Source organism: Chelonoidis abingdonii, chromosome 6 (assembly GCF_003597395.2).
Source record: "Chelonoidis abingdonii isolate Lonesome George chromosome 6, CheloAbing_2.0, whole genome shotgun sequence".
NCBI lineage: Eukaryota > Metazoa > Chordata > Testudines > Testudinidae > Chelonoidis > Chelonoidis abingdonii.
Genome location: NC_133774.1, coordinates 136,501,255 through 136,573,343, shown reverse-complemented (window position 1 = coordinate 136,573,343; position 72,089 = coordinate 136,501,255).

Sequence of the window (72,089 nt, the reverse complement as noted above, 5' to 3'; positions counted from 1 at the left end):
CAAGGGGCAGTTAGGGGCAGGGGTCACAGGAGGGGGCAATCAGGGGACAAGGACCAGTGGCGCTTAGATAGGGGGTGGGTCCTGGGGGACAGTAGGGGCAGGGGTCCGGAGGGAGGGACAGGGGACAAGGACCAGCAGCGCTAGATAGGGGTGGGGTCTGGGGGGGCAGTTAGGGGCAGGGGTCCCAGGAGGGGCATCAGGGACAAGGACCAGTGCGCTTAGATAGGGGGTGGGCCAGGGGCAGTTGGGGCAGGGGTCCCAGGAGGGCAATCAGGGACAAGGACCAGTGCGGCTTAGATGAGGGGGGAGGGTCCGGGGGGCAGTTAGGGCAGGGTCCCGAGAGGGGCAATCAGGGGACAGGAACAGCAGCCCGCTTAGATAGGGGTGGGCCCAAGGGGCAGTTAGGGGCAGGGGTCCCAGAAGGGGGCAATCAGGGGACAAGGACCAGTGCCTTAGATAGGGGTGGGGTCCAAGGGACAGTTAGGGCAGGGGTCCCAGGAGGGGATGATCAGGGGACAGGGACCAGCAGCGCTTAGATAGGGGGTGGGGTCCTGGGGGCAGTTAGGGGCAGGGGTCCGGGAGGGGCAATCAGGGGACAAGGACAGTGGGCTTAGACAGGGTGGGGTCCTGGGGGGCAGTTAGGGCAGGGGTCCCGGAGGGGGCAATCAGGGACAAGGACCAGCAGCGCTTAGATAGGGGGTGGGTCCTGGGGGCAGTTAGGGGCAGGGGTCCGGAAGGGGCAATCAGGGGACAAGGACAGGCGCTAGATAGGGGTGGTGTCCTGGGGGAGTTAGGGCAGGGGTCCCAGGGGGGCAATCAGGGGACAAGGACACAGCCGCTTAGATAGGAGTACGGTCCTGGGGGCAGTTAGGGCAGGGTCCTGGAGGGAGCAATCAGGGAACAAGGACTAGTGGCTCTAGATAGATGTGGGGTCCCAAGAGGCAGGGGTCCCGGAGGGGCAATCAGGGGACAAGGACCAGCGCGTTAGATAGGGGGTGGGTCCTGGGGGCAGTTAGGGCAGGGTCCCGGGAGGCGGGCAATCAGGGGCAAGGACCAGCGCGCTTAGATAGGAGGGTGGGTCCTGGGGGCAGTTAGGGGCAGGGGTCCCGGGAGGGGGCAATCAGGGGACAAGGACCAGTGGCGCTTAGATGAGGGAGTGGGTCCCAAGGGACAGTTAGGGGCAGGGGTCCAGGAGGGGATGATCAGGGGACAGGGACCAGCAGCGCTTAGATAGGGGTGGGGTCTGGGGGGAGTAGGGCAGGTCCGGGGGGGCATCAGGGGCAGGACGTGGTGCTAAAGGGGTGGGTCTGGGACAGTTAGGGCAGGGGTCCCGGGAGGGGCAATCAGGGGACAAGGACAGCAGCGCTTAGATATGGAGTACGGTCCTGGGGGGGCAGTTAGGGGCAGGGGTCCCTGGAGGGGCAATCAGGGACAAGGACTCAGTGGCTTAGATAGATGAGTGGGGGTCCAGAGAGGCAGGGGTCCAGGAGGGCAATCAGGGGACAAGGAGACCAGCGGCGCTTAGATAGGAGGGTGGGGTCCTGGGGGCAGTTAGGGCAGGGGTCCCGGGAGGGGGCAATCAGGGACAAGGACCAGCAGCGCTTAGATAGGGTGGGGTCCTGGGGGGCATTAGGGGCGGGGTCCTAGGAGGGGAGCAATCAGGAGGACAAGAAGGACCTCAGTGGCCTTAGATAAGGTGGGGTGGTGTTCCCAAGGATGTAGGGGCAGGGGTCCCAGGAGGGGCAATCAGGGACAAGGATCCAGGGCGCTTAGATATGGGGGTGGGTCCGCTGGGGGCAGTTTAGGGGCAGGGATTGGTCCGAGGAGGGGGCAATCAGGGGACAAGACCATCAGCGCTTAGCATAGGGGGTGGGGTTCCTGTGCAGGGCAGTAGGGGCAGGGTCCCGGAGGGTGCAATTCAGGGCGGACAAGGACCAGTGGCGCTTAGATAGGGCGAGTGGGTCCAAGGACAGTTAGGGCAGGGGTCCCAGATGAGGGATGATCAGGGGACAGGGACCACAAGCGACGCTTAGATAGGGGGTGGGTCCGTAGGGCGGCAGTTAGGGGCAGGCGTCCCGGGGAGGGTCAATCAGGGGACAAGGACCAGTGGTGCTTAAACAGGTGGGTGGGGTCCTCGGGGGCAGTTAGGCGGGCAGGGGTCCGGGGGAGGGGGCAATCAGAGGACAAGGACCAGCAGCGCTTCGATAATGGGAGTACGGTCCTTGGGGGCAAGTTAGGGGAGGGGTCCGCTGGAGGAGCAATACAGGGGACAAGGGGACTAGTGGCTCTTAATAGAGGTGGGGTCCCAAGAGCAGGGCGTCCCAGGAGGGGCAATTCCCAGGGGGGACAAAGGAAAACCCCAAGCGGAGGGCGCTGGTTTCTTAGACCCCAGGGGGGTTGGGTCCGGGGGGCAGTAGGGGCAAGGGTCCTGGGAGGGGGGTGATTCAGGGAGCAGGGGGTTGATGGTGGGGTGTACTGGGGGGGCATCCGGAGGGAGTTGGATGGTGGCAGGGCGGGGGCTGCCCCCCTCCCCATGGAGTGTCCTGTTTTTTTGAATGTTAAAACATGGTCTCCCTGCCATTCACAGCACTCACAGCACTGCTGCTGCATGCGGTCCCCCTCCTTCCTTTCCAGTTGGTAGTGGCCACGGGAGTGCTGGGAAATGTAGTTCTTTCCCTGCTCCAGGGCTGGCTCTATAGGCAGGGAGCTAACCAAGGAACTACAGTTCCCAGGGCCCCCTGGTGGCTCTCAGTTCCCATGCTGGACCCCTGCTGCCTCTGCAAATGGGCTGCCCCAAGCAGGGGCTTGCTTTGCTGGTGCCTAGAGCCCCCCTGATTCTCGGTTTAGTGCAGCTCCCCAAACAGCTCTAACTTATGCCAGGATGGGCGCTGGAGCAAAGCCAAGCAGAGAATCAGAATGATCCCAGTGTCCACCCACCTCTGCTGCCCTGAGCAGATTTTGGCCACAGCAGAAAATATGGCCTGTTGATTTCAGTGGGGTTACTCCTGAATTACACCAGTGTGAGATCAGAATCAGGGAGGGGGCAATATACTTTTTCTTTCATGTGTGCTCACAATGATGCCTCCTTCCTCAGTTGCACAACACACCCACAAGATACATGGCATTATAACTGGTCACCAATTTTTTTTCCTCACCTGCAAAAAAAATTTGTTGAAAAAATATTTTTGGCCAATGTTTTTCTTCAAAAATTTTGGTGTTTTGATCAGAAAGCCCAAACTTAAAAGCTGGTTTTCAAAAACCAAAAAGTTCTGTTGGGGAGGAGGGTTGTATTTTCAGTGAAAACCTGAAAATTTCTGAGAAAAAAATTATTTTTTGGTGAAAATTTCCATTTCATGTTAATGCCATTTTTAAACCAGTTCTACAGGGCATTCCTTATAAATACAGTGCATGACTTCCAACATGTCCTTGTTTATGCACACAACCCACACTGTTCTGGTGTTAACTAACAGCTCGCATCAACATCATTCTTAGAAGCTATGCACTGAAGCCAAATATTGATCTCACTGACACAAGTTGGAACCAGCAGTAACTTCATTGAATTCAGTGAGATTATTATGGGTTTACACTGGTGTAAGTGGGATCAGAATCTGGTTCTTGCCTTTCCAGTTTTTGTCATACCTCCAGGGAGACCAAACCCAGGGGAAAATTGGTAGGAGAAAGGGGGGGAGTTGGCTATGTGAGAGAATTAGTGGATATTTGAGAAAAGGAAAGGGAAAAGTGCCTCCATACCCTGCTTCCCAATAAAAGGAAGTTCTTCACACAGCGCACAGTCAACTTGTGGAACTCCTTACCTGAGGAGGTTGTGAAGGCTAGGACTATAACAGCGTTTAAAAGAGAACTGGATAAACTCAAGGAGGTTAAGTCCATTAATGGCTATTAGCCAGGATGGGTAAGGAATGGTGTCCCTAGCCTCTGTTCGCCAGAGGATAGAGATGGATGGCAGGAGAGAGATCACTTGATCATTACTTGTTAGTTTCATTCCTCTGGGGCACCTGGCATTGGCCACTGTTGGTAGACAGATACTGGGCTAGATGGACCTTTGGTCTGACCTGGTACGGCCGTTCTTATGTTCTTATGTTGAAAATTACATTTATTTAAGGAAAAGAAGCCACCAAATAAGAGCATTTTCAAGTCAGTTTTCCTTTCAGACATCCTTTTTTAAATCAGAGTAATGTGACAATGTAGGGCTAGATCCTCAGCTAATGTAAGCAGGCTTAACTCCATTGAAATCAAGCTTTTCCCCCATTACAAGAAGAATGTTCACAATATTAACCAGCTCCCTCTCTTCCTTTCCTTCACCCCAAAAGCCTCCCAGCAAAAAACAAAAACAGAGAAAACCTACTCAAAGCAAAGTTTCTATGGCCAGAAAAGGAAGAAGAGACCAGGACTGCACTAGAGACCTCAGTACTGACGTCAGTCCTGACAACATATTGTATGTAAAGGTGCTCAGATACTATGATGATGAGTGACAGCATGAAACAGTAGGAAGGAGTTAAGCAAACTTAACCATGGAAGGTTCTATCTGGTGTTGGATATGAAGTCATGCAAATCATGGAGGTCTCCCTTGATTAAAGGGAACATTTTCTTTAGTGTCTGTTCCCTTTCACGTTGGCCCGCATCACCCCATTCCCATGGAAATAACCTAAGGGAAGAGCCCAGCAGGGAGAAAAATTCTGAGGATCCCCTTGCCGAGTTTTCCCTGAATCATCCCATCAGGAGCTTGGATGTCTATTTTCTTCCTGGAGCTAGCACCATTTCTGTCCCCAAATCTTGAGCTTCCCCTAGGATCTGTGCATAAGCCGGGGAGAGAGACGTGGGAGGGGTCGATCTTCAGGACATCAGAGCTATCCATGCAGATGCTATATGACTCTGTGCTGGTTCTGAGGTCCTCTGCCCTCCTTCCTTGCCAACTACCCAACTCTTGACTTAACAGGCAGATTTTACATTGCATTCTATTGCAATGACATTTCCCCCAAAGATCTATTTAAGTGGCATTCCTGAGCACAGAAGGTGGGCACAGTAAAGATGGGAGAGGTACAGCATTTCAGAGTAGAAATATTTTGGGCTTTGATTTTTTTGCCAAAACCTCAGAATTTCCCATTGAAAATTTAGATGGAAATATTTTTTCTCATTTTTGTCAAAATTTTCTGGGGAAGGGGGAACAAGATTATATTCTGATCATGTCTTGTTCTAAACAGAATCTCTACAGTGCAGCAGATGGAGAAATAAATAAATAAAGTAGCTGGAGAGATTAGATTACATATGATTTCCCTCCAAAGGATTTCTGATTAATTTTTTTTTAAATTACATTTTCTGTGGAAAATTTTGACTTTTCATCCTTCCACCAAAAAATGTTGAGCCAAAAAGTTTCCAGCAAAAGTTTTGAACAAAATCTAGATTTTTTTTTTTGCAGAAAGCTGACATTTTTACAAAAAATGCCATTTAGTCAAAAATCCAATTTTCCAGAAAAAATCAGTTTTGACAGAAATTTTTTGACTGGGCCTATTAGGGATGATATTGTTTGTCCACTGTTAAAAGAAACTGACTGAGATTCCTTATGTTGCCATATAACAGTCTATGGCCATAATTAACCTTTTGTGGGCCCGGTGCCAAATATATTTATTGGCCCCCATGGAGGCAGTGGAGCCTGGTGTGGGGAGGTCAGTCTCCCGAGTAGGGGCTGGCAGTGGGGCATGGCATGGCAGGGGTGGCCCCGCTTCACCCAGCCCAGTGCAAGGGGACTATTTGCAAACCAGCAGTTGCCAGCCGCACAGTGGCCTGCCCAGATCTATGCTGCCAGCATGTCCCTTCCCCTTGGGGAGAGGCTCATGCAACACAGCCCCTTCATCCAACATGCTCCCTACTCTCTATGGCCAGAGCCCCCCCAGACCCACTATGCCCAGTGCCCCCCCAGACCCACCCACAAATGCTCAACACCACCCCTGCCCACAGCCCCACCACAACTGCCAAGCACCCCCACAGACCCCCCACTCTCTAGTGCCCCAACGCACACAGATCTTCCCCACCCCACCCTCAGAGCCCACCACCCCCCATACTCCCTACAGACTGACTCCCCCAAGCCCTGCCTCCTGGCCACACTCACCAGCCCTGCTGGGAGGCGACTGTATCTGCTGGGCTGAGCCAGCAGCACAGCCAGGACTGGTCCCAGGGCCGTGAATTGCTCTGGCCCATTGGGAGTGGTGTGATCAGCCAGGCCAGGACCTGCCCCAGCTGGGTTCCCTCAAGACGCACTTGCCTGGAGAGGCCCTGTCAAGCTCCCCCACACCATCACCCCACCTCTGCACTTGGCTGAGGCTGACCAGGCCTCGCATCAGTCCCAGGTGGCTCAGCTCCAGGCAGACAGGTGAGTCCCCACAGGCCTGGAGCTGGAGGTGCACTGGGGTCCTGCCACAGGGCAGAGAAGAGCAGGGGCTGGGACCAGGGGGTGCAGAGGAGTCCTCAGCCAGCTAGCAGGCAGGCTGAGAGGAACAAGTGATGGATGGGAGCAGCCAGTGGGGTCTCGGGGCGCACTGGAAGCGGAGCAGGCAGGGACTCCTTCTGAGCACGGGCCCAGCTCCATGGAGCCACTGGAGCCATTGTAAACCTGGTTTAAGGAGATTAAGGGAAGTTGCACTTCCCACAGGTGGGGCATTTTGAATTTCCCTTCATCCTGAGGTTACAACTGAACCCGTTAGAGTCTTATATTTTATTTGAACTATTCTCTTCTATCTCAAAGTTGCCACCTTCCAGTCAGTTTGCTACTGAAACCATATGAAACCTGACATTACTCCAGGTTTCAAGGTAAAGATATTAATCGGGGGGAGGGATAGCTCAGTGGTTTGAGCATTGGCCTGCTAAATGCAGGATTGTGAACTCAACCCTTGAGAGAGTCATTTAGGGATCTGGGACAAAAATCTGTCTGGAGATTGGTCCTGCTTTGAGCAGGGGGTTGGACTAGATGACCTCCTGAGGTCTCTTCCAACCCTGACATTCTATGATTTCACTAACTTCAATGAGACTGCTCTGAATTTTGGGTTTGTAACAAAAGCCTGAGTAGCAGCATTTGGTGTGCCCTCGTGTTCCATTGCGAACCTCTCACACAGCTCTAGCTGGGCTATGAGATGGGGAAATCAGATTTTCAGAACAGCTTGACTCCCATTCAGCGGAGGCTCCAAATGCATGCCTGGGTCGGCAAGCCGTGGGGGCACCCTGCTGGTCCCTGCGAGGGCGGCAGTCAGGCTGCCTGCGGGAGGTCCATCGTTCCCACGGATTCGGTGGCAGTTCAGCAGTGGGTACGCCAAAGCCACGGGACTGGGGACCTCCCACAGGCGCACCACCCAAGGCAGCCTGCCTGCCATGCTTGGGACAGCAAAAAAGCTAGAGCTGCCCCTGCTCCCCTTTACAGCATTGCTGCTGATACCTAGCATTCAAAAATCATGAGGTTAAAAATATATGTAGATAAATTTGGTGTCCTTTTGATTTGCTTTCTTGTTTTTTAGCTGTTAGAAGTTATCACATAGGGGGATGGCTATTGGATGGAGTCCTGTGGTATGGACTCTCCACTCCCTGGTCTCTCTGTGAGGTGGCAATTGCTGTTTAGTTTCTGGCCTTAGCCATCTGTGGTTGGTGGGGGTGTGTGTGTGAAAGGATATGGCACATTACAAGTGCATAGATGTACAAAGTATGTTAGACTATGATATACCTATGCAGTATTGCCACCCCTAGAATTCAAAAATCATGGGTTAGGCCACCAAGAAATCATGAGATCTGCTTAAAAATCATGAGATTTTAAGCATAATTTGAGTTCTGTTTATTTGACTTCTGGGTTTTGAACCTTTAGGTTCATGTTTTCAAGGTTTTCTTCATGATCACGAGGCTGAGAAATGTACTTTTTATTTTAAATGGAAGAGATTCTGTTGTATTCAAATGACACCAGGAAGTGGGTCTTTAAGAAAAATATCAAGTACCATGACACACAATAAAGTTGTGAAAGCTCACCACGCATATCTATTGTATGGGTCCCATTGTTGTTTTGTTTAACTGGCAGACACAGGAGAAACAAATATTTACTAATAGGGGAAAAAAGGATTTACTGTAATAGAAGTACGCATAGCAATGCAGAAAGAAAGTGCTCTGCGTTTCCTTAATGGTCACAAAATGAATGTGTAGATTTCAAAATAAAATAAAATGAACCTTCACTTAGTTATAACTGATTGATCGTGCCCCTTTGACCTTTTTTGGAGATGTCTGTGTATTTTGGGGGAAGGAAAGGGGCTGAGGAATATGCACTGACTCAAAACCAGACAAGATAGCAGTTATAATTACAATTATGCATATGTTTTTTTATGAACTCACATCAAAAGCTCATAAAGCCCCTAATTTGGGGCTTATGCTCCTCGAGGTTGCTAAGGCTGAGTGTTCTGCACATTTAAAAGTATCCATTGTACATGAGATAATGTCTATGTTTTGGAATACTTGTTTTGTCCTTTGATGCAAAATTATTTCATAATATCTCTCTCTAGTGCAGTCCCTGGAAACCTATTTTTTAATTTGTAAATTAAAAAAATTGCATACGTGTAAAGGATTTGGAGTTTTAATTTTTAAACTACGTTCTAATTGTTTCATTGCAAATTTCACTCAGGCTGACTTGCACTTGAAGTTGGTTGTTGCTGCTGTGGCTTTTTTAGAACTATTATGTATTTCATTGATGAAAAAATAGCATGGAGAAAAGGCATAAAAGCAGCACAAATTGAAGCCTGTGTTACATGAGGTTTACTTTGAAAACTCCTTTAATGTGATTGGGTAAAATCTGGATTAAGTTCTTTGGAGATATTGTTTGAAATATGCTGTAAATATTTCAGCTTGTTTTTTCTTGCATGACTTCAGTGTTTTTCTGCCTATAGACACCGTCTCAAATCATGGACATTCTAAATTCCTAACATCAGAAAATATTGATGGGTGCTGAGAATTCTCCTCTTGAGAACTCTGGAGGCAGGAGGTGAGCCATGGCTGCTGCTTACCCTGCAAAATTCGTTCAGTTATCTGTTACCTTTGAGAGTCACAATCTTGTCCCGGTTTCCTCCTTGCTCCATGGAGAAAGTGAGCATCATCACAAGTCCTTTTGTTGGTTCATATTACTCCTAACTCTGCTGGCTCCAGTGTAGTGTTGTGGGTTTGGGGGGACTAAGACTCCAGCCATGTGTCACCAATGTTTGCTCCCTCCCTACCCACACCAGAAGGGGAGTAGCAGCCCAGTAGTGAAATAGAAACAACTTAAACCTTTTAAATTTTTTTTTTGTAATTTCCCCTAGTTGATGCTGTTGACTCATTTTTAATATTACCAGTTGACCTTGATAAAAATCTGACAGAAGCAGCAAGGTAAATGATTTATGGTCTTTAAAAGCAAAATGTTTGGCTTTCCACAAGTGAAATAAACAAAATTACTAGAAGTCAGTGTTCCAAGAGACTGTTTGCAGTAGTAAAGCTTCATCCATGTGAGTAACAAAATCAGAATCAGATCCTTTGGGTTTGATCATGCTCCCAATTCAAGTCAATTGGGAGACTCCCAGTTGTAAATTACACCAATGTAATAGAGAGGGAACTATTTTATTCTGCCATGCATTAACCTTATATGAGGCTAAATTGTGCTTTCAGGCCTCAGTCCAATTAAGCGTGTGCTTAAATCCTTATCTATTCATGAAAGCAGTTGTTTGTGCTTAAATTTAAGCAGGAGCTTAAATCCTATTAAATTCAATGGAATTTAATCGCCTGCTTAAAGCGACATATATGCTCAAGGTTTTTCCTGAACATGGAATGTTTTTTTGACATAAGGCATTGGTTACAACAGTATAAATCCTAAGAAACTACACTGACCTCACTGGAGTTATTTGAATTGTTGTTTGCAGTGTTGTAGCCATATTGGTACCAGGTATGAGAGACAAGGTGGGTGAAGTGATATCTTTTATTGACCAACTTCTGTTAGTGAAAGAGACGAGCTTCCAAGCTCCACAGAACTCTTCTTCTTTCGCTAACAGAAGTTGGTCCAGTAAGAGATATCACCTCAACCCTCCTCTCTTTTATTTGAATTACAGCACTAACTGAGGGCAGAGTTCAGCCCATCAAAATGCAGGCTTACTACAGATAACATGCATTTAACATGTGTGATACAGCATGGCCAGAGGGCAGCAGGAGAGTGTTAGCAGGCAGCCTTATTCCCTGCAAGGGGAAGAAGGTTTGCTATAGATTAACTAGAGCACCTGTAGCCAATTAGAGCACCTGAAACCAATTAGAGCACCAGCAGCCAGTCATGTGATAAAAACCCCCTGCTTCAGCCAGACAGTGTGGGAGTTGGAGCAGCAAGGTTTGGTTGGAGCAGAGAGAAGAGAAGAGAAGAGAAGAGAAGAGAAGAGAAGAGAAGAGAAGAGAAGAGAAGAGAAGAGAGTTTGGAGGAGTGCTGCTGTGGGCTGAGAAATCCCACACCTGGGAGGGTAAGGGGCACCTGGCTTGTGTAGAAGGAGGGCAAGAAGCCCCTTCACAAGCTGAAGGGCAGGAGAGGGAACTAACCCAGGGGAAGGAACCCTCCTAGTTCAAGTGGTTCACCACAAACCTCAGGGCCCCTAGGTTGGGACCTGGAGAAGAGGGCAGGCCCAGGTCTGTCCCTCCCTCCCCACTCCCCTCCTCAAGGACACTAGTGGGGTAATTAAAATACTGGTTCAGAGGCAAGCAATGGTGCCCTGAACCTTCCCCAAAGAAGAGAAAGCGTGAGACCCAGCATAATAGGACTGGCAATTTGCCATGCATGCTATTATTTAATATTGTAATGAAACAATTTGTGTACAATCACATGTTGTATTTTCAAGTAATATCTGGCTACTAAATTTCAAAGCAAATTATCAGCCTGACTCTCTTCTAAGGCATTGGCTATTTGGTTCACTGCTAGGAGCCTGGTTTGCTTTTCAGAATGAAGTATGCTAATGGGAAATGCATTGAAGTCTTAGTTATTTTTAGGCAGAGCACTGATATTATTAAAATCAGATCACACTTTTCTAATGGCTTGTAGACAGCCATTTTGCTGAAACTGAAAACAGAACCCTCCCAGAACCCATAAAGATTAAACACATATTTTTATACCATGTCAGATTTTAGACAACAGACAGATGATTTAATTGCCTCCTTTAATCCTCTCTTAAAACAACCATCAACAACAGCATAAAGCCCTCAGCACTGATTTCCATTAATGGTTTTTTTTCATGGGTTTGGATAGTGGTACTGTGTTGCTGAGCCCTACATCCTGTAGTAAAGAGAAGGAAAACTGGGATGTGGGTGGTCCCCTCCGCATGCAGGTCTGGCAGAGAGTGATTTGGCCCTAAGCAGGGAAATTAAGGTTCCTGACGTAGGAGCATTTAGTAAAGGTGACAAGCCACCTTAACCTGAGTAAGTGGAGGCAGATTCTCAGCTGGGTATATTCTGGTAGCTCCACTGAAATCAACCGAACTATGATAATTTACCCCATCCAGTGGAATTAATGGAGCTATGACAGTTTACCCTAGCTGTGACTCTGACCACCTGATTTCCCTGGGAGCTGATACATGGTCAGCACTTATGAAAAACAGGTTTCTTTTGTAGGTGACTAAATATGAACATAGGAGCCTAACTTTAGGCTCCTTTTTAAAAATAAAAAAATAGAAAAATCTTGGCTTAGAAATGTGGTTGTTCTTTGTTTTTTTTACCCAAAAGTTTGGATTCTTCTCCAAAGCTCATCTGAACTATCTAGACTTTAGGGGTGAAATCCTGGCTCTGATGAAGTCAATGTCAAATCTTTCATTGAGCTCAACAGGAATGGGATTTTCACTGAGGGGACTACAGACGTGGGATAGGAGTCTTACAAGAACAGTATTTTAAAGTCAATGTTTCCCATGGTGTTTTGACACCCATGCTTCTGGTCCAAGCCAGACGTTGGAAATACAGAGGTGGGCAAAATGTAAATAATGAATTAAAGTAAGGAAACTTTCACTAACCTTACTCTAGGTTCTCTGAGTTGTGGGCAAAGTCTCAAGGTTTATGGAAGTCTTATTGTAATCCACACTGATTCACACATCCCTAGCCAGCAGAACTCCAAAGCTTAAATCCCCTCCACCCGCCACTCAAAACACTCTCCCATTCTGCATAAAGCTATGATACCCTTAATCACACTGAGAAGAAATTTATTCTGCAAGTAGTCCTATTGACTTCATTGTGGAAGGCAGTATTTAACACAGGGTTTCTCAAACTGGGGGTTGGGACCTCTCTGGGGGTCGTGTGGTTATTACATGGGGGGGTCACAAGCTATCAGCCTCTATCCCAAACCCTGTTTTGCTGCCAGCATTAATAGTGTTAAATATATAAGAACGGCCATACTGGGTCAGACCAAAGGTCCATCTAGCCCAGCATCTTGTCTACCGACAGTAGCCAATGTCAGGTGCCTCAGAGGGAGTGAACCTGACAGGTAATGGTTACGTGATCTCTCTTCTGCTGTCCATCTCCACCCTCTGACAAACAAACAGAGTCTAGGGACACCATTCCTTACCGATCGTGGCTAATAGCCATTAATGGACTTAACCTCCATGAATTTATCCAGTTCTCTTTTAAACGCTGTTATAGTCCCAGCCTTCACAACCTCCTCAGGTAAGGAGTTCCACAAGTGACTGTGTGCTGCGTGAAGAACTTCCTTTTATTTGTTTTAAACGCTGACTGCCAACATCAACATTTATGCACATCTTCATTGTGACCTCTAGTATCTTGTATTAAATGGAATATAAGATTAAATAACTTTTCTTATCGCACTTTCCCCACTATTTACACTCATGATTATTATATACCACTATCAATATCCCCCCTTTAGTCATCCATCTTTACCAAGCTGAAGAGTTACCTCATTAAATTCTCAATCCTCATATGGACCCAACCTTCAAAACCGCCTAAGCAATTTTAGTTGCCCTTACTCTGAAAACCTTTTCCTAGTCGAGAATAATCTTTTGAGGTGAGGAGAACCACATCTAAGTACAAGTAATACAAGGAAGGGATCGGAGGGAAAACCGACGGGAAAGGAAAAAAGAAAAGAAAAGAAGATGAATGTGGCCCAAGTACAATGGATTAATAATAAGTAGGGTGCAATAAATATATTAGTCAGTCATATCTCATCCTTATTTATCGAATTACCTAACATCCTGTTTGCACTTTATTTGAACCGCCTCTGCACACTACATAAGACATCTTCAGAGAAACTATCCATGGATACTTCCAAAGATACTTTTTCCCCCTGAATTATCAGTTGTAGCTAAATTATAGCCCACCAATCTATATTGTATGTATATGTAGGGGTTATTTTTTTCCATGTGCGATTACTGATTACATATTATCCACACTAAATGCATTTCATTTTGTGCCCAAGTCCATTAGATATTTGTGAGATCTTTTGAATGATCTCACAGTCCTGCTTTGTCTTAACTATTCTTGATATTATTTAGTGTCATCTGTAAACCTATCCACTGACCCCAATATGCGTCACATTACTTTTAATTTTTACAATCCTTCTCTATCGTCTCTCACTCCAGATCATACTTAATAGGAAATACAGTTAATAAAGGAATTAAGGATTTCCGAAGACTGACAAACAAACAACCCCGGATGACCACAACACTAAGTTACACCAAAATAGAATATGACAACTCACAATCTCAACTACTAGAAGAAATTTACCATTAATCCTCCTTTGTTCCAAGGTCTTATATAACCAAACACAGATATCTCAGAACCATTGAAAGAACCTTTCCTTTTATACCCATGACAACTAATTACATAAGAACTGGTGAGGGACATTTGTCAAAGCTATTCTGGAAATATCTAAGTAAAATACGTCGCACCAGATCCCCCTTATCCACATGTTTTTTGTAACCCCTTTACAAAGACAATCATAATGTATAGATCAGTAAGAACTATGAAATTTCCATTTACAGAAAACCATGTTGACAATTTGCCCAACAATTTTTATAATGTTCATTACTGTGTCAACAGTTTTTAAATCCTTACTATGTTTGACTAATTGCCCGTACTGAGGTTAGACTACGCTTCTGTAATTTGCCCAGGATCACCTCTAAGAGCTTCCTTATTTAAAAATATTGGCAATAAACATAGGTTTCATTCCAGGGTCGCATGGGTACAGAAGCCGATTTAAAGGACAGGTTACAAACCCTAGTTAATAGTTCCTCAATTTCACATTTGAGTTCTTTCAGAACTCTTGAGTGAATGCCATCTGGTCCTGGTGACTTGTTAATGTTAAGTTTATCAATGAATTCCAAAACCTCCTCTAGTGACACTTCAGTCTGTGACAGTTCCTCAGATTTGTCACCTACAAAAACTGGCTCAGGTTTGGGAATCTCCCTAACATCCTCAGCCGTGAAGACTGAAACAAAGAATTGGTTTAGTTTCTCTGCAATGACTTTACCGTCTTTAAGCGCTCCTTTTTTATCTCTATCATTGAGGGGCCCCATTGATTGTTTAGCAGGCTTCCTGCTTCTGATGTACTTAAAAAATGAATATAAAAGAGTGTTTTTAATTTATAAGGGAAGTTGCACTCAGAGGCTTGCTATATGAAAGGGGTCACCAGAAAAAAGTTTGAGAACCACTGATTTAACATGAGAAAGGATATCACAATCTGGTCCATAGTGATGTTACATATACTTTACAAGATTTAAGGAGGGGCAGAGTAAAGATATGGTAAGAACCAGCTTCTTAAGGATTAGGAACAACGTAACCTCACTATTGCATACTCTGTGTTTTGCCATTTTTCTTAGTTTATAGTTACCCCTTTGGAAATGTTTTATGAATTTGGACATTTTCAAGACGTTATTACGCCCTGTTGAGTTATTAGCACCTCCTTGAGAACTTTATGACTTCATCCATTCAGAATTTCTTGCCATGGCAACAAAACTTTAGTATAACAATACTGCTAAAATGCAGTGTACTTGTTTCCTCTGTATATCTTAGGGAAAGACATTAAGTAGGGGGAATCATGTTGCCTTTATTGTAAATTATTTCACAATTGTTTCCTTTGAATCTCTAGACCTGCTCTGTTTTCAATAAACTTTGCAAGAAATTTAACATTTCAAAAAGGCAATAATTAAGTGCATTGTATATGCATGAATCATAATGAAAGGGGATTAGATAACATTAAATGCTCATATAAAGGTACTTGACATTTTAGAGTTGGTAGTTGTTTCCTAGTATAAAGAAATGTTTGGATGAAGTAGTGCTGCTGGATCTGAAAGGTTCTTGACTGGGAATTACATGTATTAAAATTACATCTATGTAAGCTGGCAATGAAGCTGTGTCTACTTACACCAATTGACAATCTGGCCTTTTGGTTACAGATCTGCACTTGTTAAAGTTGCTTGTACCTACTGCATACCTAAATACTGTCAGACACAATAACTTACTATGTTTTTGTAGAGCACCTGCCCTAATGGGACCTTGATGTCATTGGCCTCTAGGTGATAGTGCAATATATAAATATTAAATCTATTCATTATTAGTAATAATTATTATTTTAATACACTTTGTAGACTTTGAAACACTAAATAATAAAGTTATTTCATAATCCTCATGAATGTCTGAGTATAGCTTCTTTTTGTTCTATTAGTCACAATAGTTTTTTTTTTTACAAATTCCTTCATTATTTAGTGAATGGCTTATATGAGCATTCCAACTCACAAGTTGCTCACTACAAAGTCTTGCCGACAAAACAGGGAATGTGTACACACTACAAAGCTACGTTTGTCCGCTAACCTCTCAAGGAGAGGCATAAAGCCTTTTGCGGCAAAGTTAAAGCGACAAAGCATAAGTGCAGACACTGCTGTTTGTTTTGTTGACAGAACTGGCTTTCAACAGTGTGACGCATGACCAGAAAGGGTTAAGCATCCTGCAGGATAAATGACTCAGATTCAATCCTTGAAAACATATGGGTAGATAATATTTGTGTTTTTGTGTATTTACATATATATTCATAGAGGTCAGCAGTGTAATCAAACAGTCCCTGTCTATGCTGTATTCTGTTAATTCAGAGATCAAAAGGATATTTTAACATTTAAATGAACTGTAAAAATAAGATATCAGTGTATTTCTCTCTCTCTCTGAAATGCATAGCGAATCATTTGCAAATGGTGGGAAAACAGGCAAATTGCCTTATATTAATCTGTGTGGATAATTACCGGTGATGCTTAGGAAATGGGTCCACTTCAAAGTCACTATTGTTTGCCAAAGGACTCCAAGCTGTCACAAGAAGGCCTGAAACTGTGTAAAAATGTTTGGGTCCCAATCCTTTTTATCTCAGATCTGCTTGAGGCTTTATGCAGGAGAAGCCTAAGCCATAAGGACTGAGATCCCAGTCCTGACTGGATTGCCTTGAATATAAACATTGGACTATAACCTGTGGACTAAATCTGAAAGAACTCTTTGCAACTACAAAGCTCACCATCTCTGCTATGAACCTGAATTTCAAGAATTGTCCTCATGTCTGTTTGTATACTGATCTTTTAACCAGTGCTCTCTCTTTTCTTTTTAAATAATTTTAGTTTAGTTAATAAGAACTAGCTGTAAGCGTATATTTGGGTAAGATCTGGAATATTCATTAACCTGGGAAGTATTGTGTCCAGTTCTTTGGGTTTGGTAGAACTTTTTTATATGATTAAGATGTTCAGGAATCCTCATCATATTTGACTTGGGTGTTTGGGTGGAGGCCTGAGGTTGGGTTACTTTAAGGGAACTGTGTTGTTGGCTTCTGGGTAACCAGTAAGGTATTATAAGAGCTGTTTGGTGCTGGTTTGGTAAATCTAAGTATTGGAATATCCACCAGTTTGAAGGATTGTCTGCCCCATTCTTTGCAGTTCACCCTAATTGAGTGACCTGAGTTGACTCCCCTGGGACTCCAGTCACAGCCAGTGTCCCACAATGCCTGCCATGACCACTCTGCACACTGTTTTGATCTCTGCTGCCCTGCAGGCATGTTCCCCTCCCCTTTCCAAACTCCGGGAACTATAGACAGCTGAGCTGAGCGTGCTGCTACTTTGGAGAACAAAAAGCAAATAATTGGAATGCTCCTGTTCTGCCCTGCACTAAGAACACAGAGGTAGGCAGACTGCTGCTGCAGGGAGCGGCGGTGGGGAGTGTGAAGGGGAGAGCGGGAGGGACTGCTGTGCTGCTTTGACATTCCTCAGCATGGAGAGCACACAGATGCTGGTCAAGATGCTGCTCCCTGGGAGAACTTGGAGGGAATCACAGAAACATAGGCAGGCAGGCAGAGCGGGCTGCTTTGGGAAAGACTGCTGTGCCTAGCAGACACACCACTCTCCTCTCCCTCATCCTACACACTTCAGTTGAAAAAGCAGCTGGCAATCTACTAGGATGCCCCTGGAATGATGGGATTGAGAAACCTTCATCATGTGATGCTGTACCTGCCCCATGAGGCATTGCAAACCCTTCCCAAAGCACCCTTCAGCCAGTTGCATAGTGGGATAGTTACCACAATGCACTGCTCTTAGAGTTGCCAACTTTCTACTCACACAAAACTGAACACCCTAGCAGAAGTCCCAATAATCTGTCCCTTTCTGTTGATTTCATGCATTTGGGAATGTGTCTAATATGTGGGATGTAAATTACAGCTAGCTGAGAATTTTTTGACATTGTTTCTTCACCCCCCCCAAAATCGTCAAAACTGAAACTGTTCCCAGAACAGAGTTAATTTCAATGAATCTCCTAACTAGAAATCTTTGGGGGGAAAATGTTTTGAAATTGCTAAAACATCTCATTTCAAAATGTTCAAATCAGAATGTTTGGATGTTTTTAGTCAAAATGATTTTTTGTTTTGAAATGTTAGTAAATTTAGGTTTTAAAAAAAGGGTTAAAAGGTGGAAAAGGTCAAAAGTGAAACACAACTTTTTTGAAATTATTGATACAAAACATTTTGATTAAGCAAAACCAGTTTATTTTCCAGATATTCAGTTCATGAGCATTTTTGAGATTAAGTTTTCATCCCTGTTCCGGATGTGATTTTTTTTTTTCTGGATCTCAATTTTTTTCCTGTTTTAAGAAAACCATTTTCTGTTCGTCCCTAATGCTATACTACATCGGATTGGTATGATAGGATATTGGAAATGAATTGCTGTTTCTCCATTTCTTTTCTGAAGTTTGATTTCCTCAGAACCTTTTCCCTATACTATGTATAAACAAGCATTGTGGTTATTCCTGTTAAGCAATAATCAAACCTTTGAAACAAGATGCTAGGAAAAAAGCTATAGTGGATAGGTGGGACCATCCAGGAAATAATGTCTGAATTTCACATATTTCATAATCTAAGCAGATGGTGGTAAAAACTATTTCTGTTGTAAGCCAAGTTTTGCCAGCGCAGGAAACCAGACACACACCAGCCTGCTATATTTCTGCTATACTCAATAGTTGCACAGTTCTGTTTGCAGAATCCACTTACATCCATTGTCAATGGAAATAAATATGCTTTTACAATTCTCAGAACTCTGCAGATGCTGTTTACGTGCATACTTCACACCACTTCTAACCCAATGAATATGGACTAATTCACTATTAAGTGCCACATCTGGAACTTTCAACTGAGGGCACAGGGAAGGAATGAGCAAGGAGCACCTACCTTGTACAGCTCATGCAATGGCCTCTCACAATTGAAAGAGAATTTGGTTTTGCCAGCAGGTGGATAAAATGATATGGGCCTGTAAAAAAATCCAACCCCCTCTAAAAACTCTGTGAAATGGTTTTACTGTATTATATACAGTATGCATAATGTCACAGCATGATTTAAAAGGTTTCTCAGCCTCATTCTGAAATGACTACATGACTCACCGGTCATGTAATCATCCCAAATTGATGGTAATAAAACCTTTGTAACAATGCACAACACCATTGCCATTATAATGTGTATGGGGAGAGTGGGGGTGGAATACAACACTGTTTACTTACAGTGAGAAGTAATCTAGTCCAGTCCCCTGCACTCATGGCAGGATTAAATATTATCTAGACCATCCCTGACAGGGGTTTGTCTAACCTGCTCTTAAAAATCCCCCATGACCGAGATTCTACAACCTCCCTAGGCAATTTATTTCAGTGCTTAACCATTCTGACAGTTAGGAAGTGTTTCCTAATGTCCAACCTAAACCACCCTTGCTGCAATTTAAGCTCATTGCTTCTTGTCCTATCCTCAAAGGTTAAGAAGAACAATTTTTTTCCCTCCTCCTTGTAACAACCTTTTATGTACTTGAAAACTGTTATCATGTCCCCTCTCAGTCTTCTCTTCTCCAGACTAAACAAACCCAATTTTTTGATCTTCCCTCCATAGGTCATCAGTCTTTCTTAGAACCTTAGATATTTGTGTGGCTCTTCTCTGGACGTTCTCCAGTTTCGTCCACAATCTTTTCCTGAAAATGGCAGCACCCAGAAACTGGCACACAATACCCCAGCTGAAGGCCTAATCATGTGCGGAAGTAGAGCGGAAGAATTACTTCTTGTGTCTTGCCTTACAACACTCCGCTAATAAATTCCCGAAAATGATGTTCTTAACTTTCTGCACCGCATTACACACTGTTAACACTCAATATTAACTTGTCATCGCCACATGACCCCCAGATCCCTTCCACAGTTACTCCTTCCTAGCGAGTCATTTCCATTTTAGGTATGTGTGCAACGTTGATCCTATCCTAAGTGGAACTTTGCATTTGCCATTATTTGATTTCATATTATTTACTTCAGAATTATCATCTCAGCTCCACTGAAATTTGATCTGATGGATGGACTGTGCCCTATTTTGTTGGGCAGATACATAGACAGATACCTATTTAACACAGAGGCGAGATATGGGATACTAAAAGTCTGTGAATAAGAGTTCACAAGCTTCTGCACAGTATCCATGCCAATTTCAGGTAAAACATTTTTCAGTTGTGCTTCTTTTTTTGGTAGAGAAGAAGACACGAGTATCTGAGTCTCATTTATGCTAAAGATCCCTTTATACCTTTGGCCCTGTGAAAGGATGGGTGACCTGAGTATAAAGGTGCCTTAGTGTAATAAGCAGCAGACCCTCAAGTTGCTCACTTGAAGAAAACCACCCCTTTAAAAAAAAAATCTGTTGTACATTTCTCAGACTGGATTTCCCTCCATATGGTAGAATGACTCTCATTTACTAGTGGATTTACCTGAGGGTGGGCAATCAGACGTCTGACTTTCAAATCTTAATACATACTTGTTCACTAGCAGGCAAGATCATCGAGATCTATGCCAATGTTGAAAACACACGTGCAGTTTCATCCATAATGAGCCTTTGTCAAGACATCATTCTAAATACCAAGGGGTACTGCAACCTTTCAGAAGTGGTGTGCCGAATCTTCGTTTATTCACTCTAATTTAAGGTTTTGCATGCCAATAATACATTTTAACATTTTTAGAAGGTCTCTTTCTATAAGTCTATAATATATAACTAAACTATGGTTGTATGTAAAGTAAATAAGGTTTCAGAATGTTTAAGGAGCTTCTTTTAAAATTAAATTAAAATGCAGAGCCCCCTGGACTGGTGGCCAGGACCCGGACAATGTGAGTGCCACTGAAAATCAGCTCGTGTGCTGCCTTTGGCACCTGTGCCATAGGTTGCCTACCCCTGTTCTATACTTTACTGGCAAATACTCTGATATCCAAATGGTACATTTGTGACCTTACATGCACCAAATGCACTTTTAAAAAAATGGTATATGAAGTATTTTCTATCTTCCTTGTGAACCTGTTTTAGTTCCACACACTGGACCAGAGCATGAACTCCTTCCTCATACAGGCAAGCAGCTAGAAAGAAAGGATGGTGGTCCAGTAGTTAGGACACCAGTCTAAGTTTTGTGAGCAAGTCCCTATTCTGCCACAGACTTCCTGTGTGACCCTGGGCCTTTTACATAACCTCTCTGTGCCTCAGATCTCCATGTGTACAATAGGGATCATAGTCCGGCCCTGCCTCACAAGGGTATTGTGAAGATAAATATTTTAAAGACTGTGACGCTTTCAGTGATCTTCTGACGAGAAACACTCTATAAGAGCTAGGTGTGATTATATTACGTGAGTACATCTATTGATGTTATCGGGATTCCTCCTGAGAGTCACTGCTCAGTAATTGCTGTTGGTGTCTTTGTTATGTCCCTGAGAAATGGCAAGAATGCCTATGTCAACAATTTATTTCACAAAGGAAAAGGGGTCTGGAGACAAGAGCACGAAACTAGTATAAGTAAGTACAACAGTAATTGTGTTTGATGGGCGAGGTTCTGTTGCCATTCTCCCCACTGAAATATCAGCTAGTATCATGTTACATGCAACTTCTTCAGCAACAAACATTCCACCATCTTTAATTTTCACTCACATCTACTCGGGCCAAGGAGTCTGTAATATTTCCCTCCAACACCACTAACCTAGATTGATTTGCCTAAATTAATACATTTAATAATTTTTAAAAATATCTTTGCCATCAGACCCAACTGTCAAATGAGAGCTTTGATAAGATGCAGTACCTTGCAAAGGAAATATCAGGAGAGAACTGAAAAATATTTGTACTTCTTTTTTTGTGGATGCTTTTTCTCTGCCTTTTCCCATCTGCATACATACTGCTTTCCATTACTTTGATATGATCCTATTTAGAACTATTCTAGAAGACAGAAAACTTGATCTCAGTACTGAAATTTCAACCCGCCAGAATCAGATTGGCCTTCTGTTTTACCCTTTCAGGACATTAATGATGCACTATATAGGGAATACTTGACGCATTCAGATATGTCCTGAACATTCATCCATCAGAATAGATATTCCATAAAAAATCATAGCAGCCAAGAAGTTGTTTAGATTCTTACAGGCTGTCTTACATACTGTGGTGTAGCTAACCAATTGGAGAAAGCACAATGACTTGCAGCCTGCTTTGGGACGTGTGTCATTGCTGCCACCTTTTCAAGTCACAGTCAAGGGATTTGTTCCTCAGTAGAGTGGTCTTTGAGCAAGGACTTGTACACTGTAGAGAGACTCTATATGGTGGTGTCAAGGACAGGGATCATTCCTCACATCCTAAGAGAAATTTCAGCGTGTGACTCCTACTGATTCATTTGCAGCAAATTTATTTCGATGTTAGATGCATTCGCCTAAATGCAGGGCTCAGAAAAAGCTTCAATCCCAACAAAAGAGAAACTGATTTATGAATTTGTCAGCAAACTAATCTCATCCCTGAACAAAAGCAGGACTGTTCAAGCAGGAAAGTGTCACAAATTGCAAATGGGTCAGAGGAAGAAGTAGACTAGTTCTTGTGCCTCTTTGCCTAAGGGGTTGGCAGCAAATTCTGCTGCTGTGCCTGCAGTGCCATGGCAGGGAAATCCTATTTACAAAGCACAGCAGTTATCTCCAAGACAAGCCAAACATGTGTTCCATTTAAATCAGGGCACAGTTAAAGATTTTTATTTCATTCCTGATGCAAATAATAATTTTAAAAAATAGGCTCCCAATTCAACCCATTGCTATAGAAGGCAGATTATCTCATGAAGTCCATTCCAGTTTTGGAATATGGAGTCCAAGGTCACATCAGCAGGTCATTGTGATGTGCAGCTGCTCAGGCTCACTGCAGTTTGGACACAGCTTTCACCACCAAGATATTAATCTCCTCTATCAGTATAGCTTAGACTCTCAGTACCAGTATACCAATGTTAGCAGGTCTTAGACCACACAGTGCTTCTTGCTACTATATGGCCAGAACAGGCCTATTTCCAGATCTCACATACTTACAAACTTAAGACCTGGATCGCTCAAAGGTATTTGTTATTTCAATGCACATATTTACAAGAATCACCTTGATTCTAAATTTAAGGACTTTCTTCAGAAAATGATTTTCTTGAAGGGATTACCACATCTTCTGAAAATTTAACTGGCCTTATAGATTTAAATACTAGTCTTTTTAAAATAGAAAAATGACAGAGTAGTACTCCTGACCCTTCAATAGGAAGGAAATCCAGTGGAATGTCACCCATTCAACCCTTGTGCTGAAGTATTTATTACCACTTCTGTAATGCTTTATTAGTGGGGCTTCAGAGTAAAGGCTGAAAAAGGTCAATGTCAAAAATAATGCCACATATTCTGTGGGCTAATTTTGTTGCTGAAAAATGGCATTTGAAACAGAAGTGTGCATTCAACAGGCTAACGTCTCTGCTTTCCTCAAACACCCAAAAGTTCCATTCTCAGATGCAGTTTATGGAAGACTTTAGAAACAGTTTAGGAAACACTACTTTTTATCACCTAATAATGCCCTCTGGGTCGGAAACTAACACCAGGAGCAATTGTGGTACATGAGAGAGATTTTGCTTGCTCAGGAGCATTTGTGATGCAGTGAAAAGAAAATCTTTGACTAAGCAATGACTAATGTTTCAATGATTCTATTCTTTGTTAAAATGTTATTTGTAATCAAGAGATCCACCACTGAGTTGGCCAGGAATTTTAATGAAGATCCTGGTATTTGTCAAAGTATCCACTGCTTCATCACAGATCCTATTCTTCAAAGAAGTGTCCAGTTGTCTCAATTGTTCCACTCCTGAACTGGCTGAACAATTTTACAAAGACCAGGATCTCTGAAATTGTAGCCCCTGTTCTCACAAAGACCAGGTTCTCTGTGTATTTAAGAAGAGGAGCTCTTAAGACATTTTCAGAATGAATAGGAACCTCAATACAGGAGCTATTCCTTAATTGAACATCTGCCTCAATGCATCGCCAATGCTCCTGAACTAGCAAAATCCATTCCCAGCTCACTATGCCAGCTGTCAGTTTTGGAGGCAGGAAACATATCAAGGAGTAACCAGTGTTGTATCCTTCTGCAAAACTGTTTAGAAAGATTTCCATGTTAGAGCTGATAGGGACATTTTCAATAAAATGGTTCTTTGTCAAAATAAGCTGTTTTGTTGAAGCCAAAATGTTTTGTGGAATTATTCTGACAGGTTTTTGACAGGAAGAATTCTGAGGTCTAGAGTGGACTCTAGTTAGAGAGAGACCCACATAAAAAATCTGAACTTTTTTATCTGAAAACAGATGTTTTGATACAATTCCATTTCATGACAACATTCTAAAGACTTTGTCTTTCTTCCATTGAAGAACAAAGAGAAATTTCAAAAGTTGCCATGAAATGGAATTGTCGTTGTCCAAGCTGTTCCAGTCTACATATCACATCAGAGAACAGAAATAGCCAATGTAAATTCTGTTCTTTGTTGACCAACTGCAGCACATAAACAATTCAATTATGATGAATAACCCTGATATCAGTGTTTGTTTTTGTTAATTGACAAAATAATTAATAATCTCTAGGACACCCCAAGACTCTCACTATTAGCATTTTATTGTTATTTTCCACTGTTTGTAGTCCTTACGCTATAAGGCTTAAAAACTCATGAGATGCACATTGTAATTTTTAAGGCCAATTTTTAATTGATTATAACTTAGAAACTCATTTATAGAATTACTTAAAAATCCACAGAAAACTTAAGCTTTACTCTGACATTAGGTGCTTAAAATTTGGGATGGATGCACTATTTTTCATACAAAAAACACAGGTTGAACTCTCACTTCCTGTGGAAAATTCTGATTTTGTATAAACTGCATTTTCCATTGGACAGTCATTGTGATTGAAAATTCCAACCAGCTTGGGGTTGGTGCCATTTTGTCGTCCACTGATTGGATTTAGAGTTTTGTGAATATGCACTGGGAACTGTGTCTGGTGCACAATTGTTATACTCAGCTAAGTATTAGTTGTGCTTTATTAAATATAACTTAGAGAATGACGCCTCCAGTTCCCAGATCTATTATTATTTTAGTTTAGCTCATGGTTACTATTGTACAGTCTTGATTCCAGTGCAATCTTTCCAGACTGGGTCTGAGATTGTTCAACTCAAGAGTTGATCGGTTTCACATGTGGTATATCTTGAGAGAGATCCATGCTCTACCTCCAAGAGGCACAGCACAGCCCAGGTAGCTTTAAAGCACCGTTTTGCCCTCCCAAACCTGGGCTGCTCTGTGGTTTCCAGTATAACTTACACAGCCTTTGGGGTCTATCTCAGTGGCAGCAGCCTCCCAAGGCTTCCCTATGCTTAGAATCTCCACTGTGCTGCATGCTGTGACCCCTCCCCTAAACACACCCTTCTTGTTCCCATACACCACAGCTTGTGAGGGTGTCCAGGGGTAGCTTTGTAGCTGTCTCTGTGGGTCCTGTGACAGAGCTGATATGGGGCATTTCAAATCCCCTTATGCCTCTCTAGTGTAAAAGGACTGGAGCAGAACAGAGGATTTCACCCCTTGTATTTTGTAGAGCTACACAAAAATGTTTTTCCCCATTTGAGCCTAACATGGACAGTATTTCTTTGCTGAAATTATCGTAGGGCTGAATCCAGTGGAGACAGATGGTTTGGAAAGCAATTTTAAAGGGGCAAAACTGAGGCAATCCCTTTACCTCTCCCACCACTAAATTGAGTGTTTACTTCTTGGCATATGAATGGTCAGTTGCGTTAGAGGTGTTACCATGTCAGCTAAAGGTCACACACTGCCCACAGCTTTTCATTTCTGCTCATCCAAGAAAACCATAAGCAAGAAATGGCTAATATCTTCATTTTAATGTTTTTAAATTGGTGATTAATTGCAAATGAATCAACTTAATGCAGTATTAAAAATGAATGAGCTGCGTTGCAGAGATAGGTTCTGACAATGTTAAGTAACGTTTGGACAACCTTTCTTTAAAATCATATGGCCAATGAATTGGACTGCACTGATATCCAACAAGAATTCTGAGCAGATCCTTTAAATGGAACATTTCAAGGGACATCACTTATTTTAGTCCAGTTTTCCTCTAATACAAACACATTTGGTCTGCCCTCATTTTTCTGCTTGAAGATAATTTACATAAGAAAAAATCATGGACTGGAAGTTAGAGAGAGAGTTATTTACACTAAAGGGGTGACTCACACTGCATTTTAAGTTGGTGGCACGAATAGCTTTGTTTTGTGACCCTCACTTTGGATCATTGTTACATCAGGTTCCATATTTGAGCCTTGGCAGTTTGGGAGGTGTGAGTGTGAGAAAGCGGCTGGTTTCAGTGAATGATGAAAAAGGTTCAATTTTAAAAAAAACTAAACAAAACTGTCAATGTATGAGGAAAGCTATTTGTCACGTGACAGAGGGATTATACTTCATTCCTTATTGCTACAAATATGCATTAATTGCTGTATTTAAATGCTATGTTCAAGAAAGTCAATACTTCCCTCGTGTGAAAGTATCCTAGATAGCTGGGAGCAGTTTCTGTTGACAGTCTGGATGTGGCAAAGCTTGCCTTGTTACACATCCAAGTGTTGGAGGCTAATTTTATGAGTAACTTTTGGGTTCCAGTAGTAACACTTTGTATCTTTGACATTTTTTACCTGAATCAAAATAAACCTTTAATCTCTGTTGGAGGAAGGACTGGGGAAGATGTTATTAATTAAGATATATCATCCAGTTTTTCCAGTATAGGAGAACGTGGCAAGTTCTTGCTTAGGGCAACTAGGAAACACCATCTAATATTTTGTCCCAAATATCATTCCTTTTACGGGGAATACAAACATTCCATCAGAGTGTCAACTGGCTACAGGTGCAGCTGAAAAGAACGATGTTACACAAGGTGGGGTTTTTTTGGGGGTGGGGGACCCTCATTTCAAAACTCATAACTGGATCAATCAAATCTCATTGCCCCCAACTCACGTCTGGACTGTAATCAGTTTCAGAGGGACAACCTAGCCTCCCACTATCTAGTCAATATTTAGGTCTTCCTTTTCCTTAGCTCATAGGCCAAGATTCTGTGGCTGCACTTCTTAAAAATGTCTCCTCTACAAGTAACTAATTGCTATTACACAAATACTTAGTTATGTAGCCCTTAGTACAAACAAATGACTGGATGTCCTGCAGCAAATTCCAGCTTTTGGTAAATAATCACATGCCTAAAAATGATGTATTGAGCCACAAGTTCTCAGCTTGATGGTGGCAAGCTTCAGAGGGGTCAGAACTGGGTTTTATGGATTTGAACTATCCTCCCTTAGTTAATGGCTAAACGGGAGGGGATGTTGTGATGCTGGCAGACCAGCTCATGCCAAGGTCTCTAGCCCTCACTGAACACTGACAAATGCATAGCCGGAAACGAGGCTGGCTCCTCTGTGTGTTAATATTAAAATAGATATTAGAATTCTAAGAATGTGTTTAGACTTGATGGAACGCTCATGGTATACTGTGTGTATTAATTCTACCTATAATATCTGTAGCCCATGTTATAAGGTAATGTCTAAATGTTTGCTAAGAGTGTAAATCCCCCCCAGTCAGGGGAGAAGCATTGCCAAGTGTGAGATACTAGTTCACCATGAGAAACGTTTTCTTCTGCCCAATAAAGCAAGGTCTACAGATATCAGACAAGCCGTTGTGGACAAAACCCTTCGTTGATTGCTTCTCCCACCCCCTGAAAAGGGTGTGGGCACAAGTCCCTGTCTCATCACAGCTTGAATGCTGGGGGAAGGGAATAAAAGTGCCCACTAAGGAGAACTTGGGATCTTTGTGCTGTCTGGACTCTGAAGGGCAAAGATTCCTAAACATAAGCAAGAGATCCCCATGCTGCTTGGCTTGGGTTAGCCCCAAAGGACATAAAAGCGTACTTGTTTTAGAAGCTTTTACTACCTTTTAGCTCAGTGGTATGTGTGTATGTTTATCTGTTATTACATTGTAAATAACTATTTCTTTTCCCTTTTTCTTTTAAAGTTAATAAATCTTTAGTTAGTTTGTTACAGGATTGGCTATGAGCATTGTCTTTGGTTTCAGATCTGAGTACAACTGACCTGGGGTAAGTGACTAGTCCTTTAGGACTGGGAGTAACCTGAATATTGTCGTGATTTCTGCTGTAAGGGACCATCTATCACAGAGTCAAGCTTGCCTGGGTGTCAAATAGATCAGAATGCCCAAGGGGACTGTCTGTGACTCCATATCAAGGCTGTATAGTGTGTGAGGAGTTTACACTTGTTAATTCTTTAGTGAAATCTAAGTATAGAACTCACAACCAGTGTGGGGTTTCTACTTGCCTTCTTAAAAGTCTGCCCTGAGGTTGGGAGTCTTGCTTGTGCACCACTCCAGAAGGCATGACAGGTGTCTCAAGCATTTTTCAGATGTAACATGGGGTCACTCCATGCCATAGACGAAGAACCACTGAGTTGTCTCTAACTACACATATTTTAGACTTGAAGTGAATATGGGAAAGATTCTGTCACTCTTAACAACAGGGTGTACTACTTTCCACTCCGAGTCATCATTAGAGTTGTGTGGAGGGCAGCAGGTGCATTTCATGAAGGATTTCAAAATCTGGCTTTGTTCCCAATTAAAACAAAACCTCCAAATTTTGAAATTCTTCATAGGAAAATTCTGATTTTTCCCTTTTATTTTGAGTCAATCAAAATGTTTCATTTTGATTTTGACTTTTACTTTTATTTTTAATTATATAATAATTTGTTTAAAAAATTACAACTAAAAGTCAGTTCAAAATGAAAAATTGAAATGTTCTGAAAATGTCAAGATGGGTTGTTTCAACATCATTGGAACTCCCCCCCCAGTTTTCTTCTAAAATGAAATTCTGACACAATTTCCCTGAGTTTGTGAAGCATTTGGATTTCAACAGAACAACATATTCCAATAACATATGTGTCACGGACTCACAGATCGTGCCCACACTTGGCCCTGTGCGGTCCGTGGGAGGTGCCCCTTTCAGTGAGACAGCCCTTCTTGGGGGTCCACTCTCTCTCGGGGTCAGGCCCCTCCACCTCCTGGAGCTGCACCTCTCTGAGCCTTAGCACGTCTGTCTCTGCCGTGGGCCCCCTCCGGGAGTCCACGCACTCTGGACCCCCTGGGCCTCTTCACCCCCAAAGGGGCTGATGCAACCCTGTTCTCTAGACCAGAGTGACTCTCAGCCAGCATAAAACAGGAGGGTTTATTGAGAGTTGAACACAGCACAGGAAACTCTCAGGGCCTCAGGCCTGGCCTCTCACAGTAACAGCACATCCCAGTCTCCCTGCATCCAGGTGGGCTCTGCCTGCTTCCCCTCGCCAGCCCGAGCCCCCCTGCTTCCCAGCTGGGTCTCTGATATCCCCGGCCTCAAGCCCCGCCTCAGTCCATTGTCTTCTCTCCAGGTAAACAGGGTCGTAAACAGGAAGGCCTGAGTCCCCTTTCCTCGCAGCTCTCCTCTGGCTGGAACCGGCTGGTCAGGTCACCGGGGTCCTCTCTCTGCAGCCCATTGTCCTCCCACTGGCCAGAACCGGTTGTGTCTCCTGGGCTGGGGTCCCTCTCCGGTCCTCTGTAACAACAAACTCCCTCTCCCCTCACCTCGTTAAACCAGTAACACCCAGGTACATTGAGTCCCACCCCCTGTGCATGCAAACCCTGGAAAAGACAAAAAACCCCAAGAAAACCCCCACTTCGTCACAATATGGTTCAATAAAAGTTTCTTTGACCCACTCTAGTTGTCACACTGATTTCAGTGGGACAATTTATAAAGTAAACTTTTACTCAGTGCTATAGGTGGTCAAAACATTCTATCAAAATATGTCTATCACTAAATGGATATTTCTGATAAAAAAATGTTTTGTTGAAAATGTTAAGATTTGTGATGTAAATCCCCCAAACATATTTTTTCAATTGAACCTCTCATGAAGTGTGTGTGTGTGTGTGTGCGTGTGTTGTTGGGGTGAGGGGGAAAGAACAGGGAGGTGGAAAGAAAAAATTCCAAGCAGATCAATGCTAGTGAGGGTGGTGGACCCTAGTTCTATCACTTTGACAGTGTGGATAATAAATCTGGTGCAGACTTAGTTAAATTGTCACTCTCTAGTATACTTTTTACTTATTGATAATTAAAATATGTAGGCTGTATAGTTAATGAACCCTTTTCAGGCTGACATGCGTATCTACCTTACACATTTGTGTTATATTCCACTTGCCCGTTCTCCTGATATATTTTAGCTGCTCCCTTAAAATTATCCTCTGTACAAATATACACAGCACAGTATGTACTCTATATGCTCTCACGCTGACCTCCACATACATCACAAACTGGTTCTGTTTTATTTGGATTGCAGTTTTGCCTAAATATTTGTCTTTATTTTTCTAAGATGCATGAAAAATTGATCTTGCTGAGTATGAAATAAACCAGGCTTTCTCTAGTCCTTCCAAGCTACTCATTAATATCTTCACATTGACACTAAATTGGGGTTTAGTTCAGTGTTTCTAACTTGATGCTTAATATTTATGCAAACTGTATCAAGTCTCACAAGCATAAAAAATGATTTAAATAATACACTCGTTTGATGTTTGATCCTTTTTATGTCCCAGTGAGATCTCCTATGGGGCTTTTAAAAAATTGCTAAACGTGTTCAAACCACACATCTATTTTATACTATTCTTTTGAAATGAAGATTGCCTTTCATATGGAAAAAAATTGACTTGCTTCCTGCACCATAAATGTTGTGTAAAAGAAAACCATGTTTGGGAACCTGACTTAAATGCACCAACAGCAGGAAACTAACAGTTAGGGCTGAAATTTAGAAAAAATAAAACCAAAGTGAACTTTTTTCTATACAAACTTTCATATGAATTATGAGCTTCTGAAAGGTTCCACACTGGCACAACTGGAAACATAAGCCTTTTCTTGGATCCAGTCCAGTGAAAAGGCTCTTACTGACTTCAGTAGGCTTCCCATGAGGCCATTGGTTCATGGAACACAAGAATGAGCACTGGCAATGAAACTACTATGGTGAGATACTATAGCAGTGGGTGCCATGGAAAACCCTAAGACAAACAGATAGGGATAGTTTCTGATGCTCCTATCACAATTCCTAGGGATTTCCACCTTATGAATGAGAAGGAAGTTTAGTATCTGTGCATATATAGTTCCCATTTTTCTGGGATTGCTCCCAGAGGAAGGTGATACCATTCATGTATAAAGGGAGCCCTCTGTAAACACTACTCGCACACATGTCAATGATGGGGTGGGAGCAGCCACTAGGAGCAGGACCGTGGCTGACAAATCCCATACATGATTCTAAACAACTTAACTCACTACTGACCTGGACGAGATTTTACCTGGTGACCCAGAGATGGTCAGTTAAACGGGGTTTATGGCCAAAGAAGCACAGACAACCAGAACATCTTAGTGAACCTAATCCTATAGGAGGTTGTGTAGGATTTACTAATTCCATGAACCATCCAACCTACCAAAGATGATAGCCTCTGGCAGATCCTCTCTTCAACACTTACCCTGTTATACAGAATTCTCAGTGGGGTTTGATTCTATGCGTTAGATGCCACAGTATCAAAGCCAGATACAAGAAGGTTTGTTAAAGATGCAGTGCCTCTTTCACGCCATGTTTTGGTTACTTTCATTTGTCTTTTAAGGGTATAACTACAGCATAGTCTTAGCCTGAGATCCTCGATGTGTTTTTATCCAAACTCTGTGTCATAAACAGATAGTTAAGGGTTAATGTCTTTTACCTGTAAAGGGTTAAGAAGCTCAGTAAACCTGGCTGACACCTGACCAGAGGACCAATGGCGGGGACAAGATACTTTCAAATCTTGGTGGGGTGAAGTCTTTTGTTTGTGCTCTTTATTTTGGGGGTTGTTCGCTCTTGGGACTAAGAGGGACCAGACGTCAGTCCAGGCTCTCCAAATCTTTCTGAATCAGTCTCTCATGTTTCAAACTTGTAAGCAACAGCCAGGCAAGGCGTGTTAGTCTTATTTTTCTTTCCTCAACTTGTAAATGTTCCTTTTTGCTGAAAGGATTTTACCTCTGCTTGCTGTAACTTTGAACCTAAGGCTAGAGCGGGTTTGTTATATGAATCTGATTACCCGCTGAAAGATTTTCCATTCCTGATTTTACAGAGATGATTTTTTACCTTTTTCTTTAATTAAAAGCTTTCTTTTAAGAACCTGATTGATTTTCTGTGTTTAAGTCCACAGGATTGGATTGCTCACAAGTGGAACTGGTGGGGAGAGAGAGGGTGTTAAATTCTCCTTGTGTTAAGATCCAAGGGGTTGGATAGGTGTTCACCAGGAACTTGGTGAAAAAGCCTCTCAAGGCTGCCCAGGGAGGGGAAGGTTTTAGGGGGACAGGAAGTGTTCCAGACACTGAAATTTCTGGATGGGGGCAGTGTAACCAGATCTAAGCTAGTAATGAAGCTTAGAAGTGTCCATGCAGGTCCCCACATCTGTACCCTAAAGTTCAGAGTGGGGGAAGAACCTTGACACCCTGCTACTTCCCACACACAAAACCCTCAAGCGTGTGCATGTTTGCACTTTGAATTCAAGCTTGCATCCACAGATGGGGCCATGGGTTAAAGCTCAAGCTTCAGCTCAGGCTAGACCCTGCCCACTGTGCAGTGAGGACACAGGCAAGATCACTCATCCAATGCACATCCCACAGTTCCCTCTGATGGGCAGACAAGTACTCCTGCAATTGACTAGGAAAGATCCTGGAGCGTCTCCGAACGAAGAAATATGGGTTATGTTACTGCACAAGCCTGCAGAAACAGTGAGGACACAGTAAGACAGGTAAGACTTAGCAATGAGGGTACCCATACCTAATCTAGACTAACATGAGGGCTGATTACCCAGACTAGTGGTACAGCATAGTTATACCCTAATGTGTTTCATCTGAAGGAGAGAGAGAGAGATTCTTTCATGGAAGCATTCAGAGCAAGAATTGATGCAATAGATCATAATATTGGAGTCCTCTGCCAAAAAGAAAAAGAAACATAGCCATCATGATTTATATATATTTGTAGAATTTTTGGACCAATTTTGGTATCTAACTATGAAAAGATATGTTTATTAAGTGAAATCCTGGCTCCACTGAAGTCAATGGCAACATTCCCAGTGATTTCAATGAGGCTAGGATATCACCCATTGCTTTTCAAAGCTGATTCGTGTTTTAACCTCATCTCTTTTATTCTGTTTCAATAACACTATTGGCATGATAAGCTATGCAAGTATTGCCAAAGTTAGTACATAAAATGTGTGCGTGTAGGTTAGGATTTCACAGTAGTGATAGGATTACTCGGCTAATGTCAATGAGAGTGAGAACAGAGTTTGAACTTGTGTCCCTTTTATTATGAAGGTTCCTTGTTGATCCAATGTGGGGTGCTACATATTCTGTATGTTTCTTTTGTTTCTTTCCTAGAGCTTGTGGCTGTACAGGTCATTTTTCTCAGTTATTTTTTAGTGAAAAATATTCTGCTCATTCTGAGAGCCCGAGGAAGTCTCTTTCTCTTAATACTTTGACCATCTTTCTGTTCTGTGCTGGCGCACTACTTAGCCCCATTGGGCCCTGGCCCATGACTGGGGCTTCTAGACATGACCACATTATAAATAATCATACCTGTTAAGATACTTTAAAAATTCGCGGGCCTGATTCTCCACTAGCGTCCACCTTTGTGTAGCTATTGGGGTGGGATTTTCCAACAGGCTTAGCACTGGCCTACTTGTGCTTTCGTTGAAGACATTGCTAAAAACTCCCATTGGCTTAAATGGGAGCAGAAGTAAGCCAATGCTGCTCATTTTCTGAAAATTCCACCTTTAAGGTCCTACCCGATACCCATTAAAATTAACGAAAGACTCCAATTGACTTTAATGGGCCTTAGATCAGACCCTTACATCTGATCAAAGAGGGTGCAAAATGCTGATAATTCATTTTACTTTCACATTGTATAGGTGTTAATGATTGCACAAGGCATAAAATTGCTCTGAATTAGACTCAGGGTATGTCTACACTATGGAATTATTCTGATTTTACAGAAACCGGTTTTTTAAAACAGATTGTATGAAGTCGAGTGCACGTGGCCACACTAAGCACATTAATTCGGCGGTGTGTGTCCACGTACCGAGGCTAGTGTCGATTTCCTGAGTGTTACACTGTGAGTAGCTATCCCATAGTTCCCGCAGTCTCCCCCGCCCATTGGAATTCTGGGTTGAGATCCCAGTGCCTGATGGGGCAAAAAACATTGTCGCGGGTGGTTCTGGGTACAGCCTCACCCCTGCTTCACCCCTCCCTCCATGCAAGTAGCAGACAACTGTTTCGCGCCTTTTTTTCCCTGGGTGAACTGTGAAGACGCCATACCACAGCAAGCATGGACCCTGCTCAGCTCAAGACAGCAATCATGGACGTTGTAAACACCTCGCGCATTCTTGTGCAGTCAATGCTGAACCAGGACCTGCAAAATCAGGCAAGGAGGAGGCGGCTACGGCAGCAGGGCGACGAGAGTGTTGAGGACATGGACACAGAATTCTCTCAAACAAAGGGCCCCTGCACTTTGGAGATCATGCTGGTAATGGGGCAGGTTCTAGCCATGGAAAAAATCCACTCCCTCACCCGTTCCTTAAGTTGTCTGGTTGCGCGTAACGCCGCATAGGGCGTGGCCAGTGGACGCCCCCCCCCCGTGTGCATAATTTGGCCCTATTTAGTGCGTTTTCTCCTCTCTCCTCTCCCCACCCCGGCTAACCTTCGTTCACCTTTTATAAATAATTAATAAAGAAATCGTGATTTTTTAAAAATGAAAAAGTGACTTTATTCTTAAGAGCAAGTGGTAACGAGGGGTGGGTGGTGGCTTACAGGGAATGAGTCAATGAGAGGGGGAGAGTTATCAAAGGGAAAAACACAGCAGTCGCACCGTACCTGGCCATGATAAAGATGGGAGTTCAAAACTTATCTGTGGCACGCTTCTGCTGGTGTGTCTCTAATTGCCTGGTTCGGCTGCACGAATCACGGCAGCGTGATTGCATCAACAGCATAAGGTTCCCTTACCTCAAAGAGATAGTGAGCACCCGAGCAGCAACAACAATGGGATGGTTTGGCTGAGGTTGAACGAGTCAGTAATGTCACCAGGCCTTTAAACGGCAAATGCAATTTTACACATTTTGTTTTGCTCAGCTGTAGCTGAAACTCTGATTACTGTCAGGCTGCCTGTGATGGTTCTTGAGCCATGGATCAAGGGTAGGCTGGTCCCGTGATAACTAAGGCATTCAAATCCAATGTTAATTTCTGGTCTGAAGTATCTTGCTGAGCATTAACAGAGTAGCGTCTTGAAGATGCGAGCATCAATGAAACTTCCGGCATACCAATGATGTTGTGACGTCCTTGTGATCAACAGTGATTGCAGGCACATGGAAAAGTACCTGCGGTTGATGTAATGGGTGCTGTGCCATGCAGATAGGATATGATTACATCATCGCCACACTTAGGAATCTTTGCAGCACGCATCACTATGAACTGCATTCCAGAGTCCAGCCTTCGTATAAGCTTAACGATTGCCTTTTGGCTTTTGCATCAAGGACCCCATAATTTGCCACTCAAATCGATTTCTGATGACACATCTTTGGCATTGCAGCTTCGAGGCTATTGCCCCGCTCTCACGCGAGGGCTTCTCCATCTTAGTATCGGCATTTTAGGCAGGGGAAAGCAGTCACAAAGTTTCATTGAAAGGCCTACATGCGAAAAGTGTTTGCAGCCACTGGAACGTTCACACTGCAACATAGTGGTCCCATCAGTCTTGCTTGTTCGTGCCAAAAGGCATAAAAGAGGGAGAGAACTGACAAGGTAGCCCGGGTGGGGTTTGGGAGGAGGATAGGAGGGAAGGAAAAGGCCACTAAAAAAATTTCAAAATAATGACAGCCTTTTGGTTGGGCTGTCCACTGGGGTGGAGTGGGCGGGTGCACGGAGCCTCCCCATGCGTTCTTAGTCGTCTGGGTGGGAGGATGCTAAGGAACATGGTGAGGGGGGGGGCGGTTATACAGGGGCTGCAGCGGCACTCTGTGATCCTGCTGCTGTTCCTGAAGCTCCACCAGATGCCGGAGCATGTCAGTTTGATCACGCAGCAGCCCCAGAGTTGCATCCCTGCCACCTCTGATCTTCCTGCCGCCACCTCTCATCTTCCTCTCCCTCTCCTCACGTTCTCCCTCCTATCCTCACGTTGGTCCCTCCTGTCCTCACGGTCACTGGCATCTTTCCTGTACTTTGATACCACGTCCTTCCACTCATTCAGATGAGCTCTTTCATTGCGGGTCACTTCCATGATTTCCGAGAACATTTCGTCTCGCGTCTTTTTTTTTCCGCCGCCTTATCTGAGATAGCCTTCGGGATGGAGTAGGGAGGCTTGAAAAATTTGCAGCTGCATGAGGGAGGGAAAAAAGGGAGAGAAGTATTTAAAAAGATACATTTTACAGAACAATGGTTATACTCTTTCACGGTGAACAACACTATTCACCTTACATAGCACATGTGATTTCACTACAAGGTCGCATTTTGCATCTTAATATTGAGTGCCTGCGGCTTTGGTGTTAGAGATCACAGACGCAGGTCCGGGCAGCAGAATTCGGCTTGCATGCGGCCATGGTAAGCCATTGTCTTTCGGCTTCTGCAGCCTTCATATATCCAGCGCCCTCCTTTCCCAAATAGCAAGCAAAGCCCGTTGAGTGCTGCTTCTTTCCTGTTAACATGCAGCACCAGAAACCCCCCCATCCAATTCTCTGGATGATCGCTTTACCCCCCCCCACCTGTGGCTGGTATCATGGAAGATCGCTGCTAGCCACCCCCCCCCCCACCGCGTGGCTGGTAGCAGGGAAGATCCCTGCTAGCCAAACGCGAAAAAGCTCAGCGCCAATCACCCCCCCCCCCTCCCCCGCTTGGCTAAATGCAGGGAAGGATTTCTTTTAAGCCACAGGCAAACAGCCCAGTAGGAATGGCCATCTCTGTCCCCTTAATTAAATTCCTGAATTTTTCACCAGGTTACCATGAACGATATCACTCTCCTGAGGATAACACAGCGAGATAAAGAACGGATGTTTGCTTGAATGCCAGCAATCACACCGGGACCATACGCAGCTAGGCTTTGTCATGCAATGATACCAGATTACTTGCTACATGCATGGCGTGGTCAAGTGTCCTACCATGGAGGACGGAATAAGGCTGCCCTGCCCAGAAACCTTCTGCAAAGGCTTTTGGAGTACCTCCAGGAGAGCTTCATGGAGATGTCCCTGGAGGATTTCCGCTCCATCCCCAGACATGTTAACAGACTTTTCCAGTAACTGTACTGGCCGCGAATGCATCCCAAGTCCTCAGGGCAAATTAATCATTAAAAACGCTTGCTTTTAAACCATGTTTTATATTTACAAAGGTACACTCACCAGAGGTCCCTTCCATGGCTTCATTGTCTGGGATAGTGGCTTGGGAGGGCTGGGAGGGTAATTCTGTCAGGGTGAGAAAAAGCTCCTGGCTGTTGGGGAGACGGAGTGCTGTGTGCTCTCTGCAAGCTCGTCCTCTCTCTCCTCCTCTCCTCATCTTCCCGTCCGCAGAATCCTCAGCCATGGCTGAGATTACCACCCCACCTCGGAATCCACGGACAGGGTGGGGTAGTGGTGGCGGACCCCCCTAGAATTGCATGCAGCTCAGCGTAGAAGCGGCATGTTTTTGGCCCTGCCCCGGACCTTCCGTTTGCTTCTTTGGTTTTCTGGTAGGCTTGTCTGAGCTCCTTAACTTTCACTCTGCACTGTACTGAGTCCCTGGTGTGGCCTCTCTCCATCATGGCCTTGGAAATTTTTTCAAATGTTTTTTCATTTCGTCTTTTGGAACGGAGTTCTGTTAGCACGGAATCCTCTCCCCATACAGCGATCAGATCCAGTACCTCCCGTGCGGTCCATGCTGGAGCTCTTTTTCGATTCTCAGGAGACTGCATTGTTACCTGTGCTGATGAGCTCTCGTGGTCACCTGTGCTGATCAGCTCTCCACACTGGCCAAACAGGAAATGAAATTCAAAAGTTCGCAGGGCTTTTCCTGTCTACCTGGCCAGTACATCCAACTCCAGATTGCTGTCCAGAGCGGTCACAATGGTGCACTGTGGGAAGCTCCCGGAGGCCAATACCATCTAATTGCGGCCACACTAACCATAATCCGACATGGCAATACTGATTTCAGCGCTACTCCCCTCGTCGGGGAGGAGTACAGAAATCAGTTTTAAGTGCCCTTTAAATCGATATAAAGGGCTTCGTTGTGTGGACGGGTGCAGGGTTACATCGGTTTAACGCTGCTAAATTTGGTATAAATGCGTAGTGTAGACCAGGCCTCCATCTCTCCATACTGTTACATCAGAAATATCTGTACAGCTAGCCCTCTCTGCTAACCAGCCTGACTGTGACCCCATCCAATCTGCAGACATCTAACAGCTTTTTTTTTTCTGATTAGTTTCCTGAAACACAGTGAGAGGCATAATAATCTCACATGTACATAGAGCTAGTTTTCCTGAAGATCGCAGAGCACCTTGCAATCTGTGGATATGGATACCTATAGTGTGTCTATAAGCCATATAATATGAATCACTTCACCTAAAATGTATAGACAAACAAACAGAATAGTAAAGCCATTGATAAATTAATTTGTATGAGAGTTTTCAATTCAGTGCTGTCCTGAAACTAGTGTCATAAAGCTGTCCTGTTACCCTGTAATGCATTCAGCATCAACCACTCTCATGGTGTGTTTAACAAATGGAAGGGGCTGAAGTGGCAGATTAAGGAGTGTTCTGGAGAAGTTAAAAAGATTTTCACGCAAGCACGTAGCACATGATTACATGCCAGGCTCCAGGGAGCTAGTGCAGACAGTTAGGATAAAAGAACAGTAAAAACTGCACAACCCAGAAAGCAACAGAACCTGACATTTTAAAAATGGTTTGTTTTACTGTACAGCTTGTTCAAAAGAGGTGCTAGGCATGCGCACACACAGTCTCGCTTCCTCTCTCACACACACATGATCCATTTAAATCAAATGGACTTTCACCTTTGTGCAGAGAGTTCTCAAAAGTTCTATGTATCCCTTAAGCCCTGAAAATGGGACTTAGTGCGTAAGTCTTGTGTTGGATCACCCATTCATAGATTGTATCAGCTTTAAAGAGGCCTTAAATACAAAACTGAATCATTGTTAATAATAGACTCATTCATAATAATATTTGAATGAGTGCGTGACAATCCACAAGAACATCGCAGGACATCCATTTTCAAGGGAAATAATAACTATAATTATCATTTTCCAGTTATGATGATAAACCTGGAGAGGTATAAATACCTGGGTCTGACAGGTTGTCAGAGAAAGACATGCTATTAGACTTGAAACAAACATCAAGTATTTGGTGACGTGCCATGTGGCTGAAGGTGATACAAGGACAATGATGAGTTGAGACACTCATCTATTCACTTCAGCATGCCATAGGAAAGTGAGATCTATAAAAGGTGGGGAAAAGTGCTCCCTCCTGTCCTAATGCTGCACGCATTGAAGTCAGCTGTAAAATTCACATTGACCTCAAAGAGCGGGTTTACACTGCAGCTGGAAATGAGCCTCCCAGCCTGGGTAGACAGACTCTTGCTACTGGTCCTCCAACTAGTGGACTAGAAAGAGCAGCATGGGCACATTCAGCCTTCAAGTCCACCCGCACCTTAGGCTCAGAGCCAAGCTACAGCCCGAGCTGTACTATCCACATAGCTGTTTTTAATGGGTTAACTCAAGCCCTGCTAGCACAAACTTGTCTGCCTGCACTGGAAAGTTTGCTTCCAGCCACTGGGTACGCCTGCCCAATGGGAGCAGAGCTAGGCCAGTGCAGAGTGCTTTTGAAAACTCCGCTGTAAATGCATTATGTATTGAAGATTTAGGCACCCTATTGTTTTTCAGTTCAGTATCTTTTACATTGCTTCTGCCAAAGGTATTTTCTAGTTAAATACCAGAGTCAGCTTTCATATTTAAAACGGCATTAATAAAATAAAGGATTATTAAACTAAAAAGTCTTTTGAAGGAACAAACTTCTGAGGGTTTGGCCAAGGAGCATTAATGAGAAGACATGTCCAAGATCAGTTCCATGCCAAGCTGGAAACAAAATCCTTTTTTAGGGTCATAAACACAATTTTGGCAAGGCTCAGCTTTGTATTTCTTGAAGAACTCATCCTCTCAAATCCTATGACATGAAACAACAAAAATCCCGTTTTGGAACAGTCTTTTCCAGGCAGGCTTTTATTGATGATTGGGAACATGTCATTAGCAAGCCTCTTGCTGAATCCAAGTCTGCACATAGGTCTGTGCTTCAAGTTTTATCAGGCGTAACAGCTAGAGGTAATGATCTATTGACTAGAGCTGGTCAAAAAAAAACGGCAATTACTTTTCCCAGATTTCTTAAACATTCCCTATTAACATATTTGGGTTTTCAATGGGAAAAAAATAGAAAACATTCAGATTTTGAAAACAGTTTTTGGTAAAAACAGTTGATTTCCAGTAAACAAAGATTGTTTTTAAAACCCCATACATTTGTACCAAAACCTGAACCAAACTATGTTATTTTTTAACCAAAAAGTTACTGGAAATGGTTCGCTTTATACTGGGCTCACAATTAACATAACAATTAACTGATGGGGAAATCTCAAGTCTTGACCTTGGATAGCAATATTGTAACAGCATCTTGCAAAATAAAATAATCCAAGCTTAAAATAAAAATGGCCTTACTGGAAAAAAAGAAGACAAAAGGGGGGAAATATCAAACTGTGGCTTTCCTGAAATCTGCACCAAGATCTTCACTGCCACTCTGTGTCAGAGCTGTGGAGCAGGATTCCCCCAGTGCAGGCCCTATGGAAGATATGTGTAAGGCTGTGCTCTGAGGACACCTGGCAGGTCCTGCCGTTGGGACCATGACTGGAGGTCGGAGGGGATGTGCCAGGGCAGCCAGTGGAGATTCTGGGTAGCACAGTGGTCCGTAGGGCAGCCCTTGGAAGCTGACATAACTTAAACAGGCCCTTGGGGCTATCTAGATGATTGAGCCTCCCTCAGCCAGGTAGCAGGAGAGAGGAGGCCATCCAGGCCGCTAAAGCATGAGATATGATGGGAACTTCATCTGGAAAGCAGGCTTGCTGAAGATCCTGTGTGCCCAGTCTCAGCCTCAATGGAAGGATAAGACACTGCCATGGTTGGCAGCCTGGCCCAAAGACACTCGTCAGGGAACAGGGGATGAAAGGGAAAACTCTCAGGGCAGATAGTGGCCTGGGGCTCAGATCAGCAATTTTCCCAGTTTGAGCACTTTCCAAGCATATTCATCTATGATGATGATTCCTTGCCAAACTGTCCTTTTCTAGCTGATAGATCCCTTTCTCTGATTAATCTTCCCTAATAATTCCCTACAACTAATATTTTGTGGGTCTGGAGGTTCCTGTACTTTCTACAGTCCTAACTCAACTAAGGCTTGCCTTAGGGCTTACTCATTTGGAGGAGCATTTACCCATATGGTCCCATTTTGGCCAATAAATCTACTTGTGTAATTAAGGGTTCACTAAGGAGACCACATCTGGCTCTTAGGCTCTCTCTGTAAATAACTACCAGTATCTTTTTAGAAAAGACCTAGAATATGTATGCACTTTGAGCTGGAGATTTACATTGCTGCTCAAGGAGACATACCATGCTAGTTCTGACATATTACTGCTCACATAATGATACTTACACTCTATTTTTAGCATACTAGCTTGATCAAGGCTAGCATGGGTATGTCTCCTCAAGTTGGAGTTTTTATCACCAGCTCAAAGTGTAGACATACCCTAAAGAGCTTGTCTTGTTTAGCTTAGAAATATAAAGGATGAGAGGGGATCTGGTTGTTCTCTGTCAATACACTGCGGAGGTGAGGGGTGATAAAAAGCCATGAAGGAGAAGAGCTATTGAAGCTAAAGGACAATGCTGGCACAAGAACAAGTGGGTATAAACTGGCCATGATTAAAATGTAGGCTGAAAATGAGAAGAAAGTGTCTAGCTATCAGAGGACTGAGGTTCTGCAACAGTCTTCTAAATAAGAGTAGGGGGCAAATAACAACTAGTTTTTAAGCTGGAGCTTGATAAATTTTTGGACAGGATTGTACAACATGATTATGTCCTATGTTCCTGTCCTCAGACAGGGTCTGATCCAAAGCTCATTAAAGACAATAGAACAACTCCCATTAATTTGGATTAAGCCCTGTCAGAGTCAAAGGCCTTGTGTATGCTAAAGGAGGGGAGTGGTGAGGAAAAAAACATGAAAGCTGATGTTCCTGTTACACTCTGAAGTCCTGCCACATGTATTCTGAAGGAAAGCTCCAACACAGATTGGTGTGGGGAATGGACTTCCATGAGCATTTACATTTAATGAAGACTTCAATGGTGCATCAAAGGTGGTGCCACTTTCCCTGTGGGATCCCTTTTTCCAAAAAGGCAGTACCAAGTTTGCATAAAGCCATGTGGGAAACAAGTGGGCAAGAGCCAGAGAAAAGAAAGCTGTTACCACAGATAGGTGGACTAGTTGACAAACCACAAATTGGTATCCAGTCTCTGAATTCAATGTTTCCATGTCAACCGGCACTGGTCCAATAGCTCTTGCAGTCTTCATAAACAGGGTTCCTTTTCTATTACTAGTTATGAAGGTGGGGGACAGAGGGATTATACATGATGCCAATATTTTAGAAGTGGGGTACAAGAAAAAAAGTCACATGCTTTACCACACCCTTCCTTGCTTGACAAATACGGTCTCATGGTGAAAGGATACATGGCTCATCCACAGAGCATGCCTGTGTCTGCTCAATGCCTTAGTGAAGCAATACAGAACATTCTTGTGTGAATGAGGAATGCTGATTTGACAGCCAGCCTAGCTGACAGGCACTTTAGCACTTTTGCAAAGACATTTAGTAAACATGTTATAAGAGGAAAACTACCGGCTGTACTATGTAAAACAAGGGGTATGAATGAGGTGGAATTCCTCTAGAGAGATGCCTAGAATGATCGTCCAAATATAACTCTCTGCAGTTAAGTTTAATGTAAGCAATGATATAAGAAACTTTGCTTTCTTAGTGGGGTGGATCAGCTAATGGAATAATTGAAGAGTTATCACTCAGCTGTTTTGGATTACAGTAAATGAATCATTACTTTGTGCCTGGTCTAGTAACAGGTGGACTCTGTTTATTATTCATTGTTTAAGGGGAGATCCTGTTTGGAATTAGATTGTAAATTTTACTCTTGCTTTCACCCTCTTTGACTTTAATGATTTTATTTGGAAGCGGGCTCTTTTTAAAGCCCTTTACCTTAGAAGCAGCTTAAGGAAAGGCTCCATCATTCTAAGTCATTAAAATATGTTGTTCTCAATTCTCTATGTATTTTAATAAAGAGTACTATATAAGAACAATTCATTGCAAAAAGACTCAACACACTGTTTCTGAAAAATGCTGACCTGAGTTTCTGTAGCCTTTTTATCTATCCTACTTTTGGTCCTTGATATCTGGTCCTATCACCTTCTCTTATATCTGGATGTGATTTTTAACTCACTTTCTTCCCTAGTAATTTCATTGTTTTCCCTTGCTAATAGAACTCCATGGTCAGATGGTAGTTTGAGTTACAAATGGGCATTCTTCAACTCAAGAGAGGCAAGAGTTAATAATCTGGTAATCTAACAATAAGGGAGGGGCTATTATATGTATAATGCTTTTCTCAGTTAGAAAAATAGAATCATGAAAGATTAGAGTAGCAAGAGACCTCAGCAGGCCATCTAGCCCCACCCCCTGCTCAAAGCAGGACCAACCCCAACTAAATCATCCCAGCCAGGGCTTTGTGAAGCCTGACCTTAAAAACCTCGAAGGATGGAGATTCCACCACCTCCCTAGGTAACCCATTCCGGTGCTTCACCACCCTCCTAGTGAAAGAATGTTTCCTAATATCCAGCCTAGACTTCCCCCATTGCAAATTGAGACCATTGTGCCTTGTTCTGTCATCTGCCACCACTGAGAACAGCTGAGCTCCATCCTCTTTGGAACCCCACCTTCAAGTAATTGAAAGCTGCTATCAAATTCCCCTTCACTCTACTCTTCTTCAGACTAAATGTTAGATGGAGTAGGATCTGAGTTACTACAAAGAATTCTTTCCTGGATGCTGGCTGTTGAGTCTTGCCCACATACTCAGGGTTTAACTGATTGCCATATTTGGGGTCAGGAAGGAATTTTCCTCCAGGGCAGATTGGCAGAGGCCCTGGAAGTTTTTCTCCTTCCACTGAAGGATGGGGCGTGGGTCACTTGCTGGAGTATTCTCTGCACCATGAGGTCTTTAAACCATGATTTGAGGACTTCAGTAACTCAGACATAAGGTAGGGGTTTGTTACAGGAGTGGGTGGATGAGATTCTGTGGCCTGCTTTGTGCAGGAGGCCAGACTAGATGACCATAATGGTCCCTTTTGACCTTAAGTCTATCAATCTATGAAAAAAATAATCCCAGGTCCCTCAGCCTCTCCTCATACATCATGTGACCCAGCCCCCTGATCATTTTTGTTGCCCTCTACTGGACTCTCTCCAATTTGTCCACATCCCTTCTGTAGTGGGGGGCCCAAACTGTATGCAATACTCCCAAGGTGGCCTCATCAGTGCCAAATAGAGGGGAATAATCACTTCTCTCGACCTGCTGGCAATGCTTCTCATAATACAGCCCAACATGCCATTGGCCTTCTTGGCAACAAGGGCACACTGCTGACTCATATCTAGCTTCTTGTCCACTGTAACCCCTAGGTCCTTTACTGCAGAACTGCTGCTTGACAAGTCGGTCCCCAGCCTGTCGTGATGCATGGGATTCTTCTGTCCTAAGTGCAGAACTCTGCACTTGTCCTTGTTGAAGCTCCTTAGATTTCTTTTGTCCAAATCCTCCAGTTTGTCTAGGTCACTCTGGAACCTATCCCTACCTCCAGTGTATCTACCACTCCTCTCAGTTTAGTGTCATCATCAAATTTGCTAAGGGTGCAATCCGTCCCCTCATCCAGATCATTAATGAAGATGTTAAACAAAACTGGCCCCAGGACCAGCCCCTGGGACACTCCACTTTATACTGGCTGCCAACTAGACATTGAGCCATTGATCACTACCCATTGAGCCCGATGATCTAGCCAGCTTTATATGCACCTGATAGTCCATTCATCCAATCCTTACTTTTTTAACTTGCTGGCAAGAATACTGTGGGAGACCGTATCAAAAGCTTTGCTAAAGTCAAGATACATCACATCCACCACTTTCCCCATATCCACAGAGACAGTTAAGTCATCATAGAAGGTAAGCAGTTTGGTGAGTCATGACTTGCCCTTGGTGAATCCATGTTGACTGATTCTGATCACCTTCCTCTCCTCCAAGTGCTTCAAAATGGATTCCTTGAGGACCTGCTCCATGATTTTTCCAAGGAGTGAGGTCAGGGATGGATTAACTTTTTTGTGGCCTATTAGATTTTGTGGTGCTTCTGGGGGTTTGGAGTGGGGGAGTGGGCTCAGGGGTGGGGTAGGGGCTTGGGGGGCAGGAGGGGCTGCAGCTCCAGCTGAGGGCTGGTCTCTGAGGTGGGGCCAGGGATGGGCCAGGGGGTTGGGATCCAGGAGGGCATGCAGGGTGCAGTCTCTGGCCAGAAGGCACTTACCTTTGGTGGGTCCTGCTTGGCTATGCAGCAGGGTTAAGCAGTATCTCTGCCTTCTCTGCCTCCACACTGATGTGCTCCCTGAGGTAGCCGGCATGTCCGTCCCCTAGGCAAAGGGGCCAGGCCGCTCTCCACGTTGCACACTGAACATGCCTGCAGGCACCACAGGCATCGCCCCGCAGCTCCCATTGGCTGTGGTACCTAGCCAATGGGAGCTGTGGAGCTGGATCTGGGGGCAGGGGCAGCGCACAAAGATTCCCTGAATGGCACATCTGTGAGCCAGCGCTTGCGGCTCCAGTCTTGGAGTGGGCGCCGAAGCTCGGGGACCGGTGTCCGGCCTATGGCACAGAGACTTACCGTGGGCTGGATGAAAAGAAGCAGCAGGCCACATCTGGCCCACAGAGCCTGTCTTAGCCTGAGGCCCTGGGCTGCAGCTCCTAAAGCCCCTGTATTAATCTGGCCCTGACTGAGGTGAGGCTGTAGTTCCATGGATTCTCCTTCTTCCCTTTTTTGAAGATGGGCACTATATTTGCCTTCTTCCAATCGTCCGGGACCTCCCTGAATCCCCACGAGTTTTCAAAGATAGTGGCCAATGGCTGTGCAATCACATCAGCCAATTCCCTCCATACCCTTGGTTGCATTAGATCTGGACCCATGGACTTGTGCATGTCCAGCTTTTCTAAATAGTCCTTAGCCTGTTCTTTCACCACTGAGGGCTGTTCACCTCCTCCCCATACTGTGATGCCCAGTGCAGCACTCTGGGAGCTGACCTTGTCTGTGAAGACTGAGGCAAAAAAAGCATTGAGTGCTTCAGCTTTTTCCACATCTTCTCTCACTAGGTTGCCTCCTCCATTCAGTAAAGGTCCCACTTTCCCTGACCTTCTTTTTGTTGCTAATATACCTGCAGAAATCCTTCTTGTTACCCTTCACATCCCTTGCTAGCTGCAACTCCAGTTGTGCTTTGGCCTTCACAATTACACCCCTGAATGCTCGAGTGATATTTTTGTACTCCTCCCTAGTCATCTGTCCAAGTTTCCACTTTTTCTAAGCTTCCTTTTGATGTTTATGCTCACCAAAGATTTCTCTGTTAAGCCAAGCTGGTTGCCTGCCATAATTACTACTCTTTCTGCACATTGGGATGGTTTGTTTCTGCGCCCTCAGTAAGGCTTCTTTAAAATATAGCCAGCTCCCCTAGACTCCTTTCCCCCTCATATTAGCCTCTCAGGGGATTGTGCCCATCAGTTCCATGAGGGAGTCAAAGACTGCTTTTCTGAAGTCCAGGGTCCATATTCTGCTGCTCTCCTTTCTTCCTTGTGTCAGTATTTTTTTCAGTGTTACTTCTCTTGTACCAGAGCTAGAAGAAGACAGTTAAGCAAAAGATTTTTAAGTCATAAAGAATGGTTGTTACAGAGCACTGAGCTTCAGGGTGTACGTAGGAAGTCTATGATGGAGCAGAGATTTGAACCCTGATCTCCCACGTTCCATGCTAGTGCTCTAATCATTGGACAATCCTCCCTGTCTGGTGGAGAGCTAAAGGCCTTCCCTCAGTGGTGGAAAAAGAAAGCTGAAAAATGAAATATTTCCCAAGTAACCTCTCTCTGAGACCAAGAAATTGCACTTTACTGTCAAAGTCAGTAGTTCTCCCTCTGGCAGAACATAAAGGGAAAAGATTCTTAGCTATATAAACAGTTTCCTGGCTGTAGTTTAGGAGAGAGCTAGGAGGGCAAAGCTCAGTGGAAAGCCTGTGGAGAATTATGCCTTGGGTGAGTCGAAGGGCTTGTCTCCACTGGGCATTAGACCACATGAGAGGGATAGAAATGCTAATGTGAACTAGCAGATTGCATAGTAACAGGCCTGTGTGGCCCCTGCTGGTGCTGACTAGAAGTTCTTTAGTGCACATGTATGTAGCATTGTTTGAAACAGGACTACATTCATTTACAATACGGAACTCTTAATGCACACCAGCAGGGTCCACACAGGCCTGTTAATGCACAACATGCTACTTCAAACTGGACTTTACATGTCTCTAGTACAGACTAACACACCATGTAGATAGGCCCCAAGTGTGTATCTACAGTGCAACAAGGAGGTGTGGTTGCCGCACATGTAGATAACCGAGAGCTAGCTTTGATCTAGTTAGACCCTGCCTACATACTCCCATACCTCTAGGGCTTCACTGTTGTTGGTACTTAAGCTAGCTTTGATCCAGCTAGATGAGGTATATCGACACACACTGCAATCACGATTCCCAAGTGCAGTATAGAGATACACAAAGACAGAGGCTTCTGAAAGCTCAGACTCCGACTTCTTTAGTGCCCTCAGTAGAGAAGTAACCATATTGTAAAGAACTAATTAATTTAGTGAATATTTTGTATACAGCTACAATTTTGTCTATTACTAAGACCAGGTTAGGCACCCTTTGTGACAGCTGTTCACTCATTATAAATGAAAATCCCAGCCCCAAAAGAACTAACATAACACATGGTGATTTGTGTAGTGTGTTAGGGTGAAATAAATTATTGCACACCTTGAAACTCAGCTCCATTTTTCCTTGCTATTATGGTTGCTAGTGGCAGCATCTTGCAGTTTGAGATGGCCAGATATGACGGTTCACTGGGGCATTTCAAATTATCTTTGTTTCTGTAGGTTCTTCACTAGAAGCCACAGGAGACCAGTTCTTCATGGAACTGAGTGCAGTTTCTAGTTAAAGAGCTGGTGTGACAGACCTTGGCCATGCCCACTAACCCCCTCTTATGAGCAAAGGGGAAGGCCTCAGGAAGAAGCAGCTTGGAGTGCCACTGACCTTTGCTGAACCCGCACTTTTGAAATGAATCCTTGGGGCTATAGGCAGCTGAGCACAACTTAGAGCAGCCCTATCAGTCTATCTAGGTTTCTATATGGTTTCATCACCATGGTACTTGAAAGCTTAAGTTATGGAGTCCCCAGCTGTAGGGTCTTGCATAAGTGGCATAAACCCACCTTGTTCCCCCATCCATAGGTACCATGCTGTGCAGCTCAGCCAGACATGAGAATCTGACTCCAAAAGCCTAGAATTGGAGATGGGAAAAAATATATTATCTCTGGTCTGACTCAGCCAAATGCCATTCAGAGTAAGAAAAAAAAGAAAGAAAGAAAGAAAGAAAAAGACTGAGGCCGTTGTCTTCTGTTATTCATTTTCTTTTTCATTTTGTGATCTGAAGTATCATCATTCCAGGGGCTTGTGCCACCAACCTGGGCCATTTGACATTAGGCTCAGGCTCAAGTAGTGCAGTTCCATGGATTTCAACAAAGTTACACTGACTTACAGTAACTGAGGGCCTGGCCTACAAACTGTGCAGTCATACACTCTTGGAAAGTAAAGGTATGGGACAATGACAAGTTCTTCTCACAAGTTCTGAATTACGTCTTCATAAGAACTTCCTCTGCCTTCCTAATACAAACATATTACAGAAGCTGTAGCTCAGAAACTCATGTGAAGTTCTTTCATGCATTTAAAATAACAAGAGGAAGGAAGAGAGCATGAAAAGGTTTAATGTTTTTAAGGGTACTGCAACCTCAGACAAAGATGTGATCTGTTCAAACACCTTAATGAACAATATATTTGCTTCACGTAGTCTAGGAAGCTAAAAAAAAAAAGTAAAACAATTTGATTATTAAAGAAGATGACTAGAATGAAAGCTATTTCTACAATTTAAGGCTCGGTTGCAACTTGGCCATACACCATCTGGGTGAGTAAGAACCCTTCATCTCCTTATGCCCTTATACTGACTGTATAGACCTTGGATATGCAGAAGTGAGTGGCGTTATGCACCTTCTTGCTTTCTTCTTGGAGTAGGTAGCAGGGAGTGGGTGGAACTTGGTTGACTCAGCTTTGCTGAGTCAGGTTAATTTTGGTATTGGAAAGATAGTGAACAAATAATTAAGCAATCAATTTGTAAGCCCCAAGAAGATAATAAGGTGATAAGTAACAATTAATATGGATTTGTCAAGAACAAATTATATCAAACCCACCTAGTATCCTTCTTTGACAGGGTAAGAAGCCTTGTGGATGGGGGTAAGCAGTAGATGTGATACAGCTCAACTTTAGTAAGGCTTTTGATCCCATCTCACATGATCTTCTCATAAGTAAACTAGAAAAATACAGCCTAAATCAATCTACTAGAAGGTGGATGTACAACTGGTTGGAAAATCGTGCTCAGATAACAGTTATCATTGGTTCTGGAAGGGCATATCAAGTGGGGTTCTACAGGGATCTGTCCTGAGTCTTCTTCTATTCAATATTTTCATAAATGATTTGGATAATGGCATAGAGAGTATGCTTATAAAGTTTGCAGACAATACCAAGCTGGGAGTAGTTACAAGCATTTTGGAGGACAAGATTAGAAATCAAAATGATCTTGATAAACTGGAGAACTGGTCTGAAATAAACCTGGTGACATTCAATAAGGACAAATGTCAAGTACTACATTTAGGAAGGAATAATGAACTTCTCAAATACAAAATGGGAAATTACTATCTAGGGAGAAGTACTATCTGGGAGTTACAGTGGATCACAAGCTAAATATGAGTCAACAATGTAATACAGTTGGAAAAAAAACCATGATCTTTCTGGGGTGTATTAGCAGAAATGTTGTAAACAAGACATGAGAAATAAGTCTTCCACTCTATTCAGCATTGATAAGACCTCAACTGGAGTATTGTGTCCAGTTCTGAGAAAGATGTGGACAAACTGGAAGAAGTCCAGAAGAGAAAAACAACAATGAGAAAAGTCTAGAAAACGTGGCCTAAGAAGAAAGATTGAAAAAAGGGGGTTTGTTTAGTCTGGAGAAGAGAAGTCTGAGGAGACCATGATAACAGTTTTCAAGTACATAAAAGACTGTTATAAAGAGGAGGTCATAAATTGTTCTCCTTAATCACTGAGCATAGCACAAAAAGCAATGGGCTTAAATTGCAGCAAGGGCGGTTTAGGTTGGACATTAGGAAAAACTTCCTGTCAGGGTAGTTACGCACTGGAACAAATTACCTAGGGAGGTTGTGGAATGTCTTTCATTGGAGGTTTTTAAAAAGGGTTAGACAAACACCTGTCAGGGATAGTGTAGCTAATACTTAGTCTTTCCTCTGTGCAAGGCACTGGATTAGATGATTTTTCAAGGTCCCTTCCAGTCCAACATTTCTATGATTCTATGAGGTAGGGTACAATAATCATCAGACACTCGGGAAACAAACTCTCCCCACCCCCAATTTGGATAACTGGAATTATAATGTACTTATGGCTTGGTCTTACTTCAGAGTGGCAAAGCTATTTCCTGCACCCAACCCAATAACCCATGCTTCCTGTGCCATTAAATTGACCCTTTGGTAACATGATTCTTTACATCACAGTTGTGCCAGCAATGTAGATCCTGTACACTGCAGCGACTCTTATTGCTAACACCCTTGGCAGTTTTGAATACTTTATTTTTCTATCTGTGGTAGAAGCACAAAGGGGAAACAGGCACAAGCAGCCGTTCAGGATATCTCAGTCCCATTTGCTCTGTGAAATTCTGATCATAGAATCATAGCATCATAGAATATCAGGGTTGGAAGGGACCTCCGGAGGTCATCTAGTCCAACAACTGCTCAAAGCAGGACCAATTCCCAACTAAATCATCCCAGACAGGGCTTTGTCAAGCCTGACCTTAAAAACCTCTAAGGAAGGAGAGTCTACCACCTCCCTAGGGCACCCATTCCAGTGCTTCACCACTCTTTGAGTGGAAAAGCTTTTCCTAATATCCAAAGGGGGTTTACATAGAGGTTTCCTGACTCCCATCAGAATTTCATGGTCCCATTTCTTAAACAGAATTATAAACGCTTTTTGTTCAGAGCTAATACATCAAAGCACCATAGAAAGTACTTGGTCACTGACTGTTTACATTTCCTAAAGGTAAATAAAGCTGCTAGGCTATGCAGGGCTCATGGAATGAACAAGGAAGCAATTTGAACACTGGGTTTTAAAGGCAGCTGAACACATGCCAGCATCAAGGAGCCAGTATTTATCTGACATATTAGTCCAAAAATTTATCGCTCAGCCCAACCCAGTTAAAAGGGAAGATGAGTGATATGGACCCCACAGCCCTAGAAGTACAGCTGAACTCTTTCTGCCTCTGTGAGATGCTTTTCCCCCTCCCCTTATAGATTTCATCTATGTGCTTCCCACATCTATCCATCACAGGCCAGGTTTGTCAGTCCTGGGGCTCCACAAATAATGCTGACTCCTCCAAATTAATCTAATGAATTCATTATTATTTATATTACCTGTATATTACTATTATATTATATTCCTAGAGACCCTGACCAAGATCGGCACAAGGGGCCTGGCACAATGGACCCCCCAAACACATACCTCAAGAAGAAGTGGAAAGGTGTTATTACCACTGCATGGAGTATTAATGAGAGTTACTGGAATTATATTGTCAGTACTGGCATACACACTTTAAAAAGAACTTTGACAAATTGGAATGGGTTCTGAAGAGCTACAAGGATGGTTTGATATCTGGAAAACCTGCCTTACAGTGAGAGACTAAAGAAGCTCCATCTACTTAGTTTACCCAAAGGAAGGTTAAGAGATGACTTGACTACCATCCATCACTACCCAGATAGTGAGAAGGCTTCTAAGAGCAGGTGGCTCTTTAATCTGGCAGATGAAGACAGAACAAGTGGCTGGGAGCTGAAGCTAGAGCAATTCACATGAGAAATAAGGTGCAATTTGTTTTAATCAGTGAGGGGAATAACTATTGGAACAACGCATGTGATGGATTCACGATGGCTTTACTTCTTTAAATTAATACTGGGGTGCAATCCTGAAGTCAGTAAGAATTTTGCCATTGACTTCTGTGGATGAAGGATTGTGCCCAGAAATTATAGACTTGATCACTGGGTGGAGTTCTCTGGCTTGTGTTATGCTGCAGCTCAGACTGGATGATCAGAATGGTTCCACCTGGTCTTAAAATCTTGGCATAATAATAGATATCCTCTGCCCCAAAGAACTTATAGTCCAAGTAGACAAGACAGAAAAAGGGTGGAAGGAGAAACAGAGGCAAAGTGACTTGTCCAAGGCCACACAACAGGTCAGTGGCAGAATCAGAACCCAGTTTCTCCTGACTCCCAGCCTACTGTGCTATCCATTAGACTGTACTGCCTATATTATTTGTAATGCTTTACAAATTTGTATGGGGAGTTTAATGCTAACTTAGTCACATTTAAATTTGCAATTAAATTTTACTCAGATTCTCTGGGCCACATCTTTAACTGGTATAAATTGCTGTAGCTCACCTGACTTCAATGGATTTATGCTAATTTACAGTAGATGAGGATGTAGCCCTCTATAGTTAATCACTATGGGTAACATTTTCAAAAAACCTATGTGACTCATTCACCTAAATTCCATTGAAAGTCAAAAGGGACTTCGGCACATGGGTCACTTAGCTACTTTATAAATGTTTAGCCTTAGGCTTCAACTCATTTCAGAAACTTGGAAGATAAGGTTGTGAACACATTAGTTCAGGTTGCCTATATGTTTCCACTATAAAGGATCCTTTTCAGTTGTTATTAACTTTCTGCAATTTTATTTTTCTGGCTCAAGTTTGAAACATTTTCTTGAGTCAGGGAGGAATTTTTCTTTTGAAAGTTTCTTCAAAAGTGGAAGTAGCATGGAAGGAGTGAAAAATATAGTTTTTCTTCTAAGAAAAAGAATTTGTCTTTTTTCCAAACAACTCTAGCACGGTTGCAAAAAATGACATAAATCTGAAATTTAATAGGGAAACATAGATTGATTTGGGCTGAGTTATAAATGTTACAAAGAAACTCAACTACTTTCTACATTAAAAGTCTAAAGGATGGAGGCTTTCTTCAGACAACTAACAGAAGTTTCCAGATCACAGGCCCTGGTTCTCATGGGGAACGTCAATCACCCTGACATCTGCTGGGAGAGTTAATACAGCAGTGCACAGACAATCTAGGAAGTTTTTGGAAAGAGTAGGGGACAATTTCCTTGTCCAAGTGCTGGAGGAAGCAACTAGGGGCCATGCTCCTCTTGACCTGCTGCTCACAAACAGGGAAGAATTGGCAGGGGAAGAATTGGTAGGGGAAGTAGGGTGGCAACCTGGGCAGCAGTGACCATGAGATAATCGAGTTCAGGATTCTAACAAAAGGAAGAAAGGAGAGCAGCAGAATACAGACCTTGGACTTCAGAAAAGCAGACTTTGACTCCCTCACGGAACTGATGGGCACAATCCCCTGGGAGGCTAATATGAGGGGGAACAGAGTCTAGGGGAGCTGGCTGTATTTTAAAGAAGGCTTATTGAGGGTGCAGGAACAAAGCATCCCGGTGTGCAGAAAGAATAGCAAATATGGCAGGCAACCAGCTTGACTTAACAGAAAAATCTTTGGTGAGCTTAAACTCAAAAAGGAAGCTTACAAGAAGTTGGAACTTGAACGGATGACTAGGGAGGAGTATAAAAATATTGCTCGAGCACGCAGGAGTGTAATTGTGAAGGCCAAAGCACATTGGAGTTGCAGCTAGCAAGGGATGTGAAGGGTAACAAGAAGGGTTTCTGCAGGTATGGTAGCAACAAGAAGAAGGTCAGGGAAAGTGGGACCCTTACTGAATAGGGGAGGCAACCTAGTGAGAGAAGATGTGGAAAAAGCTGAAGCACTCAATGCTTTTTTTGCCTCGGTCTTCACAGACAAGGTCAGCTCCCAGAGTGCTGCACTGGGCATCACAGTATGGGGAGGAGATGAGCAGCCCTCAGTGGTGAAAGAAAAGGCTAAGGACTATTTAGAAAAGCTGGTATGCACAAATCTGTGGGTCCGGATCTCATGCATCCAAGGGTGCTAAGGGAGTTGGCGGATATGATTTCAGAGCCATTGGCTATTATCTTTGAAAACTCGTGGTAACTGAGGGAGGTCCTGGACCAGTGGAAAAGGGCAAATATAGTGCCCGTCTTTAAAAAAGAGAAGAAGGAGAATCCGGGGAACTACAGACCAGTCAGTCTCACCTCTGTCCCCAGAAAAATCATGAAGCAGGTCCTCAAGGAATCCAGCACTTAGAGGAGAGAAAGGTGATCAGGATCAGTAAACATGGATTCACCAAGAGGAAGTCATGCCTGACCAACCTGTCTGCTTTCTGTGATGAGATAGCTGGCTCTCATCACAGATATACCTTGACTTTAGCAAAGCTTTTGATATGGTCTCCCACAGTATCCTTGCCAGCAAGTTAAAAAAGTATGGATTGGATGAATGGACTATAAGGTGAATAGAAAGTTGGCTAGAATGTTGGGCCCAGCTGGTAGTGATCAATGGCTCAGTGTCTAATTAGCAGCAAGTACGAAGTGGAGTGGCGCAGGGGTCAGTCAGTTTTGTTCAATATTTTCATTAATGATGTGGATGATGGGATGGATTGCACCCTCAGCAAGTTCACGGATGACTCTAAGCTCAGTTGGAGAGGTAGATACACTGGAGAGTAGGGATAAGATCCAGAGTAACCTAGACAAATTGGAGGATTGGGTCAAAAGAAATCTGATGGGGTTCAACAAGGACAATTGCAGAGTTCTGCACTTAGGATGGAAGAATCCCATTCACTGCTACAGACTAGGGACCAAATGGCTAGGCAGCAGTTCTGCAGTAAAGGACCTAGCGGTTATAGTGGACAAGAAGCTGGATATGAGTCAACAGTGTGCCCGTGTTGCCAAGAAGGCTTTTGGGCTGCATTAGTAGGAGCATTGCCAGCAGATGGAGGGAAGTGATTATTCCCCTCTATTTGGCACTGGTGAGGCCAATTCTGGAGTATTGTGTCCAGTTTTGGGCCCCCACTACAGAAAGGATGTGGACAAATTGGAGAGAATCTAGTGGAGGGCAATGAAAATGATTATGGGTCATTTTATGACTTATGAGGATAGGCTGAGGGAACTTGGCATATTTAGTCTGCAGAAGAGAAGGATAAGGAAAGATTTGATAGCAGCCTTCAACCTCCTGAAAGTTCCAAAGAGGATGGAGCTCGGCTGTTTTCATTGGTGGCAGATGACAGAACAAGGAGTAATGGTCTCAAGTTGTAGTGGGAGAGGTTTGGATTGGATATTAGGAAAAACTATTTCAGTAGGAAGGTGGTGAAGCATTGGAATGGATTACCTAGGGAGGTGGTGGAATCTCCATCCATAGAGGTTTTTAAGGCCCTGCTTGACAAAGCCCTGGCTGGGATGATTTAGTTGGGGCTGGTCCTGCTTTGATCAGTGAGTTGGACTAGATGACCTCCTGAGGTCTCTTCCTACCCTAATCTTCTATGATTCTATGAAAATTAGTGAGTTCCCAAGACCCCACTGACACATGAGCAATAGTTGAGTGGATATTTCCACTGGATAGGCAGAGTCTCAAGACGCACTTGGCTGAGTGCTCAAGAAAGCAATGTGTGGGTTAGTTGGTAGGGTACTAGACTGGCACTCAGGAAACCTGGGTACTATTCCACTTATCTCCTAAATGATATTAGGTTCTGTCAGGAGCCCGGGTCATAGGTGGTATTGCCCACCAGTCAGAGCAAAAGGTCAAGCCAGAATCAGGAATTGGAGATATGGGTTAGAACCAAATTGCCTGGTGTTAGGAAAGGGAGGAGATGGGCTGGGTCCAAGGCAGGAACAAAGCTAGGGCTGGTCTGAAGCTAGAGTAGGGCGGGAGCAGGGGATGGAGAAAGACAAGCACAGGCAGGCAGATACTCTACAACTGTGCATTGAGCTGCTGCTGGGCATAAGAATGGGCTTGCAGCTTCCTCAGCCAATCAGACAGGGTAGTCTACCAGGCAGCCTAGCTGGTCATTAGGGTGTCAGGAGATGGAGCAGGTACAGCTGCAGTCCCTTGCTTTTGACAGTCAAGTCTTTTCATCACTTTCTTTCCTCACATCGTTTGTCTTGTGTAAAGTCCTTGGGGCAGGGACTGTTTCTTTCTCTATACATGTACAGCACCTAGCACAATGGGGGTCTGACCTTAATTTGAGTCCATAGGTGCTACAGCAGGATTACTCATTGGTTCTATTTTAGTTCCCCAAGGCTGTCGCTTGTAGACCCACCTGCATCACCGTGTGTGGCTATGTTTGCATAATGCTGTTCTATTCTTTCCAAGGGAACATTTTAAACAAACAGTGCAGGCTAGTCCTAACAGTGCCCTTTTTTAAAACCTCCAGGAAAGATTTCCCAAAGAGATTGCATACAGCACAGCAGCCACTCAGCTGTTCATACTGCCATAAGTGTTTGCAGCCTCTTAAGGGCTGATGCTTTTCAGAGTCATTTGCTGGTGGAATTTAATAGCTTTAGAAAAAAACATTCAATCCATACTTTGCCTGCAATGCAGGGGAAATGGTGCTCTCTCCTGCTGTGAGATAGTCAATGTAAAGGGGCATCATCAAGTAGTGTGAGTCTAAAACGTAAATTATGATGCAATAGGGAAAATCATCTGAATTCTCAGGGGCATATTTTGGCTCCTCATGCATTGGGGGACAGCGCAGAGCATCCCTGGCTTTCTTCCTCCCTACCCTCTGGCACAAGGATCTGGGATTTAACTAGACTAATCTGGAGCAGAAATTGGTTCATGTTCTTTAGCATGAATCAAGCCCACAAAGGGTGAAAGATGGTGTGAAGATGTGGGGATTTCCCCTGCCCTGGTGTCCCATTTAAACAGATGTTTTCTAGGAATCCAGAACCCAGAAATTGCACCCATAAAACCTTCTTTTTTTGTGTTCCCCTAAAGTCAGCTTCATCGATGTTAGACTCTCTGCATGGATGTGTACTATATGTGTGCACCCTAAAGAGACCCAGATCCCATTAAGCATTTCTCGTTAATTAAAAAAAAACAACTTTGAAAGCAGCATATAAGAAATGGAATACTTTCCATCTGGCTTTGCCTTCGAGACCAGAGGGATCTGTGTTCCTTCAAATATGTACCCTTTCCTTTCTGTCTGCATGACTAATAGAAGCCAAAAAGTGCTGATCAGCTGCCCTCAATAAAAAGTTCTCAAAGTAAAATTTGTTCTGTATGGTCCTGATCCAATGCCCAGTGAGGCAAATGGGAAAATTCCCCTTGGCCTTGGTGGGTTGTGGATCAGGCCCTAAGAAAAGAGGTTAGGGATTGCACCTGAAATATGTTACAATGAGGGGCTGGAAGGAGGGGAGATGACACTATTTTGCTATCCAAGTACTGTGAGGCAGGGATAAGGATCCTTACTGCATTAAAGCCAATCACAGCATTGGCTAGGCTGAGTCACAGCCCCATCCCCGCAAGACAGGCAAGGGAGGAAGGTCATTCTTTGTTTCACTAAGGCCAATCGCTGCCATTCCAGTGGTGTAAGGTTGGTGGAAATGGACCCTCTGACAGCAGGGTGCTCCCCCTATTGGAGTACAGCTGTTGGAGCAAGCCTAGCCTGTCCGTGCTTCCAGTCCTGTGACAGAGGGAGTGGCAGGGCAGTTTGAGGGTGGACAGTGAGGGGAAAAGGGCAGAGTGGGTGCCAGAATGAAACAAGGCCAGAGTACAATGTAGTGAAGTCATTCTCTGCTTCCCATGGCCCACACAGATCTGTAAGAAGCAGAGCATGAGTTAGGCAGGCCTGAGGCAGCTCTAATTTACAGTAGAGGTTAGCCTGGCCCTTAAAGAGCCTCAGAATAAAAGTCACTCCCAGGCCTTCCATTCTTGCTGTGTAGGGATGGATATACTAAGAGTCAGAACCAAGATGTCAATCCTTCTTCTAAGGCCATGTCTATACTGTGGTCATGTGGTGTGACTGCAGCCCAGGTAGACATACTCAAGGTAGCTCAGGTACCAGAGCAGTGAAGCCACAGCAGCCTGCACCGGCAGGGTGGTCACTCACGCAATTACCGAAGGCTCCACAAGGACTTGTAAAGCCCATGCTGAAACGCACGCTGACACAGTTCCACTTCTCAAACCAGTTCCGAGGTAGCCAGAGTACATCTACCTGAGCTGCACTCACACCCCAGGCAGTAGAAACATATCCTTGGAGAAAGACCTTTTTTCCATTTAAGCCCGGTTGGCAGCTGACTTCAGTCAGAGTGGGAACTGGCCCTGATGCCTACCAGAGTTCAGACATTGCTATGTTACAAAAGCAGAGAAGGAACTCGGATATCAAGGGCAACAGACAGCAGACCTGCCATTGGTGGCAATGGAGAAAGATGGTCATCTTTGAGGGTAAGGAGAGTCTGCCTCAATGTTAAATGAACCAGTGATTTCCCTGGTGGCCAAACCCAGCACATCTTACTCAGGTGCATTATCTCTCACTGATTTCAAAGTGAGTATGGGACCTCCTAGAACTAAAACTGCTTCATATCCCTCTGTTCATCAAACCCCAGGGCTCAATCCTAAAATCTGTTGGGCTTCATAGGGTTGCATTGTCACAGCCCTTACTCACTGATGCAGGGCTGTGACAATAAAGGTCACCCTCCCCTTCCCCTTCTGCTCAGCCTGCTCAGCAAGGGTGGAACCCCAGTTCTGGAGAGGTAGGAAGCAGCCCCTGCTCTCCACTGTAAGCAAGAGGTCAGGGATGAGACAGAGAGAGGCAGTAAGCTGTGGGAGAATTTGACTTGCTATCAAGAGCAGTAGGCCAGCTTCACAGTGAGAAATGAGCTGCTCCACGAAAGGAGTGAAGTAATTTATTCTCTCCTTGGAGCAAGGGAGAAAAGTAGACTCATCCTCTGTCTGCTCCTGGGTCATGCATCATGTTGCCCTTTGCTCCAGGAAAATTGCAAGGTTACAGCCTAAGCATCTGCACTATCAGCCCTCTATATCTAACTGTCTGTAGCATGGCTTAAAGAGCTTTGCAAAAGCCAGAGTCTTGTGTGGAATGACATACACAGCTTTAATGTTATTTCATTCACTCTCAAATTCAACTCTTCTAAAACCTTTGTTGTTTGTTTTATAGCATTCTGCTGTTTCAGAGATGCCCATAAATTGTTCTATCCCAACATGCAGGCCAGAAAAGAGTCCATTTTCTGCCTGAGACTGATTCCAGCCACAAAACATAGAAGCCATATCACCAAATGTGCAAGTAAAACAATGATCCAGAGGGGATTTTTTGGGAATGCTGCTGCAATTTATGTGCGTTTGCAGTGGTCAAAGAGGTCTGAAAAAGATGACAAGTCATTCCCCAGCAGGACACAGGGCTGGACGAGTGGAATCTCTTCTAATTTTTCATTGAAGACAGATGCTCAGTTCCCATGGTGCTCCCTCATGTTGGTTGGTAATGGTCTTTCAAAACCTCTAAGTATTTGGAAGCTGCACATGTTTGGGGAGTGTCAAAAATGTATTTATTTTTTAAAAGTTGCGATATTATAAACAGAAATTAAATTGTAATGTTGATGGCCCTTGGGATCCAGGGATAGTTAAACTTTGTCATGTGGATGCCATAAAATAGTTCTAATGTTTACACTATGCTTTTCAAAGTGCATGTTTATTGCAGGGATTCAGACGTTGCAGAAAAGGCTCTTACCATGTAATACGCACACTGGTGTAGGGGCCTAAGTGTATTGGCTAGTGTAAAAAGAGTAATTTATCAAAGAAATGACAATGTAGGTGTTTTGCCAAGACAATTGCATTAGATTTTTTTAAAATCTACAATTAATTAAATGAATAACTGGATACAGAATTTGATTCAATGCCCTTGTTTTTTCCTTTCTATGTAAGCAATTTCATAGATTAAGTCCAGAAGGTACCACTAGGATCATCCAGACTGACCTCCTGCATAAAACAGGCCAGAAAATCTCACCCAGTGATTTCTTCATCTACCCCCAATGACTGGCAGTTGGACTGGAGGATCATTTTAAAAAGGCACAGTCTTGAGTTAAAGACTCCAGGTGATGAAGTATTCAATGTGGACCAAGTATGTCACTTGAACATCTTGGTGTTTACCCTATGGTGTTGGATTTTGTGTTACTTGGAATGTTCTTAAACATGAATTGGTGCTGAGAGGCTTTGAATAAATTAGAAACTTACACACATTTGTAAATCCTGTGAAAAGAGAATCCACAGAAAAAACATGTAAAAACCTGTCCGTAGTCAGTGCAATCAACTAGAAATCAAATTTCAGTTTGGCCACTATATTTTCTTTTGTTATTCTTGGTTTGCAATCACTGGCATCAAGTTTTGTTCACATTGGCCCCAAACCAGAAAAGTACTTAAGCACATGCTTAAATTTAAATCAATAAGATGACTCATATGCTTAAAGTTAAGCACATATTGTAAGTGCTTTTCTGGATAAGGGCCCATGTTTGCAGAAAGTAAATTTCAAACGTCAAGATAAAGATTAATTAAATCAAGAACTAAATATCCACACAAAACTCGTGAATGGAAGCAGAAGTGGGAACACATATCAAACCAAGTAACTTGACTCAAACCGTACATTCTGAATATCAACCAATTAATAGTTCTAATATGGTCACAACAAACCGCCCAACTCTTTCAAATAATGAACTCCACAAACATTCTAAACTGTTCATGCATAATTCACAAACAGAAGAACAGGCTAAATGTGTTAAATTCATTGTGTATAACGGATTTTTCACTGATATGACCCATCACTTAATGAGACCATTAAATATGTCCTCTCCCCCCAGCACTCACAGAGACAAATTCAGACTGGAAACAAGGCCTACGTGTTCAGCTGAGGGAGTAATTAATTATCGGAACAATTTACACAGGGGTTTCCATCACCGATAGCTTTTAAATCAAGGTTGGATGTTTTTCTAAAAGATCTGTGCTTGGAATTATTTTGGGGAAGTTTGATGGCCTGTGTTATACAGGAGCTCAGAATTGATGATCATAATGGTCTCTTCAAACCTTGGAATCTATAATCTATGCTGGGCTTAGTCCATCGGTCTTTTTTCCTTTCAGATTCACAAGTCCATTATCACAAATGTGTCAGAGTTATTAAACCATCTCTCATTGAATTGTGAAATCCATCATTTTTTAGCAGATAAAGGAATCCAGTATAAAAAGTCTAATGAGTAGGAACCTGATGGTCTTCTCTCTCTCTCTCTCTCTCTCTCTGTGTAGAAGGCCCGATCCCTGATTGTGGCATACCTGCACTACTACAATGAAAACAGAACAAAGAAATTGACAAAAACCCACTGTGAGCTGAATTTGGCCTGCGATTAATTTCATGCAAAAGGTTACAAAGCTGTGAAATAGGGTGACCAGATGTCCTGATTTTATAGGAACAGTCCTGATGTTTGGATCTTTTTCTTATATAGGCTCCTATTATCCCCTACTCTTGTCCCAATTTTTCACACTTGCTGTCTGGTCACCCTACTGTGAAAAGAAATGTGTAGAATTTAGTCCTATAAATAGTCCTTTGGTTAAGTCTTATTTCTTCTCTGAGTGTTGCCCTTTGGGTGCTGCAGTGTAGGTGGCGGTGCGTCCCGGTGCCATCGATCAGAGATTTAAGGTTGCAGTGTCCGTGCATGTCATGCATGCGCAGCAGGTGTCCCACACTGTTAACAGCACCGTGTGTAACACACTCATGACCTGAGCCCTCCAGTTCCTTCTCAACCATCCTCTGCTGTATACTTTGCTCAGGGGCAGTGTTACACTTCTCCCTAAAACCATTAGAAAACAGCCTTTTAGATAATTTTTAGACAAGTTGTTAGAGAAATAAATATAGTTAGAGTTAGTGTTACCAAAAAATATATTTATATTTTTGTTAGCTGTTAGAAAACCTCCCCTTGGTTACTAGATAAGATGCTGGGGTCCCCGGGCTTCAAATGCTGTGACTCCTGCGGCGATGTCATGTCCTTGTCAGACTCTTTCTGGGTATACTCCCTGGGTGAGGGACATATTCTCCAAGCATGCCCCCACTGCAGCAACCTGAAAGCCAGAGCCCACAGAGACAAGGATCTCCAGCTAAAAATGATCTTGATGGAGAAGTCAATCCAGCCAGACACAGACAAGCAAAAACAGCCTCTCCAGACACTCCTGAAGATAAAAAAGGAGAGCCCCTCCTAAGGGCAACTGAGTCATCTATTTGCTGTTCTGACCAGGAAAACTGAGAAGTGGGCTGCTTGCCAGGAGTTAGGATTCACGATATGACGGACAGAATACTGAGACTCATCAAACCCTCCGATCGCTACTCCTTCCTGCTTCTGCACATAAGCACCAATGATACTGCCAAGAATAACCTTGAGTGGATCACTGCAGACTCTGGGTAGAAGGATAAAGGACTTTGAGGCACAAGTGGTGTTCTTGTCCTTCCTTCCTGTGCAGGGAAAAGGCCTGGGTAGGGATCGTTGAATTGTGGAAGTCAATGAATGGCTACACAGGTGGTGTTGGAGAGAAGGCTTTGGATTCTTCGACCATGGGATGGTGTTCCAAGAAGAAGGATTGCTAGGCAGAGATGGGCTTCACCTAACGAAGAGAGGGAAGAGCATTTTCACAATCAGGCTGGCTAACCTAGTGAGGAGGGCTTTAAACTAGATTCACCAGGGGAAGGAGACCAAAGCCCTGAGGTAAGTGGGGAAGTGGAATACCAGGAGGAAGCACAAGCAGGAAAGCGCAAGAGGGGAGGACTTCTGTCTCATACTGAGAAACCAGGACGATCAGTGAGTTATCTTAAGTATCTATACACAATGCAAGAAGTCTGGGAAACAAGCAGGGAGAACTGGAAATCCTGGCACAGTCAAGGAACTATGATGTGATTGGAATAACAGAGACTTGGCAGGATAACTCACATGACTGGAGCACTGTCATGGATGGATATAACCTGTTCAGGAAGGACAGGCAGGGCAGAAAAGGTGGGGGAGTTGCATTGTATTAAGAGAGCACTATGACTGCTCAGAGCGCCAATCTGAAACTGCAGAAAAACCTGAGAGTCTCTGGATTAAGTTTAGAAGTGTGAGCAACAAGGGTGATGTCATGGTGGGAGTCTGCTATAGACCACCAGACCAGGGGGATGAGGCGGATGAGGCTTTCTTCAGACAACTAACAGAAGTGAAGACAGACCCTGGACTACAGAAAAGCAGACTTTGACTCCCTCAGGGAACTGATGGGCAGGATCCCCTGGGAGAATAACATGAGGGGGAAAGGAGTCCAGGAGAGCTGCCTGTATTTTAATGAATCCTTATTGAAATTGCCATCCTGATGTGCAGGAGTGAATTCTGATGTACAGAAATGAATCAGGAAGGCCAAATCACACTTGGAGTTGCAACTAGCAACTAGCCAGGGTTGTGAAGGGTAACAGGAAGGGTTTCTACAGGTATGTTAGCAACAAGAAGAAGGTCAGGGAAAGTGTGGGCACCTTACTAAATGGGGGAGACAACCTAGTGACAGAGGATGTGGAAAAAGCTGAAGTACTCAATGCTTTTTTTGCCTCAGTCTTCACAGACCAGGTCAGCTCCCAGACTACTGCATTGGGCAGCACAGCATGGGGAGGAAGTGACCAGCCCTCTGTGGAGAAAGAAATGGTTCCAGACTATTTAGAAAAGCTGGACGAGCACAAGTCCGTGTGGCCAGATGCACTGAATCCAAAGGTGCTAAATGAGTTGGCGGATGTGAATGCAGAGCCATTGGCCATTATCTTTGAAAACTCATGGTGATCAGGGGAGGTCCAGGATGACTGGAAAAAGGCTAATGAAGTGCCCATCTTTTAAAAGGGGAAGGAGGAGGATCCAGGGAACTACAGGCCTCACCTCAGCCCCTTGAAAAGTCATGGAGCAGGTCCATAAGGAATAAATTTTGAAGCACTTAGAGGAGAGGAAAGTGATCAGGAACAGTCAGCATGGATTCACCAAGGGCAAGTCATGCCTGACTAACCTAATTGCTTTCTATGATGAGATAACTGGCTCTGTGAATGAGGGGAAAGCAGTGGACGTGTTATTCCTTGACATTAGCAAAGCTTTTTATATGGTCTCCCACAGTATTCTTGCCAGCAAGTTACAGTATGGGCTGGATGAATAGATTATAAAGTGGATAGAAAGCTGGCTAGATCATCAGGCTCAATGGGTAGTGATCAATGGTTCCATGTCTAGTTGGCAGATGGTATCAAGCTGAGTGCTCCAAGAGTTGGTCCTGGGGCTGATTTTGGACTAGGGACACCATTCCTACTCATCCTATCTAATAACCATTAATGAACTTAATCTCCATGAATTTATCTAGTTGTCTTTTAAACCCTGTTATAGTCCTAGCCTTCACAAACTCCTCAGCCCGGGAGTTCCACAAGTTGGCTATGCTCTGTGTGAAGAAAAACTTTCTTTTATTTGTTTTAACCCTGCTGTCTATTAATTTCATTTGGTGGCCCCTAGCTCTTATATTATGGGAACAAGTAAATAACTTTTCATTATTCACTTTCTCCACATCACTCATGATTTTATATACCTCTATCATATCCCCACCTTACTCTCCTCTTTTCCAAGCTGAAAAGTCCTAGCCTCTTTAATCTTTTCTCGTATGGGATCCATTCCAAACCTCTAATCATTTTACTTGCTTTTCTCTGAAACTTTTCTAATGCCAGTATATCTTTTTTGAGATGAGACCACATCTGTATGCAGTATTCAAGATGTGGGCGTACCATGGATTTATATAAGGGAAATAAGATATTCTCTGTCTTATTCTCTATCCCTTTTTTAAGGATTCCTAACACCCTGTTTGCTTTTTTGACCGCCTCTGCACACTGTGTGGACGTTTTCAGAGAACTATCCATGATGACTCCAAGATCTCTTTCCTGATTAGTTGTAGCTAAATTAATCCCCATCATATTGTATGTATAGTTGGGGTTATTTTTTCCAATGTGCATTACTTTACATTTACCACATTAAATTTCATTTGCCATTTTGTTGCCCAGTCACTTAGTTTTGTGAGATCTTTTTGAAGTTCTTCACAGTCTGCTTTGGTCTTAACTATTTTGAGCAGCTTAGTATCATCTGCAAACTTTGCCACCTCATTATTTACCCCTTTCTCCAGATCATTTATGAATAAATTGAATAGGATTGGTCCTAGGACTGATTGTTGGGGAACCCCACTAGTTACCCCTCTCCATTCAGAGAATTTACCATTAATTCCTACCTTTTGTTCCCTTCCCTTTTATCCCATGACAACTTAATTTACATAACAGCCTTTGGTGAGGGACCTTGTCAAAGGCTTTCTGGAAATCTAAGTACACTGTGTCCACCAGATCCCCCTTGTCCACATGTTTTTTGACTCCTTCAGAGAACTCTAACAGATCAGTAAGACATGATTTCCCTTTAGAGAAACCATGTTGACTTTTGCCCAACAATTTATGTTCTTCTATGCGTCTGATAATTTTATTCTTTACTATTGTTTTGACTAATTTGCCCGCTACTGACGTTAGACTTATCTGTCTGTAATTGCCAGGATCACCTCTTTGGATCAAGCCTTTGGAGAGGTAACCTCAGTGTGAGAGGATACCCCAACACCATGTGGAAGGAGGATCCCAGCTATGGGAAGGTTTCCCTCTGCTCCTGTTGACTGCTCTGCTTCCCTGGACCTTTCATCCTCCTCAACAGCGCAGGAGGCATCTGGCTGGAGGTGGGACAAATCTACAGTGTCCCGGAAAGCCTCATCAACATACCTCTCTGACTCCCTTAGCTCCTCCAGTTCCACCACCCTGGCCTCCAAATCCCGTGCGTGGTTTCTGAAGGCCCGGAGCTCATTGCACCGAATGCACACATACGCCACCCGCCCACAGGGCAGGTAATCATACATGCTGCACTCAGTGCAGTAAACTGGATAACCCCTACTCTGCTGCTGGGCTTCTGCCTGCATTCTCTCCTATAGCTACCTAGGTTAGTTATAGGGTTTTTCTTTAAATCAAGAAGTTTTGATTATAGTCTAGTTTAAAGGTTTTAAAGAATGGCAAGTGTACCTTGCCCCTTTCCCACTGCCCTTCCAAACTCCTTCTTGAAACTCCCCGTTAGTGGCCCCTAGTTGCTGACTCACTGCTTTATAAAGCCCTAGCCTTCCTGATAGCCCTGCCCCCTGACTAAGGCTCAGCCAATGAATAGAGGCTTCTAGATTTCAAACCTTGTTTAGAAGCTCACAGCTTTCAACTGCTGGCCACAGCACATAGTCCTTCAAAGAAGCAAACAAACAGACAGACAAACACAAGCTCAGCACACAGCAAGTAACCCCCAAACACAAACACACAGAACAGAAAGCCACTTACCTCAAGGGTCCTGTATTTGCTCCTCCTTCACCTGGAGAACTCCCTCTTGAAACTCCCTGTTAGCAGCCCCTGTTTGCAAAGCACTGGAATTTGTTACCTGAGGTGGTGATGGAATCTCCTTCCTTCGAGGTTTTTAAGGTCAGGCTTGACAAAGCCCAGGCTGGGATGAGCAGGGGTTTGGACTAGATACCTCCTGAGGTCCCTTCCATCCCTGATATTCTATGATTCTATTCTATGATTCTAAGGTCAGAGCGAAAGAGAAGGAGTCGAGATCCCGATAAAAACATGCCTCCTCCACTGCACCAAGCTCACTGATACGGGACTTGGCACTGAGCACCGCAGCAGGCACCATGCTCTCACCTCTGACACCGACCTTCTGGTCAGTACCAATAGCCAATACTAATTAAGCACTGACTGCACCAACCAAGCAGCAGCACCAGTTGGCACCGACCCCATCTCTGAGGGAAAAGACACCTGTGGCACTGACTTCCCAGAAAGCGGCAGCGATGCAGTCACTTATTCTCGGTGCAGAGGGCTTCCCAATAGTCTCTATTGGAGATCACAGCCCTCAAGACTTAGCAAGATTCTCTAGTGATGAAGAGGAGGAGATGCAGGGACAATACCCAAAATCCCAACACCACTCCTCATCAAAAACTCACCGATCAGCATGGAGCCACACGGATTCAAGACATCACATGAGCCAACCATTGTATGGACCCCACCATGAATGTACGCAGAAGACAGATGAGGTGCTTCATTCCATGAAGGACTCTTGAGCCACACTCCGCACATCGGGGATTTAAACCTCCTGCCTTGCAAAGAGAAGGAGATACCAGCCATATCAGAGGCCAAGGGACTCCTCAAACAACAGACAACAAACCAGATCATATGAGAACTAATGCCAGTTCCAACAATCATAACACCAGCGAACACCTCAGTCTCAGGGGCTAACTTCCCAGTCAGAGCCCCCAAAACTGCAATTTTGAAAAGTTAGACTCATAGACTTTAAGGTCAGAAGGGACCATTATGATCATTTAGTCTGATTTCCTGCAGGCCACAGAATCTTACCCACCCACTTCTATAACAAACCCCTAACCAATGTCTGAGTTATTGAAGTCCTCAAATTGTGGTTTAAAGACATCAAGGTGCAGAGAATCTTCCAGCAAGTGACCTGTGCTTGTTATGCCTTACTGAAATCCCTGGGTGACCAATGGGCAAATCCTACTGCATTCCTTTGAATGGGCAAAACAAAGGGGAAATACATCTCCTTTGAAATGCCATTCAAAAGTAAAGCTCTGTAGCCTCACCAAAAAACCAAAAAAACCTTCACCTTCTCAAGAAGGAGATAGGTTGGTTTGGCATGATCTACCTTTTGTAAAACCATGTTGCTTTAAGTCCCAATTACCACTGACCTCAATGTCCTTAACTACTTTCTCAGTTCAAATTTTTCCAAGACCTTGCATACTACAATGTCAAACTAACAGGCCTATAGTTACTCAGATCACCTTTTTTTCACTTTGATTAAAAATAGGAACTATGTTAGCAATTCTCCAGTTTACGGTACATACCCGCTGAGTTAAGATTCATTAAAAATTCTTCTAATGGGCTTGCAATTTCATGGCCTCCCTTTAATATTCTTTGGATGAAGATTATCAGCCCTCTGATTGTCCCATTCCTGTTCAAGTTTGGCTTCTAAAGTCAGGTGCTTGAGGATGTCCCAAGAAGTATCCAGAGTTATCCCTTTACAGGTCATAACAGAATGGGGCATTTAGATCAGGTCCTTTAAACCCTTACCTTCCAAGGTCCATTAACAACTTCCAACTTACAAAGCTGACCTGATGTGGCTTTATATGTTAAATTCCTTATTGCCATTAATTCCTAAATTCATGACCTTTGCACTTTTCACTATTGAATTCATCCTATTACTTTACTGTAAACTTTAGTTTCAAGTTTATCCAGATCTTCCTGTATGTTATCCTGGTCCTTCTCTGTGTTACTTTTCCCTCCCAGCTTGTGTCATCCGCACACTTTATTAGCACATTCCCACTTTTTGTGCCATGTTCAGTAATAAAAAGATTAAATAAGATTGTTCCCAAAACCGATTCTGAGGAACTCCACTAGTCTTGCACCTCCCTTCAGCCTGACAGTTCACCCTTTGTAGACCCCTGTCTAACCCTTTACCAGTTATTACTCCACCTTTCAATTTTCATATTGATCCCCATCTTTTTTTAACCTACTAATAATTCCCCATGTGGAACCGTATCAAATGCCTTACTGAAATCAAAGGTAAATTAGATCCACTGCATTTCCTTTGTCTAAAAAATCTGTTGCCTTTCTCAAAGAAGGAGATCAGGTTGGTTTGCCACGATCTACCTTTTGTAAAACCATGTTGTATTTTGTCCCAATTACCATTGACCTCAATGTCCTTAACTACTTTCTCCTTCAAAATTTTTTCCAAGACCTTGCATACTACAGATGTCAAACTAACAGGCCTATAGTTACCTGGATCACTTTTTCCCCTTTCTTAAAAATAGGAACTATGTTAGCAATTTCTCCAGTCGTACAGTACAACCCTGAGTTTACTGATTCATTAAAAATTCTTGCTAATGGGCTTGCAATTTCATGTGCCAGTTCCTTTAATATTCTTGGATGAAGATTATCTGGGCCCTCCGATTTTTGTCCCATTAAGCTGTTTGAGTTTGGCTTCTACCTCGGATGTGGTAATATCTACCTCCATATCCTCATTCCCATTTGTCATCCTACCATTATCCCTAAGCTCCTCATTAGCCTCAATTAAAGAAAGACTGAGGCAAAGTATTTGTTTAGATATTGGGCCATGCCTAGATTATCCTTTAACCTCCACTCCATCCTCAGTGTTTAGCGGTCCCACTTCTTCTTTCTTTGTTTTCTTCTTATTTATATGGCTATAGAACCTTTTACTATTGGTTTTAATTCCCTTTGCAAGGTCCAACTCTACATGGCTTTTGGCCTTCTCACTTTATCCCTACATGTTCTGACCTCAATAAGGTAGCTTTCCTTGCTAATCCCCCATCTTCCACTCCTTGTAGGCTTTCTGCTTTTTCTTAATCACCTCTCTGAGATGCTTGCTCATCCAGCTTGGTCTACAACTCCTGCCTATGATTTTTTCCCCTTTCTTGGGATGCAGGCTTCTGATAGTTTCTGCAACTTTGACTTTGAAGTAATTCCAGGCCTCCTCGCCTTTAGATCCACAAGTTCTTCAGTCCAATCCACTTCCCTAACTAATTTCCTTAATTTTTTAAAGTTAGCCCTTTTGAAATCAAAAACCCTAGTCCAGATCTATTTTTGTTTATCCTTCCATCTAAACTGAATTAGCTCATGATCACTCGAACCAAGGTTGTCCCCTACAACCATTTCTTCTATGAGGTCCTCACTACTCACCAAACCAAATCTAAAATGGCATCCCCTCTTGTTGGTTCAGCAACTACTTGGTGAAGGAATCCATCAGCTATTGCATCCAGGAAAATCTGAGCCCTATTATTATTACTAGCACTTGTCCTCCAGTCTATATCTGGGAAGTTAAAGTCTCCCATGATCACACATTCCCATTAGTGTTTACTTCATTAAAAACATTAAAGAGGTCTCTATCCATATCCAAATCAGATCCCGGTGGTCTGTAGCACACCCCAAGCACTATCTCAGGGGAGGCTCTAGTAGCTTTCTTTCCCAGTGTGATTTTTGCCCAGACAGACTCTGTCTATCCATTCCATCACTCCTTATTTCTTTACAGTTAACCTCATCATTGATATACAATGCTATTCCACCACCTTTGCCTTTATTTCTGTCTTTCCTAAACAGCACATAGCCTTCAATACCTGTACTCTAGTCATTACTACTATTCCACCATGTTTCTGTTATCTTTATAATATCTGGTTTCACTTCCTGCACCAGTAACTCTAGTTCCTCCATTTTGTTACCTAGGCTCCTTGCATTAGTGTACAGACATCTTAATTTTTGGTCGAGGGTTCAAATGACCTGCCTCACGTGACAGTGCTCATACCCAACACATCCCCTATCTTTGGACATCGACTCCGGTCCTTTTACCACATCTGGGCCATCATAACATCAGACCAATGGGTACTGGAAATAATCGAGTCGGGATATACTATCCCCTTCACCTCCCGACCACCTAACGTACTCTCTTCCCCGTCCCTCTTCAGGGACCCTTCTCAAGAGCACCCATTATGACAAGAAGTTAATTATCTGCTACAGCTAGATGCCATGGAACAAGAACCACCACAATTCAGAGGGAAAGGGTTCTACTGCCATTACTTCCTGACCCAGAAGAAGAATGGGAGATGGAAACCCATCCTAGATCTATGTAAACTCAACAAATTTGTAAGATCCCAGAAGTTCAAGATGGGCACATTGAGTATGATACTCCCAACGCTGCAATAGGGAGACTGGTTTTCAGCCCTGGACCTCCAGGAGATGTATTTCCATATAACCATTCACCTGCCTCACAGAAAATTCTTATGATTCACGGTAGAACAAGACCACTTCCAATATAGAGTACCACCATTCAGCCTACCCACTGCACCAAGAATCTTCTCCAAAACCCTATCAGTGGTAGTGGCACATTTATGCAAACAGGGGATAATGTTTTTTTCCCTACCTGAGCGATTGCCTAATCAAAGGCCCAACTCTACTAGACACAATGGATGCAGTCTGGACCACTATCACACTATTCTGGGAGTTGGGCCTACAAATAAACAAATGGAAATCAATCATAACCCCAGTCCAACAACAGGACTTCATCAGGGAACACCTCGATGCCATAGAAGGCAAGGCATCATTACTCTTGATCAGATTCACAAACCTCATCTCAGAGGTACAAATCAGTCCCCAAGCTCAGGTTTGCACTGTCCTACAACTACTAGGACACATGGCAGCCATGAAATTCATGGTACGACATGCAAGACTACATATGAGATGCCTACAAGGTTGACTAAGCACGGTATACATACCAAGCAAACACAACCTTCACAGATGGCTCAGAGTCCCAGCAAATATCCTAATTTCACTACAATGGTGGACAAGACCACAAAATGTCTGTATGAGCATCCCTTTTCAACAGGAACCCCCGACAACAGTAATCACCACAGACACCTCATTGATAGGTTGGGGAGCTCACATGAGTCAACAAACAATATAGGGCAAATGGTCTCTGGAAAAAACTCAACTGCATATCAATCTGCTAGAGTTACAAGCAATACGCAAAGCCTGCAGACA